Here is a 70,266-nt window from a genome sequence, read left to right on the forward strand (position 1 = left end):
CCATTAGCCAGACTCATCAAGAAAAAAAGCGAGAAGACTCAAATCAATAGAATTAGAAATAAAAAAGGAGAAGTAACAACTGACACTGCAGAAATACAAAGGATCATGAGAGATTACTACAAGCAACTATATGCCAATAAAATGGACAAATTCTTAGAAGAGCACAATCTTCCGAGACTGAACCAGGAAGAAACAGAAAATATAAACAGACCAATCATAAGCACTGAAATTGAGACTGTGATTAAAAATCTTCCAGCAAGCAAAAGCCCAGGACCAGATGTCCTCACAGGCGAATTCTATCAAACATTTAGAGAAGAGCTAACACCTATCCTTCCAAAATATAGCAGAGGAAGGAACACTCCCAAACTCATTTTGCAAGGCCACCATCACCCTGATACCAAAACAAGACAAAGATGTCACCGAAAAAGAAAACTACAGGCCAACATTTCTGATGAACATAGATGCAAAAATCCTCAACAAAAAAAAAAAAAAAAAAAAAAAATCCTCAACAAAATACGAGCAAACAGAAACCAACAGCACCTTAAAAGGATCATACACCACAATCAAGTGGGGTTTATCCCAGGAATGCAAGGATTTTTCAATATGTGCAAATCATTCAATGTGATACACCATATTAACAAATTGAAGGAGAAAAACCGTATGATCATCTCAGTAGATGCAGAAAAAGCTTTTTTTTTTTTTTTTTTAGAAAAAGCTTTTGACAAAATTCAACTTCCATTTATGAAAAAACCTCTCCAGAAATCAGGCATAGAGGGAACCTACTTCAACATAATAAAGGCCATACATGACAAACCCACAGCCAACATCATTCTCAATGATGAAAAACTGAAAGCATTTCCTCTAAGATCAGGATGAAGATAAGGTTGTCCACTCTCACCACTATATTATTCAACGTAGTTTTGGAAGTTTTAGCCACAAAAATCAGAGAAGAAAAAGAAATAAAAGGAATCCAAATCCGAAAAGAAGAAGTAAAACTGCCACAGTTTGCAGATAACATGATACTATACATAGAGAATCCTAAAGATGCTACCAGAAAACTACTAGAGCTAATCAGTGAATTTGGTAGAGTAGCAGGATACAAAATTAACGCACAGAAATCTCTTACATTCCTAAACACTAATGATGAAAAATCTGAAAGAGAAATTAAGGAAACACTCCCATTTACCACTGCAACAAAAAGAATAAAATACCTAGAAATAAACCTACCTAAGGAGACAAAAGACCTGTATGCAGAAAACTATAAGACACTGATGAAAGAAATTAAAGATGATACAAACAGATGGAGAGATATACCATATTCTTGGATTGGAAGAATCAACATTGTGAAAATGACTATACTACCCAAAGCAATCTACAGATTCAATGCAAACCCTATCAAACTACCACTGGCATTTTTCATAGAACTAGAACAAAAAATTTCACAATTTGTATGGAAACACAAAAGAACCCGAATAGCCAAAGCAATATTGAGAAAGAAAAATGGAGCCGGAGGAATCAGGCTTCCTGACTTCAGACTATACTACAAAGCTACAGTAATCAAGACAATATGGTACTGGCACAAAAACAGAAAGATAGATCAATGGAACAGGATAGAAAGCCCAGAGATAAATCCATGCACATATGGTCACCTTATCTTTGATAAAGGAGGCAAGAATACACCATGGAGAAAAGACAGCCTCTTCAATAAGTGGTGCTGGGAAAACTGGACAGCTACATGTAAAAGAATGAAATTAGAACACTTCCTACCACCATACACAAAAATAAACTCAACATGGATTAAAGACCTAAATGTAAGGCCAGACACTATAAAACTCTTAGAGGAAAACGTAGGCAGAACACTCTATGACATAAATCACAGCAAGATCCTTTTTTGACCCACCTCCTAGAGAAATGGAAAGAAAAAAAAAATGAACAAATGGGATCTAATGAAACTTCAAAGCTTTTGCATAGCAAAGGAAACCATAAAAAAGACAAAAAGAGAACCCTCAGAATGGGAGAAAATATTTGCAAATGAAGCAACTGACAAAGGATTAATCTCCAAAATACACAAGCAGCTCATGCAGCTCAACATCAAAAAAACAAACAACCCAATCCAAAAATGGGCAGAAGACCTAAATAGACATTTCTCCAAAGAACATATACAGATTGCCAACAAACACATGACAACATGCTCAACATCACTAATCATTAGAGAAATACAAATCAAAACTACAATGAGGTATCACCTCACACCAGTCAGAATGGCCATCATCAAAAAATCTATAAGCAATAAATGCTGGAGAGGGTGTGGAGAAAAGGGAACCCTCTTGCACTGTTGGTGGGAATGTAAATTAATACAGCCACTATGGAGAACAGTATGGAGGTTCCTTAAAAAACTACAAATAGAACTACCATATGACCCAGCAATCCCATTACTGGGCATATACCCTGAGAAAACCATAATTCAAAAAGAGTCATGTACCACAATGTTCAACGCAGCACTATTTACAGTAGCCAGGACATGGAGGCAACCTAAGTGTCCATCGACAGATGAATGGATAAAGAAGATGTTGCACATTTATACAATGGAATATTATTCCGCCATAAAAAGAAAGGAAACTGAGTTATTTGTAGTGAGGTGGATGGACCTAGAGTCTGTCATACAGAGTGAAGTAAGTCAGACAGAGAAAAACAAATACTGTATGCTAAACATATTTATTGAATCTAAAAAAAAAAAAAGGTTCTCATGAACCTAGGGGCAGGACAGGAATAAAGACACAGACGTATAGAATGGACTTGTGGACACGTGGTGGGGGAAGGGTAAACTGGGACAAAGTGAGAGAGTGGCATGGACATATATACACTACCACATGTAAAATAGATAGCTAGTGGGAAGCAGCTGTATAGCATAGGGAAATCAGCTTGGTGCTTTGCGAGCACCTAGAGGGGTGGGATAAGGAGGGTGAGAGGGGGACGCAAGAGGAAGGGGATATGGGGATATACGTATGCATATAGCTGATTCACTTTGTTATACAGCTGAAACTAACACAACATTGTAAAGCAATTATACTCCAATAAAGATGTTAAAAAATATATACAGTATCACTACCTCCTCATTCCTGTTACCCCATTCTCGTTTACCCCCCCTTTTTTCCATTCTTTTCACACCTGTTCCCTATAGGTAACCAGTCTCCTTAGTTTCTGATTTATCTTTTCTGTATTTCTTTTACACATATGGGCAAAAGCAGTATGTTTTCTTATATTCCTTTCTTTCTTAGGCCAGCATTGTATAGATAAATCTTTTGTGGTTTGCATTTTTCTTTTAGCAGTATGTCTTGGCAACCACTTTATATCATTTCACAGAGTTCTTCCTCATTTTTTAAAATAGCTGCTGAGTATGCCATTGTATTATATACCATAAATGTATGAACACTTAGGTTGTTTCCAATATTTTGCAATTACAAACAGTACTGCAATGAATAACCTGTGCATGTGTATTTTTCCATTGTTGGAGGTGTATATTCAAGTGAATAGCACAGATCTTTCTTCCCCTCCAATCCTTCTTTCCTCCAGGGAACCAAGAGCTGTGATGTTTTCTTTCTTAGCTCTAGGTTTGAAGTCTGTAATCTCTGACAATAAGCACAGATTGTGGTCAAGTGTACACTTTCTGAGAAAGACTTCACTCCCTGTCTCAGCCAATAATTTGGGTTGCACCCCCAGCCTTGTACTGCAGTAGTGGTTTTCAACCTTGTCTGAACATTAGAATCACCTAGCTTTTAAAATACCATGCCTAGGAATGCTCTAGGTAGATTCTGCAATTAATGCAGGATCTCGAGGTGTGGGACCCAGGCACCTATATTATTTTGAAGCGCCCCAGAAAGTCCAACGTATGGCTAAAGTTGAGAACCACTGGTTATATCCTTGAAATGTTACAATAATCTCCTGGCCATACTGCCTGTCACCATACTGCCTGTGATTTGAGCCAGCTGCAGGAGTGTATCCTAGCTGATTAGGAGGAGCTCCACTCAGAGAATTCCTCATTTTTACCTGGAGAAGAGGTAAATACCTGCTGGCCTAATTTCAGGAGGATCTGTAAAAGTCTTTAATGAAACAGAAGTTCAGCCTAGCTAAAAAAAGTTCTTTCTCACATAGAATCTGAATGACAGGTACAAGTTGCTTCAGGGCGAGAAGGAAGAATATTAAATTTCCCTTTCTCCCCTTCAACACACAAATATGGGTACCTTCCTTTGTAGTTGATAGTATTAATAAGACTTTGTAGGGAATTCCCTGGTGGTCCAGTGGTTGGGACTTCACACTTCCACTGCAGGGTGCATGGGTTCGATCCCTGGATGGGGAACTAGGATCCTGCATGTCGCAGCCAAAAAAAAAGACTTTGTAAAGCAAAAGTCGACCAATAGCACTGTTTATCATCAAATCAAAGATGCCACAAGTTATAAGACACATGATTATCTTATCTTAGTGATTCTTAGCACTAACAAACCCACTGCTAAATATGAGATATAATCAAATGTAAGATATATCCCTATTTCAGAGATTTTTAAATGTGGAAAAGTGTACATATTAGAATTGATGAAATACAGTAGATCTTTAGCCTAGACTCCATGCTTGTAGGATCACTTCAATTTCTCACAGGCTCCTTAAACTCAACTTGTCCCAGTGGGGTACTCTTTATCTACATTGCCAAAGCTATTACTTTTCCTGCATTCTCTACTTGGGCAAATGGAACCACCAAACTAGAAACATGGAAGTCACACCAGCCTCCTGACCTTCTACTTTCCACATGCAAAAGGTCTTTCCCATTCAGTCAGTTCTGTCTGGTACCTCTCTTGAATGCATTACCTAGGTCTTCCTCATCTCTACAAGATTACTGTAGTAATCTCCACCCCTCTAATCAAGCCCTGCTCCACATTGTCCTTGTTTTCTTTCTTTAAGCATCAATCTGATCATATTATTCCTTGCTTAAAAATCAAACAAGGGGGCTTCCCTGGTGGCGCAGTGGTTGCGAGTCCGCCTGCCGATGCAGGGGACACGGGTTCGTGCCCCCGTCCGGGAAGATCCCACATGCTGCGGAGCGGCTGGGCCCGTGAGCCATGGCCGCTGAGCCTGTGCGTGCAGAGCCTGTGCTCCGCAATGGGAGAGGCCACAAGAGTGAGAGGCCTGCGTACCGCAAAAAAAAAAAAAAAAAAAATCAAACAAGATGAATACTCCATCCAAAAAATAGACAGAGGATATGAACCGGTCACCTCACAGAAGAGAAAAATACACACTTATACATGTGAAAAGCTGATCATCCTTATTAGGAAATAAATGTAACAATGACATTTTTTCACCCACCCAGTTGGCAGCGTTTGAGAGAACTGATAATAATGAATGATTACCAAGGTGTGCAGAAATACTCCTACATACCATTGTTGGTAGTACAATATTTGAGATGCATTTTGGCCACGTTTTGGATATGTGAAGGAATGCAAACTGCCTGTTAAAAACCAAAATTCAGCCAAGTAAGTTTGAAGATCTAATTGGCATTATTAAACTAGATGGGCAACATCCCATCTAGTAAACAGAAGGGCACTCTGAGGGATGTACAAAATGGAAGCTTTTTATAGGAAGAAGGGTAGGGTAAGGGAGTTATTAGCAAAAGAAAAGAAAGGATTATTTTTAGGTCAAGAGACCTTCTTTCTGGGAGGAAGGGAATGGCAAGGGTTTTATCATGCAGATTACCCCTTCTGGGGGGTGTTGGGTGGTAAGCAGAGGTGGAGAGGGCCCAGGAGACATATTACCTCGTTGGTGCTGAAAATACCAGACTAGCCAATAAAGATTACATTTCTGGTGAAGGTTTGAAACTGCATTTAGATCAGGTGTTAGATCTAGATCTGGTATCACAGGCTTTAGCACAAGTGACGCCGTTTTGGGCCTGTGGTTTTCTCTTTAACATGTCTAATTTCTCTGAGCCTCAATTACTGCACTTGGTCAAATGGGGCCAGTAGCTACCCTAATGTTGTCAAGGAAGTGAGATAATTTTTTTCTTTTTTTTATAAATTTATTTATTTATCTTTGGCTGCATTGGGTCTTTGTTGCTGCGCGTGGGCTTTCTCTAGTTGCAGCGAGCAGGGGCTACTCTTCCTTGAGGTGCACGGGCTTCTCATTGCGGTGGCTTCTCTTGTTGCGGAGCACGGGCTCTAGGTGTGTGGGCTTCAGTAGTTGTGGCACGCAGGCTCAGTAGTTGTGGCATGCAGGCTCAGTAGCTCTGCGGCACGTGGGATCTTCCCGGACCAGGGCTTGAACCCGTGTCCCCTGCATTGGCAGGCAGACTGTTAACCACTGTACCACCAGGGAAGTCTGGAAGTGAGATAATTTAGGGGAAAGTAGTAATAGCTCACATTTACTGGGCACTTGCTGTTCTAAGTATTTCATATGTGTTTACTCATTTAACCTTCACAATAACCCTGTAAGCACTACCCCCATTTTACATATAAGAAAACTGAGACACAGAGGATAAAATACTGCCCAAGGGGTGAAGTTAGTACTAAGAAAGGAGCTGGGATTACTGGCTACATAAGAGGCCACATAATCTACATAAGAGGATCTAGCTCCAGTCCTATGTTTTTTGCAGCCAACCTACGCCCATCTTTCCTTTTTGTCATAGCCCACAGCGTCCATAGTCAAAACCTGTTTATACAGAATTTGCCCATTCGCTAGTTACATCAACTGGCCTCTAGTAGCTTTGGGTATCTCATCACAGTTCTGTCTGATTGAGTTCCAGGGAACTCAGCCACCTCCCATTCCAATTCACTTCCAGGGTCCTGGTCAATGCTGGGTACACGGTAAATCCTTAGATAAATTCTATCGGACGTTTCTGTGGGATCGATGGCATACCTTTACAAATGTGAAATAATTCTCACGAGACTGAGACAGATACACGATAACTAGGCTACATACAGGGCGAGTACCGCCTTGTCGCGTACAGCTGCGCTCCACACTCGAGCTCTGGGGCCAACCGTTCCTGCCGTGCTACTTCGGGCGCTCGGCCGGAACCCTTCCGGCGGCATCTGAGGCAGCCCGCCGGGACAACGCCGCTGAACGCACAACACGGGAAGGATTAGTAGTCTAACTATGTGCCTAAACTCTCTCGCTCACTTACATGATCCGAGAGAAAACAGCCCCAAATGCTTGCACTTTAAAAAAAAAACCTGAGTGACGATAGCATTTTTATCCATTAAAAAATATCACAGTCAAGTGATTCCGAGAGAGTTTTTTTCTTCTTTTTGGTTAGGCATATACATGGACAGCCCACTTGAAAGAACAAGGAAGGAGAGGGAAGAAAGCGGAAGCCGTGGGGTCTTCTAAACCAGAAAGTCTCCGGAGCTCGTGCCAGGCTCTTTGCGGCGTCTCCCAGTTAGACGCAGGTTTTGGAAGCGGTTGGGAGAGGAGGTGTCGTTGCTGGAGCTGAGACCAGAAGGCCAGAGTCCTCAGGGATGAACCTCGAGTTACTGGGTGAGGAGGACTATGGCTGCTTCTTAGAGAACCTTTTGGTCCTGGAAAGGAGGGAACCCAGGCGGAGGGGACTCAGGCTGCCACATTAGGGACACAGTTCTAGATGCATCTTTTTGGGCGCCTTGCTATGGAGCAGCAGCAGGGAGAGGAAGCCTAGCTTCTGCCTGAGCGGAATGCATTGCTTTTCCCGAGGCTACTTTGCAGTTCAATTGTGAAGCGTTAGGGACATAGTTTGTGACTTAGTTTCGGTTACAAGGATCACAGGTGCTGAAGTAGCCCAGAGCAGGCAGGACCAGAGTTACTGGGGGAAGGAATCTGAGGAAGTGAGGCTTGAGGTAAAGCTTTGAACACTTGTCAGGGTTTTGGGTGAAGCATGGAGTTTTGAAGAAACATGGGGTGCCTAAGGAGGGGAACGTGTTTATCTTCTAGTACAAGTCCCTCATTGAATAAATTAAAAAAGGCTCAGAGGGTACTGCCTTGAAGGCACTAAGCAAGTAAATGGTATAGTTGGCATAGAGGTGGCACTGGAATCCAGTTACCTTGACTTTCTATTTAAGGTCTTTATCAGGGACGGTGTGTAAAACACTGAGGGGTGAACTACAAAGCAGTTTCCTTTTGTCACCCTCTCTGGTTCATTTCTTCCTTACCCTTTACCCAAGTTGTCTATAAACTGTCGTTTTCATTAGGTAATATTTAGCATCGTAGCCTAAGGATGTCTGAGGTTTTCAAGAACTAAGCGACTTGCTATTTTCAGTGGTTGTGTTTCTCTTTAAAAAAGTTAAATTCAGAAGATATACTGGCAGTCTTAAAGACTGTAAAGCTATTTAAGGAATGGTCTTTGCTTTTAAGGAGCTTTTTGTTAAGTGTGGAGAATAAGGTGTTTATGTAAATAGGTATACTATATCGCAGAATATAGGTCACCCTTTTTTAAAAATTTTACTTTTTATACAGTAAGTTCTTATTAGCTATCTGTTTTATACATATTAGTGTATATATGGCCAGCCTTAAAGAGTCTTTACTAAGGGCTAAGAACATTTGGAAGAGGGAGTGAATATCTTTGGGGCAGGGGAAGAAAGGTAATCAAGAAAGAACAAAAACAAACAACCAAAAAACCAAACCTGTGGAGGATTTGGAGTTTTGAGTGGATATTTAAGATTGGTAAAATATTGACAGACTGAAGTATGAAGATATTGGAAGGAGTGTTTATTAGGAATACGTTTGAGCTAAGACATCAGTGAGATGAGTCCTAAAGGTATTTTCCGGCTTGGCCAGGTTGTGGGTACTGTGAATAAGGAGAAGGCCAAGAGATGGGATTGGTACCATCTACTCCTTGGAGGCTTTTGAATACCCAGCTGAAAAGCTGTGCTTTTTAAGGAAAGTAGGGCAGATCCATTGAAGGGTTTTGACCTGGTAAGTAACTCAATCAGAGCTGTGATTTTTTTAAAAAAAGATTTATCTGACAACAGTGTGTAGTTGAGTCTGCCAATTTGGAGGGCTAGAGTAGATGAGGGATAAAGAAGGTCTGCACTAGAAAATGGAAAGAAAAGACATTGAGAAGGTAGAGTTGACAATTTGAAAATTGACTGCATATCATGGTGGTAGTGGCACTGGTGGTGGTGCTGGTGGTGAGGAAGAGAGTGAAGTGAAAAATGATGGGAACTGTGATGGTGCTATTCATAAACATTTAAAGGACATTTGGAAAAGACAGTTAGCATTGGGTATGTTGAGTGTGGGCCTGTGGTTCAGGAGATGGGTTTGGATTTATGAGAGAGATTTGTAACCTTCCTACAGGTGGGCTAGACAAAACCTTGTGAGGAGATGATAAGACCCAGGGAGAAAGTGGGAGGGGAAAAAAGAAAACTGCTGAGGACAGAATCTTGGACAGTCATCTATATTTAGGGAATAAGAGGAGGAATAAATGATAATATATCAACTAACAGTTACATAGTACTAACTATGAGCTAGGCCTATTTTCAAGTGCTTTTCATATATTTATTCATGTAGAGGTAGAAGAGAATGCAGGTTGGTGTGGAGTCTTCCATAGAAGCAGTTGTAGAGCAGTTGAGGCTAAGAGCTGAGAAAGGGCTACTCTACTTAGTTCTTGGGCAACTTGGGGCTCCTTAGCAACTTGAACAGAAGCTGGGTTACAATGATTTTAGGAAGATGGGTGAGATGGACTGGAGGCAAAGGGTTGATGTTTATTTTTAAAAACTTAACTATGGAGGAAAGGTGATAGATAGGCTCATACCTTGAAAGAAAGAGCAGATGGGAAAGATTTTTCTTGTATGATACAGAAGATTCATGTGGGTAGAACTTAGGAAGGAATATTTAGCATTGGAAGGTTAGACGATTTAAAAGAAGAATGGCTGGATTCAAAAGATATAAATCTCTATGGGAATGACTTGAGTTTTACAGCAAGAAAATTAATTATTACAGATATAAAGGAGAAAGGAACAGAAGTAATGTGATTGTGGGAGCATACCAAACCTTATCTGGCCAGATAAAGGAAAGGAATGATAATGTATTCTTAATGTGGACACTCAAATGCTTTTACCTCTGCAGCCACTTCTGAGCCCTTGCTGTGTATTAGGCAGTAGGCATTGGAGGTAAAAGTTAAATAAGAGTTTTTCAAACTTACTTTTACTACAGCTCATCGTAAGAAATGTATTTTCTATCACAGTCCATTATATATACATACACATATAACTGTTTCTGAAAATGATACTAATTGTTGTTATGCTCAGTGTCCTCTGATATCTTCTGATCTATTAAAAAACTTTTATGGTATGGCTCACTGAATGATTTATCCATTGTGGTGGATTGGCTCCTAATGTTTGATAAACACTGAAATGAGATACAGCTTTTGCCCTGGATAAATACATAAAACTAGGAGGATAGGGGCATAAACACATAACTATGAAATGGAACCACAATAAATAGTGGGAACCCCATTATGGGAATCCAGCTGAAAGAGCAATTAATTCTGCCTTGTTGGGGTTGGCGGTGGAATTTGGGGATGACTTTATAGAGGAAGTGCCATTTAACGCAGACAGTAAACATGGAGGAGGATTTTTCCAGAGGGACAAATGGAGAAGGTAATTACCAGTGCAGAGAACAGTAGGGGCGAACATTCTGAGGCAAGAACATGTGATATATATTCTGGAAATGGTTAGCAGTTTACAGCTGGTGCTTAGGGTGGATTATGCAAGGTTCTGTCCCAGGTGCTAATGCGGAGTTAGTCAAAGATAAAATGGAAAATACTGGTTGGGGCCAGATTATTGCTTTTTAAAATTATACTTAGGAGTTCAGCATATTGTTTAACAAGGGAGATTTTTGAGCAGGTAAGTGACATGTTGAGATTTGGGGCTTAGAAAGTTGGCTGTAGCAGCTTTCTTAAGGATTGATGAGGGAGGCCAGACTGGAGCCAAGGAAATATAGTAATTATGGTAGCGATGGCATCAGATTGGGGTGTGGTAAGATCAGTTATTTAGCCACCTGCAAGTTGCATTTCTCTAAAAAGAAATGCTGCGGATTGTGTCATCACCTGTTAGATTGAGGAAGTGGAATGGAAACTGCTACTCTGGGCCTAACTGTTACGGTAGGGAGGAATTGGTTGGCAAGTGGAAAATACTTCCACTGGGAGAAAAGGACCACGAAATTTTAGAGTTCATGGTGACCGAGTTTTTAAGGAGCTGGATGTTCAGCAATTTAGAGAACAGAAATTATTCCAAGACCTAGAAAGCTAAAAGGCAGTTTGGAGGAAGGGTCCTAACTGGGAAAAAAGGAGGAGGCACCTGAGGGAACTGGTGTGCTTGCGCCGAAAGCAGTCTAAACTCAGGTTCCAAAGAGGCATGTACAAAAGAAGGGCACGTTGCTGAAGGTGAATATATGAGGGTGGCACTAGCTTTTAAGAATAGTGTCAGGAAAGCTAATGTGACTGAAGGCAAAGATTGTAAAAATGAGGCAACTAGAAAGGGTTTTTAACATTATGTGGAGTGCTAAGAGCAAAGAAGTTTCCTGCTTGGTTGGGCTGGATGGTGTAATACCAAAGTTATTCATTCAACACTCAACAAATATCTTTCATGCGCCTACTCTGGGCTTTTATAGTTTATAGGCAAAAGGGAAGTGGAATACTTCTTTTTTTTTGAATTTTATTTTATAATTTTTTTATACAGCAGGTTCTTATTAGTTGTCCGTTTTATACATATTAGTGTATACATGTCAATCCCATAGTTGTCCATTTTATACATATTAGTGTATACATGTCAATCCCAATCTCCCAATTCATCACACCACCACCGCGCCCCCACCCCCCACCCCCCATCCCCGCCGCTTTCCCCGCTTGGTGTCCATACATTTGTTCTCTACATCTGTGTCTCTATTTCTGCCCTGCAAACCGGTTCATCTGTACCATTTTTCTAGGTTCTGCATATATGCGTTAATATTTGTTCTTCTCTTTCTGACTTACTTCACTCTGTATGACAGTCTCTAGGTCCATTCACGTCTCTACAAATGACCCAATTTCATTCCGTTTTATGGCTGAGTAATATTCCATTGTATATATGTACCACATCTTCTTTATCCATTTGTCTGTTGATGGGCATTTAGGTTGCTTCCATGAGGAATGCTTAACTTCTTATTTTTCTTTTGCCTTCTCTGGGGAAAAGGATTTTTGTTTGTTTGGTTTTGAACAAATAAAGTGATCATTGGTTATTGCCAAGAAGAGTCCTCAATAGGTAGAGATTTTAGATGGGTCACTTAGCTCACTTCTCTTGGTCGAATTATATTCCTTGGCCTTGAAGGAACTTGGCATGTGAAATAATGTTGGTGATCTTTGAGAGTTGGGGAGAGGAAAGAAGACATGCTGAAAGAAAGAAGATGGGCAGAATTTTGACTATTTTCAATAAAGGGCAGATGTGTTTTGCAAATCATAGACTAGTAACCTTGAGGTCAAATTTGGGCAAGATTATAGAGGCTTTTTAGTGCAGTTATAGTTAAGAGTAGGGTTTCTTGGTCAGGTTCCAGTTTTGCCACTTTTTAACTGTCAGTTTGGGGATAACCTTTAATCCTAACTTTCTTTATCTATGAAATGGAGTATGATAATACTCAATAGTGAATTGAGAGGAGCAAATGAGACAGTATGTAGAAGACCTTAGTACGGAGTCTGACACATAAGCATTCAGTAAGCCGTAGCTGCTAATGATAAATGCAGGCTTGAGCACTTCAAAGAAATGATAAGCCAGGGCTTCCCTGGTGGCGCAGTGGTTGAGAGTCCGCCTGCCGATGCAGGGGATGAGGGTTCGCGCCCCGGTGTGGGAAGATCCCACATGCCGTGGAGCGGCTGGGCCCGTGAGCTATGGCTGCTGAGCCTGCGCGTCCGGAGCCTGTGCTCCGCAACGGGAGAGGCCACAACAGTGAGAGGCCCGCGTACCGCAAAAAAATAAAAAAAAAAAAAAAAAAAAAAAAAAAAAAAAAAAAAAAAAGAAATGATAAGCCAGCATGAGTTTTAAGTCTAGAAAACTCATTAAAGTTCTTTAAATTCATGCTTTTCAGATTAACATATACAGTACATATTTATCGCAACAGTGGACACAGTACAAATATGCATACAGAAAAAGTTGCCTTTTTCTTCCTTTCCAAATGGTAACTGTCTGGAATTTATCCTTTTATACCTTTTCCTTGCTCATATGAGTATAATTAAATACAGTTTGTAAGGGCTTTGTTTTTTACAGAAATAGAACTTTTTATACACATTTTTTTGCAACTTGCTTTCTTCACTTAATTTTACGAGATACTATTCCTACACATTAGGAGATAATAGAACTAAGGATTTTTAATGCGTTCGTGTAGATACACACTCATGATATCAAATCTTAACTGTAAATGCTTTTTTATTTTTTATATTTTTTGGCTGTGCCGTGCAGCTTGTGGGATCTTAGTTCTCTGATCAGGGACTGAACCTGTGCCCTCTGCATGGAAGCATGGAGTCTTAACCGCTGGACTGCCAGGGAATTCCCTATAAATGCTTTTTTTTAAAACGTGTTCTTTTTTTCCCTTGCCTCCTCCATTCTGTGTTGATAATCCTGTGTAACTCCTTCCATATTTTTCTCTATGCCTATATGTGTGTGTGTGTATATACATAATGTTAACAAAAAAATGAGATATACACTTTGTGTCTTGCTTTTTTTCACTTAAGTAACACCAATAAAAATTTTGAAGAGAATTAGTGTAATTTATCCATATTTGAATACCACAATTTTTTCATCCATTACACTAATAATGGGTATTTACCTTGTTTCCAGTGGGGGGGGGGGGTGTCTTTTTTTTTTTTTTTTTTTTTGCCACCAAGAACAATAGTTTAAATACCCTTGTTCTTACGTCCCATTGTTGTGTTTATATCTATGGAGATTAGGTTTCCAATTGTAGGATTACTGAGATAAGGACTATGTATATTTTTGCTTTTAATAGATGCTGTCAGATTCCTTTTCCAAACGGCTATAACAGTTCCCATTTTTTTTTTTTTTTTTTTTTTCAGTTCCCATTTTTATAGGCAATATCCCTTTCCCTCCCAGCAGGTGTTCTCTCTCTAAATTTTCCTGTCTGATGGATGAAAATGGCATCTCATTTGATTTACATTTCTCTGAATTTGATGTTTTCCTTTGTTGAGAGGCCATCTCATTTTGTTCTTCTGTGACTTGTTTATTCACATTCTTTATCTTTTCTTTTTGATCATTTTTCCTTATTGGTGTATAGGCTTGCTTTATAGTGTAGATGTCAACTCCTGTCCGTCATCTGCATTGCCAATTTTTTCTAAATCTTTTGACTGTTTATGGGGACTTGTGCCATGCAAAATGTTTCAGTTTTTATATAATCAAATGTATTTCTCTTTTCTTTTGGTTTTCCTAACTTGGTTAAGGTCTTCCCCACCCTAGATTATACATGGGATCTCCTAGGTTTTCTTCTAAGATTTTTGATTTTAAAAAATCATTAGTTTACCTGAAATTTATTTTTATATGTGGTATGAGAGAGGAACTGGAGCTGTTTTTTCTTTCAGATGGATAGTCAGTTGTCCATCCCTATATATTAAATAAATTCCCACTAAATTTAAATGTTATCTTTATCATATATCAGCAACCTTACAGTACATGTAGATTTTTTTTTTAACATTTGTCTTTAATCCATCTGGAACTGCATAAAATTTACTAGTTTTTGGAGAAAGCCATTAAGCTTTCCCACCCCAGAATGTAGTTTGTCTTTTCACTTATTCATATTTTACGGCCTTAACTAAGATTTTATAGTTTTCTTCTTCATACATGGCATGTCTTTCTTATTACATTTTTTCCTTAAATATTTGTTTGTAGCCATTGTGAGTGGAATTTTCCCCTTCATTTTCATTTCTGGATATTAATTGCTAACCTAAAGAAAAGCTGTTAATGTTTGAATGTTTTTCTTGTATCAAACCACCTTGCCTTATTTTCTTATTAATTTGGGTGGTTTTTAAAATTAGAATTTCTGTGTTTTCTAGGTATTCAGTGTTATCAGCAAAAGAAATAGTTTTATCTCTTATAGTCAATGTTTAAACCAGTTATTTCATTTTCTTATTCCATTGGCTGGAACCTCCAAGAGGAATATTAACTAATAATGGTGATATATCCCTTTCTAGTTGCTGATGCTAATTGGAATGGTTTTAATATTTCACCTTTTAGAATGATAATTATTGTGTTTTTGGTTAATAGTTTTTATCATTTATTGTAGTCTTCTGTTAGATGTGGCTGTTATTAGAATGAGCTATTGAGTTTTAGCAAATTTTTTTTTCAGCATCTACTCATAGGATTGTATGGCTCTTAAACATTCTTGTCCAAGGATATATTGAATACATTAGAGTGCATTGTGCTATTGTTTGTTCCTTTGGAATGAGTTTGGAGTAGGCCTGGTTTTTTTTTTTTTCCCCTTGCTATTCCATTATGCCTTCTTACATGGTAGAATAATAAACTCCAGATTTTTTGTGTTTAGAATTCGGTTATACTTATATACACTGAATCTAGAGGTGAAATACCCTGTACTGTTTGTGTTCTTTTTTTTTTTTTTTTTTTTTTGCGGTACGCGGGCCTCTCACTGCTGTGGCCTCTCCCGTTTCGGAGCACAGGCTCCAGACGTGCAGGCTTAGCGGCCATGGCTTACGGGCCCAGCCAGTCCGCGGCATGTGGGATCTTCCCGGACCCGGGCATTGGCAGGCGGACTCTCAATCACTTCGCCACCAGGGGAGCCCTGTTTTTTGGGGTTTTTTTAAAAGAATCAATTTAATTTTACTTATTTTTTGTTGCATTGGGTCTTGGTTGCTGCACACGGGCTTTCTCTAGTTGTGGAGAGCAGGGGCTACTCTTTGTTGCAGTGCATGCTGCTGTGGCTTCTCTTGTTGCAGAGCACAGGCTCCAGGTGTGCAGGCTTCAGTAGTTGTGGCACGCGGGCTCAGTAGTTGTGGCTTGTGAGCTCTTGAGCACAGGCTCAGTAGTTGTGGCACACAGGCATAGTTGCTCCACAGCATGTGGGATCTTCCTGGACCAGGAATCTAACCCATGTCCCCTGCATTGGCAGGCAGATTCTTAACCACTGTGCCACTAGGGAAGTCCCACTATTTATGTTCTTAAGTGAAAGAGACTCTTGTTTTCTTTTTGTATCATCTTATCAGGTTTTGGTATCAGCTATGTTGGCTTTATAAAACACAAATACATATTTTTTTCTGCTCAGAAATAGCTTGAATAACATAGTAATTACCTGCACCTTGAGATTTAGGAGAAATTGCTCATAAAACCATATGGGCCTGCTGTCCGTTTTTTTATAATTAAACATTTTTAAAAAAATTTAATGGTAGGTCTTTAACAACCTCTCAATGTGTTTTTTCCTCATTGACCCAGTCAAGGACTTTTCTTCTGTGATCAGTTTTGGAAATGTGTCATTCATGTTTTGAATTATCAAGTGTACTGTGAAGTTAAATCCGACCAGGGTTTATTTCTCTTTGGCAGCTACGTTTGGGCATCTTTTTTACTCCCTTTGATGGTCTTTAGAACCAAGCCTAAGAATCTAATTGTAACAAAATGTTAAATGTTAGATGGTGGGAGGATAGAGAATATAAAAGTGGCCTTGAGCATCTAGGGGCAGTGGCCTTGTGCTACCATAACCCTCCTTGACAGCATTCTTACTCAGGTTCTTCAACCAAAGTGGCCCAGGCGAGCTTAGTCTTTTTTATACACACTTTTTCTTTGTGTTCCTTTAAACTCCTTGTTATAATCCTGTTAACTAGGATGACCCTCCAAAAGAGGGGGGAAAAAAACACAACACCTAAAACATAAAACAAAAATACAAAATCAGGGGTAATCTGTGTTGAAGGGTAATCATACATTAAAATGGTCCCAGGATTCTGGATTCTCTCAGAATCTTTTTGTTGTTGTTGGTTTTTTGGCCACACTGCGCAGCATGCCGGATCTCAGTTCCCTGAACAGGGATCGAAACTGTGCCCTCTTCAGTGGAAGCTCGGAGTCCTAACCACTGGACTTCCAGGGAGTTCCTCTCAGAATTTTAATATGGCTTTCCCATCTCTGAACACAGCAAGTCATACTCTACTCCTTCCTGAGTACTTCATATTTTTAGGTTGTGGCTTTTTGTTTTGTTTTTAATTTTTCAATGAATACTCCTTTTTTCTCTTGATCATGTGAATATAGATCTATATTATTGCTTTGGAAATACATATATTTTGTTAATACATATTATAATACATATATTACATATAATATGTGTAGTATTTTGTTTAAAGAACAAACCTTAAATATGTTAATGTTTGTGTAAGCATATAGAAATATATGGAAGCTTTTACCTTAGTAAGTGGGTTGCAGGGAGGAAACTATCATTTTTTAATTACACATATCTGTATTACCTACATGTATGACTTTAGTAATTTTAAAAAGGTTCTTTCAGAATAACCTGTCTTAATCTGGTTTCAGCTTTTCATTTCATTCTTGTCTTTAGTATTTGAATGCAATCAGACACTGAAGTCTGGTGCACATTAGAGAAACCAAAATAATTGCCTTTTTTGGGGGGGCAATTATTCATCTTTATTTTCATCTTTCTTTTCGTTTTCTTAACTTTAGGGCCTGTATTCTGATTAGTTTTAATGTTTTCACTGTTTTGATTTCTGTTAATTTTTATAAAGGACAAAATGTAATAAAACTGGTTTTCAGACTTTTTTTATGTTAGTTTCAGATGTATGACATAGTGATTCAATATTTTTGTAGATTATACTCCATTTAAAGTTAGTATAAAGTATTGGCTATATTCCCCATGCTGTACAGTATATCCTTATAGCTTATTTATTTTATACATAGTAGTTTGTACCTCTTAATCCTCTATCCCTATATTGCCCCTCCCCCTCCCCTTTCTCCACTGGTAACCATGAGTTTGTTCTCTATATCTGTGAACCTATTTCAGTTTTGTTACATTCTTTCATTTGTTTTATTTTTTAGATTCCACATGTAAGTGGTGACATATAATATTTGTCTTTCTCTGACTTATTTCGCTAAGTATAATACCCTCCAGATTGATCCATGTTGTTACAAATGGCAAAATTTTATTTTTTTTTATGGCTGAGAAATATTTTATTATCTATGTAAATATTCATAGCTATATAAATATTCATATATATACACATACTCTATATCTTCTTTACCCATTCATCTGTTGATGGACACTTAGGTTGCTTCCATATCCTGGCTCTTGTAAATAATGCTGCTGTGAACGTTAAGGTGCATGTATCTGTTTGAGTTAGTATTTTCATTTTCTTCGAATATATACTTAGGAGTGGAATTGCTGGATCATATGGTAAAAAACTAAAAATAGTAAACTTATTTTTTAGATGAAATCTTATTTGGATGTCCTAAATGTGTAACAGCTTCCTTGGATCTGTAGTTCTCAGAGTATAGTTTAAATATCATGATAATAAAATGTTTAGGTAATAACATAAGTAAATACTGATAAAGATGTTGCTACTGCATTAAACTTCTAAACATTAAACTTCTGACAAGCAGGCAGTATCGTACTATAGCTCAAAATGTTTATCACTAATGTATAAACGCCAAATTTAATATAGGAAAAGTATTCAGGGATGTCGGTACCAAAATGTTATTTGCTTAAGAAATTAATACAGAAAATTGTGTGTTTAACCAACTACCAGATTATGTTACAGCCTTAGTACTATTATTAGGAAGGGAACCCTGTTGGTTGGCTGCTCTTAATAAAGGTTTTAAGAGAGTAGTTGGGATTTAAGATAAGTTGACTGCTTTGAATTTTTAAAGTTTGTTACATAAAAATAACTGTAAAAACACCCCATTACATGTTTACATTAATAACGTTTTTATGAAAAATAACTTTTCTAAAACAAAACTTACTTAGTGAGAAGAGTGGCATTGTTTTGCATTTTTACAAATCTCTTTAATGTTTTGCCTAAATATCAATAGAAGTTGGCTGGATTCTGCATTCATACTGTTTCAGTATCACAGCTCGTATAGCCTCAGGAGAACTCATCTGTAAACTTGTGAAATAATGAGAGTAAAAAGGCACATACCATCTTGGTTGATAATGAAAATAGGTGTGACCTCATGGAGTCCCTGAAAGGGCGCCAGTTCTCCATCCATACTTTGCAAGCCACTGCTGTACACTGTTTGTGAGCGGTAGTTGTGAGCTGTAGGATTCCTGGTATGTTGCACATGTTCCATCAACTTTCTTCCTTTGCTTTGTTGCAGAGTCCTTTGGGCAGAATTATCCAGAGGTAAGAGTATTGTATTGTGATTTTAGAAAACGGTAACTCCCTAGCTTTTATGTTTGAGTGGAAACTACGTTTTCATCTTTTTTTTTTTCTTGACAATAGAAGCATTAAATATGATGATCTTTTGCTATAAAAGGGAACTAAATGTTTAATTTTGAGCAGGGGGGGAGGTAGATAGGCAATGTTGGCTGGAAATTTCAACATAATGTTGTAAATCTTCCAGTTCATTTCCCTTTAAATTAAAAAAATACTTTGGATTGAAGCATTTTTCACAAACAGTACTATCACCTTCATGTAAATTTTTTTTCTGTGTGCTTTTATAGTTTTGATCAGTGTTTTTGCATAGTAATCAACACGTATGGTATAAGTGTGCTTTACATGTAAAAATATTTTGTAATTCTTAGAGTGTGTTTAATGTAGTCATGATTATTTTAAATGGCTTGATATTAATATAAATTTATTTGATTTTCCTAATGTTACACAGGGGTTTTGTTTTATTTTTCTTGGAATAAATTTCAAGAACTATGATTACTTGATCAGTAAGATGACTCTTTTAGTGAGTCCTGTTTTATTTTGCCTAATTGCCTTCCGGAGAATTTGTACGAAGTTATAATAGTAATGCAAGGGATTGGTCACATCTGTTTCTAAAAATTCTCTGTTAGCTTTTATAAATATTTCTCCATTTGGGCTAGTTTAATAGATATGAGAACACACATAGAGATTATTTTGGTATACATCATAATTTAAATTCAAGAGAATTATCATAGATGTTAGAGAAACTTTAAGAAATAATTTGGATACCTGGGTATTGTCTATATTCTTATGTTCATTTTAATCTTTAGGAAGCTGATGGAACTTTGGATTGTATCAGCATGGCCCTGACTTGCACCTTTAACAGGTGGGGCACACTGCTTGCAGTTGGCTGTAATGACGGCCGAATTGTCATCTGGGATTTCTTGACAAGAGGCATTGCTAAAATAATTAGTGCACACATTCATCCAGTCTGTTCCTTATGGTAAGGAATTTTAAAGTTAATGTATTAAATATGAGTTAAATCGGGGGGATGAACGGTGGCTGTGTAGTTGCCAGTCTCAGATAAATTTTAATATTTAGAGTTTTAAATATACAGCCATTAGTAACATAATTTCTCATAGTTTATGGAGACCTTGAATCCATGCTGCTTTCAACACCTTTGGGGGAGAAATTCATTGTAATATGGATCTGTATCAGGCTCTGTCTGAGAATATTTCAGTACTGAAATGAGACATTTACAGATTGCAGCTGTAGTATACTTGTGATATTGACCTTTCATTTAGAATAAAAAAATCCTGGTTAGGAGGGCAGCTTGGAAGTCAGTGTCCAGCCTTGTCCATCTTCTTGAATTACAGTAGTTTTAGTGATCACAAACATGCCTGTTCCTTCATTGAATTGTAGTTATTAAGGCTTCGCATCAAATATATTGAGCTGAAATCGGGTATTATATAAATCCCATTGATTTCATTCTTATTCTCAAGGACTATCTGTTTCAGAAAATTTTATTTTGGGGCAGCACTTCTTTTAAATGAACTTGGGACCAAAAACACCTAATCAGATCTAGATTTATTAAACTAACATATTTCCTTTTGTCGAAATATAAGCAGCAGTGGTATTATAAAGCACTGGATTGGGAGGAGGCCTGAATCCCAGTCTAGCTTTGGCCACTAATGAACTGGTGGCTTTGGCCAAAACGTTTCTCTAATATGCAAAATGAGAGAACTGGCCTGTATGATTTCTTAGGTTCTTTCCTGTTCCTTTGCATTTTTTTATTGTTGTGCTTTTGCAATAAAGATTTAAGTAGATACATACATTTTTATCAGCTTTATTAAGATACATATAATTCACATGCTATAAAATCCATCCAATTAAAATGTACATTTCATTGTTTTTTATATATTCAGAGTTGTGCAACGATCATCACAATCTAATTATAGAACTATCACTAAAAGTATACATGTATTTTTATTATAAAATAATAATTTAGAAAATTATGGAAAATACAGCAAAGTAGAAGATAGAAGACTATCTCCCATAGTCTTACCACTCTGATATTACTACTGTAAATATTTTGATTTGTTACTATATATAATTTTTAAAAAGCATAGGACTTCCCTGGTGGCATGGTGGTTAAGAATCCACCTGCCAATGCAGGGGACACGGGCTCGAGCCCTGGTCTGGGAAGATCCCACATGCCACAGAGCAGCTAAGCCCGTGTGCCACAATTACTGAGCCTGCACTCTAGAGCCTACGAGCCAGAACTCCTGAGCCCATGTGCCACAACTACTAAAGCCCATGCACTTAGAGCCCATACTCCTCAACAAGAGAAGCCACCACAATGAGAAGCCCGCGCACCACAATGAAGAGTAGCCCCCACTTGCGAAACTAGAGAAAGCCTGCACGCAGCAACGAACACCCAACACAGCCAAAAGTAAAAAATATAAATAAATCTTAAAAATTAAATAAAAAGCATAGTTTGTAAGTGTGCTATGTTTTATTTTATATTTTGGTCTTTTTCTGTCTAACACTGTGACCAGACATTTTCCTGCTTGTGTAGCCTTTAAAAACTTTTTTTTTAATGGCTAAATGTCTTCTGATAGATAAACCATAATTTACTTAACCGTTTTTGTTTCTCTGCTACATAATGTTCAGTCAGCATCTTTGCACATAAAGTTTTTCTCTCATACAATCATTTCTTCAGCAAACATTGAACATGAATTATATACCAGATACTGCTTTAGGCATTTACGATTAGGGTTAGGGTTAGGGTTTTGGGGACACAAGTAAGGAGAAATTCTTGATGGGTAGGGGGAGGTACATGTGCATACAGCTACATGTACTAAAGCTTTGTAGGTCCTACATAAGAACTATATTTGAGATTTAGTGGAGGCAATAGTGCAAAGGAGGAAATGATCAATTGTATTGGAGAAGAAGTGTGGTCAGAAAAGGCTTCAAAGATGAGGTAATTTCTGACCTCAGACTTGTAAGATGACTGGGTGATTGCCAGTTGTATTCCAAGCAGAAGGTGCTGTACAGGCAAAAACACATCAGCTTGAAACAAGCATGGTAAAATGGGGAACTGCAGGTAGTTCAGATTAGCTGGATTGTGGTATCAGAGATGTGACATGGCAACAGCCAAGGTAAACAGGTCCTCATGGAGCACATTGTTTGCCACACTATGAATCTGAGCTTTATCCTGTAGGTACTGTGAAGCCATTAAAAGATTTTAGGAAGGAAAGTGACACGATGAGCTTTTTATTTTAGAAAGATCTCTAGAACAGCGTGTGGGAAAGAGATTGAAGGGGACAGTGAATGAAGATAGGATTGCAGTGGCCTAGGCTAGAGCTGATGAGGATAGGTGCAGTAGGAGTGGAGCTGAATGGTACAGATGTGAGAAATAGTAGAAATAAGAGGTCTTAGGCATTAATTAGATAAGGAGTGTAAGTGAAGTAGAGAAGTTAAGGTGATCCTCAGGTTTCCTGCTTGGATGAAGATGTTAAATGTAAGATTAGAGGGTGATAATGGTGAATTTGAGATCACGGTTGTGTGTCTCCTGTTGTATTTTATTGCAAATAGTTGTTTTATGAGTATCTTCCCTGGAACATGGTAGGTGCTGTGATACATGAACCTTGTCTGCCATTTTACTGTAGCATTATACCTGGTACGTAGTAGGCATTCAGGTACTTGTTGGATGGGTGGGGATATCTTAGTGAAGATGCCCAGTAGGCGTTTGATCTATGTTTGTTCATTAGTGTAGACTTCCAAAAGTATGTTACCGCTAGGTCAAAGGGTTTGAACAATGAGAGATTTTCCCCCTCTCCCCCCAACATTTTAAAACTTTTTATCACAAAACTTGATTATTAAGAACTTTAAAACATTCAAACAATATATGAGTATATAGAGTAAAAAACGAAAGCTCTTTGTCTACTCCTTAAGGTAAGTAGTATTAGAGTATATGGAATATATCTTTCATCTGTAAGATATATCTATCTCCCTCAGCATGTATAAAAATTCACATACACATATACATGTGTATGTTTTTTAAAAAGCGGAGACACACTATACATTTTGTTTTTTAGCTTGCTCTTCCACTTAATATATAGTGGATGTTTTTCTGTGTTGATATATGTGTGTGTGTGTGTACATATGATATATATAGTATTGCTTAGTATGTATGCATCATAATTATTTAACTGTTCCCTAATTTTTGGTATATGTAAGTATACATGAGAGTTATGATCTGTAGTTATATGCATTTTGCATTTTTCTTTGATTCACCCTCATTTAGTATATAACTTTGTGTATTATTTTAATTGTTGTGTAGTATTTGAACATGTTAGGGACTAAGAAAATTTCACCAAAGAGAAGTTTTGGATAGGCATGATAGCTGTCTTCAGCTATTAAAGAACTGACATGTGCAAGACAGAAAAATTGACCTAAGGAGAAGAAGCAGGACTGGTAGGTAGTGAACGGGATTTATAGGGAAACAAATGTTACCTTAGAATAGAGATGAGCTCCCAAGCAAAGGTGCCTGTGGATGGGATGGACTGCCCAGGAAAGAACTTACCAGTGGGACTGGCCCTGCTTCGGCTTGCCGTCTCTTCATAGGGATGCTACAGAAGATATTCAGTCACTGGATAGGGGCCATAGGTAGAATGAAATGATGTTTAAGACTCTAAGATATTAGACTTAGTAAAGACCTGTCTGTATTTTGGAAAGAAACAGTATTGTCAGATGTGAGGATGTATGAGAATCCCTAATTCTTGAATTTACGGAATTTGGAATTGAAGAATATATTGTTAGTTTTAATGGGAAAACCCCTCTTAGTTTCACCTCTGATTATAATTTAATTTCTAAAAATAGATTTCCCTCTATTATAACAGAAGTACAAGCCTGCTATGAAAGAAAAAGTTATTAAAATGCAGAGGGTTTAAAGGAAAAATGGAAATATAGGTAACATTCTGTTTTATAGTCAGATTGTGCTAAAATGCTTAGGGGAACAGCAACAGAAGCTGTCCCTTGTTTCTTCCCATTCCCAATATCCCAATGATGTCCCATTCCCAGTGTACTTCCATTCTTTTGGTTTGTTTCTCTTGATATTTGTCTTCATATTTCTAAAGTATTTATGCATATTCTTAGTTTGTTAATTTCAAGAACTTATCTGTGACTTTATTACAGTATATGTGAGCTTTATCTCACCCTTTTACCCTCCCATCATCTACTGAAATTGGGTGGACCATTGGCTTTTTTGTTATCAACGCTCAAGTTACAGTATCTGTAGGCATCTTCTTTTTAGATTCTCCAGAAGGATCTTCTAACTGACTGGGAGTGTCCTAGAGGTTGTGGGAGACACGGGCACATGAGTCCTTTGTATGCAGACTTGAGCTTAGTCCCTCCACATTCACTTCCTCAGTTTACTCCTGCCTTCCTCTGCTGTGAGTTACAAGTCTGGGAATACATTTATCTTGTCTCTAATATAATTAATGGTTTTTGAGCACTTACTGTATTGCACTGAGAGTTTTTTATGTATTAATGTTAAGTCTCTCAAGAGTCTGCAGGTAGATACTATTATTTCCATGTTATAAGTGAGGAAATTGAAGCTCAGAAAGGCTGTATAACTTGCCCAAGATCACACAGCTAGAAGGTTGTAATGTCTAGGCTTGAGCATAAATCTGACTGGAGCCTCTGTTCTTAACCATGAACTGTGTTGCGTCCTCTGTGTTCCTCAGCAGCAACTCCTCTTCATTGCAAAATTTGAATAAAGACTGACTTTAGGTTTCTTTTTCTGTTTGTCTCTTCTGTTTTTCATTTCTCTGTTTTCTTTTTTGCCTTTCTGTGGGTTACTTGAACTATTTTTAGAATTCCATTTTGATTTATCTGTGGTATTTTTTATTCTTTTATTTATTTATTTATTTATTTTTGGCTGCACTGGGTCTTTGTTGCTGCTCGCAGGCTTTCTCGAGTTGCGGCGAGTGAGGGCTACTCTTCGTCGCAGAGCACAGGCTCTAGGCATGCGGGCTTCAGTAGTTGTGGCACGCAGGCTCAGTAGTTGTGGCTCGCGGGCTCTAGAGCACAGGCTCAGTAGTTGTGGCGCACAGGCCCAGCTGCTCCGTGGCATGTGGGATCTTCCCAGACCAGGACTCGAACCCACGTCCCCTGCATTGGCAGGCAGGATCTCAACCACTGCTCCACCAGGGAAGCCCCTGTAGTATTTTTTAGTGTATTTCTTTGTATAGCTTTTTAATGGTTGCTAGGTATTACGTGGTATATACATAACCTATCATAGTCTACTGGTGTTGACATTTTACTAGTTTAAGTGAAGTATAGAAACCTTCCCTTTACATCCCTTTACCCTCCCTTGTTTATAGTATAATTGTCTTAAACATTTCCTTTATGTATATTGATACCTATATAACTTATAATTTTGGCTTCAAACATCAAAACTCTAGAAAAAAGTATTTAATTTTTTAAAACCCTTTTCATTATTCTTTCTTCCTGATGTTCTAAGATTCCTTCTTTTATTGTTTCCTTTCTGCTTAGAGAACTTCCTTGAGCTGTTCTTTTAGGGTAGATCTGCTGGTGACAAATGCCTTGATTACCCCTTTGTTCTTGAAAGTTAGTCTCTCTGGATGTAGAATTGGGGATGACTTCTTTTCTTCCAGCACTTGAAAAACTGTCACTTTCTTTGGACCTTCATGGTTTCTGGTGTGAAATCTACTGTCACGTGAATTATTGTTCCCGTAGGTAACGTGTCATTCCTCTTTCTGCTTTCAAGATTTTTTTCTTTGTCTTTAGTTTTCAGAAGGTTGTGTCTTAGAGTGGATTTCTTTGAGCTCATCCTGTTTGAAGTTTGCTTAGCTTCTTGAGGATGTGTGTTTTATATCTTTTGCCAAATTTGGGAAATTTTCAACCATTATTTTTTTTCATGTTTATTGGAGTATAATTGCTTTACAATGTTGTGTTGGTTCCTGCTGTACAACGAAGTGAATCAGCTATATGTATACATATATTCCCATATCCTCTCTCAACCATTATTTCTTCAAATACATTTTTTTTTTTTTTTTTCGGTATGCGGGCCTCTCACTGTTGTGGCCTCTCCCGTTGCGGAGCACAGGCTCCAGACGCGCAGGCTCAGTGGCCATGGCTCACGGGCCCAGCTGCTCCGCGGCATGTGGGATCTTCCCGGACTGGGGCACGAAGCCGTGCCCCTGCATTGACAGGTGGACTGTCAACCACTGCGCCACCAGGGAAGCCCTCTTCTAAGCCTTACTCTCTTTCTTCTCTCCTTCCAGGACTCTGATGCCATGGATATTAGATATTAGATATTTTGTTATAGTCCCATAGGTCCCTGAGGCTCTGTTAATTTTTTTCATTCCATTTTTTCTCCTATTCAGATTGGGAATTTTTTATTCTGTCTTCCTCTTTTCCATTGGCTGCTGAACCCATATTTCGAGTTTTTTATTTCAGTTTTTATATTTTTCAGTTCTAAAATTCCCATTTGGTTCTTTTCTCTATATTTCTATTTCTTTCCTGAGACTTTTTTTTTTCCATTTGTTTCAAGCATGTTTGTAATTGCTTGTTGAAGCATTTTAATGATGGCTGCATTGCAATCCTTGTCGGGTAATACTAACACCTGTGTCATCTGTGTGTTAGCATCTGTTGGTTGTCCTTTCCTAGTCCTTTGGCTCTTCTGGAGACTTTTTTTGTGTGTGCCTATTGACGCTAATGGGTTGTTGGCATCTCCGTCACCCAGTCCAGGATATATGAGGCAAAAAGAAAATCTAAGGACCTCACTGCTGTGTCATTCCTCATATCCTGTAGTCCCTAGACAGTCTGTCTTCTCTTTACCGTTGTATGTTTGTTTTCTATATAATGTTAGGATGTTTAACTGTACTTAGCAGGAGGAATTAATTCCTTCCTTAATTCTTTTCTTAATTATTTTAAATAACAGATACCTATCTGTACTGGTTCACTTATACTATGATAGTGCTACTTCTGGGACAACTTCAGAAAGCTCAACTACTCCTCCCCCTCCCCACAAGGGGAAGAAAACCTGCTTTTTGTTAAATCAACACTTAAGGGCCAGCTGATTTTATACTTTTCTAAAATGTTTGAGTCTCCCTTTTTTCACTGAGCCACTTGTACTATTATCTTGAACTGTCAAGAGCTTCTATTACTAGATATGAAGATGTCATGAAAACATTCTTTTTTATTGCTTAGTTAGGAAAACTTGTGGATTTGAGTAAATGTTTAAAAAATAAAGAAGAAGAAACGTTGGTGACCCATGCAGTTAGGGCAATAAGTGTGACTCATGCTTTTTTATCTATAAGGGTGATATGATATACTTTAACTTAGAATGTGTGCTAAGTTACCCTTTTTCCTTCTCAGCTGGAGTCGAGATGGTCATAAGCTCGTGAGTGCTTCCACTGATAACATAGTGTCACAGTGGGATGTCCTTTCAGGCGACTGCGACCAGAGGTTTCGATTCCCTTCACCCATCTTAAAAGTCCAGTATCATCCGCGAGATCAGTATGTTTAATCTGTGCTATTCTCTCCTGGGGTGGGTCTAATTCTATCTCCAGGCTCATGACAATTTCAGTTTAAGGTTTTAGGATGCAAAAGCCCACATCTCTTCAACCTCTTCTATATAAAATAATCTTTCCAGATTATCTGGATCTAGTGAATAGATTTTAAAGAGACTGTTGTAGTATATAGTTAAAAACTGGCCTATATTAATTAAGGCTTCAGAAATGGGCAAAGGTAGAAATAAGTATAATAACTGTTCTTTACCTGGGGTTTTCCTCCAATTTGAATTTCTTTAGTAGGGGAAACGGTTCATTATGAAAACTATATTTAAGAAAAAGAGTTACCCATCATTCTGTTACTGAGATATAACTATTTTCATTTCTCTAGGTTTTCTTTTAGTCAAGTTCTCTTTAAGTATAAAGCTTATTGTATAGTGCTTCATAGTGCTTCATAGCTCACAAAGCATTTGTCTGTTAGATGCACACAAATATGTATTTTTACATAGTTTTAATTGGTATTTTGCCTTTCACTTTATTTCATACATATTTTACCAGTTTGCTACATCTGCATATTTATTTTTAATAATTACATTTTATCTTGTCAAGGTAAGATCTCATAACTTTACTCAGTCATTTCCCTATTATTAGGAATTTAGAGTTTAGGCTTTTTCACTATTTTAAATATGCTTGGGCTGGGAGAGTTGATGAGGTAGTAGATAGGAATTACAGAAAAGAGCAGAGAGTCAGCCTTCTGATATCATAGCAACAGCCAATGTACTATTCATATTTTTAAACAGGAACAAGGTTCTCGTGTGTCCCATGAAATCTGCTCCTGTCATGTTGACCCTTTCAGATTCCAAACATGTTGTTCTGCCCGTAGACGATGACTCCGATTTGAACGTGGTTGCATCTTTTGATAGGCGAGGAGAATATATCTATACAGGAAATGCAAAAGGCAAGGTAAGCGTAGAAGCTTAGAAGCTGGTGAAATACGCATCAGTCATCCTGTGCATTGGCTCATTTCATGTTTGCTTGTTCTTTCTTTGAAATTTCTTTTGTCCCTTGACTACACATGCCTCCTGCCTGTGGTAAATATAGCCTATTTTTCTCTCATGCCTTAATAATTTCTGTTCTTTGGATTTAGAGCAGTCAGAGGTTATTTGACCTAGAGAAGGATGGGGGGCCTTTACTGGATGCTAGTAATGAAAGGCCATTACTAAATTATAAAATTTAAAAATCATATCATCAATGGAGTACTGCTGATAAAATGTCTGATATCTTGGTCTGCAAATATTGTATAATTTAGGCTAGCTTAATCTATAGTTTTGTGTACTAAGAAGTTGGATTAGGTGAGCTTTAGGGTCCTTTTCAAGCTTATTAGAGTTTGAGTTCCAGTGCACTTTGATTTTTTTTTTTTTTTTTTTTTGACTGGGACGTGTGGGCTAGTACAGTTTCATGGCTGCTTTAGAGCGTGGCAGGTTTTTTTTTTTATTGTGGTAAAATGCACTTAACGAAATTTACCGTCTTAACCATTCTTAAGTGTACAGTTCAGTGGTGTAAAGTGCATTCACATTGTCGTGCAGTCATCACCATCGTTTATCTCCAGAGCTCTTTTCATCTTGTACTCACCTTGTACTTAGTAAATAATAACTTGCTATTTCCTACTCCCTTTCACCCCTTGGAAACTGTCATTCTACTTTCTATCTTTATGAATTTGGCTATTCTAGTACCCGTATAAGTGGACTCATCCAGTATTTGGTTTTTTTGTGATGGGCTTACTTCACTTAGCATAATGTCCTTAAGATTCATTCATGTTGTAGCATGTGTCAGAATTTCCTTTCTTTTCAAGTCTGAATAATATTCCATTGTATGTATGTGTCACATTTTGTTTATCTGTTGATGGATACTCGGGTTGCTTCTACTTTTTGACTCTGGATAATGTTAAACATTATCTTTTAACAATAGGTTAAGACAGTGTCCTTTAATTGAAGAGGTAAAAGGCAATAGCAGTTGATCAAGTTAGATACATGGGAATAGAGATAATTTATATTAATATTTTCACCCAGTCTTTGCCCAGTTTCAGAAACAGAAGTCAAATCTAATTACTGTAAGTTATCAGAATACTTATTATTTTTCTCTTTTAAACTTTAGATCTTGGTCCTAAAAACAGATTCTCAGGATCTTGTTGCTTCCTTCAGAGTAACAACTGGAACAAGCAATACCACAGCCATTAAGTCGATAGAGTTTGCTCGGAAGGGCAGGTAAGTGAGACCTGTCTTTTTAGAGACAGTTTTAAAAGTGAGTAGAATGCAAAAATACATTGAGATTCACAGTTTTTGTGTATATTATACTTAATTTTTTTTTAAGTTTACTTAGAAAATAGTTATAGAAACTGTCACTACCTGGTTCTTAAGTTTATAAGATTTACCGCTTTGAGCCAGCAGTCACATCTTATCGGGAGGTTAACAGGCAGTTCCTTTACAGAAAAGATGTGTGAGTGGTCTGTGCATAGAACCAAAATGTCTGGCATATGGCAAGCACTGGGTAAAGGTGAGCTGTTATATTATAATCAGAATTGATATCACAAATTCACATAGTAACTGAATATGCACTTTACTTACATAAAACCTATTTATTTACCCTTTTAATTTCAGATGTTTTTCTGATAAGTTTGATTACCCAGCTAGAAGTAGATTTATGTATCAACAGAAACAAGAAGAAAATAGGTTGTCAGTAAGAGAAGTAGCAGTCATCCTATTTTGTATGGGAACCACCATACATACTTAGAGGACATTCACGTTCAAATTCTCTTGAAGCAAGAGACAGTGAAGTCTGTAAGAAGGTGGTAAAATAACTTGTATTTTAGACAGGTTTCCAACACTCAGTGTTATCACAGTAAAAAAATTGGGCAATCCAGAATGATATATTTAGTTTATTAACTCATTAAGAATATACTGTATATAAAGCAGGCCAGAGGAATGAAGTATTTATATATATTTAACTGTAAGCTTGTGAATTCGGGAAACTGGTTTCAATTTAGAGGTTTTGGATTTTAGTCAAATACTGCTGATTAGTTTGTGCATCTAGGGTTCAGGGATTACACAGGAAGGGAGGTAAAGCGTTTTCTCATTTCACGCTATATTTTGGCTTGGAAGGTGACAAGTAGATATATCAGTAGTCTAGTCTATTACTTAGATTTTCACTCAGTCTCTCCCTGATTTGTTAGTTGTCTTATGGTACTGTTCTGAGTAACTGGTAGCCATGGAAAATGTTAACAGGAACAGATTCTGACCTCTGGTGTTGATATTTTTTTATCCTTTCTGTAGTTGCTTTTTAATTAACACAGCAGATCGAATAATCAGAGTTTATGATGGTAGAGAAATCTTAACCTGTGGAAGAGATGGAGAGCCTGAACCCATGCAGAAATTGCAGGACTTGGTGAATAGGTATGTATCACAACCTAGAAGAATATGTGCTAATTCATGGCCTGCGGTCAGGTTCCAGTTCTATTTGGGTATTTTCTTTGTCCTTTAGGACCCCATGGAAGAAATGTTGTTTCTCTGGGGATGGGGAATACATAGTCGCAGGGTCAGCCCGGCAGCATGCCCTGTACATCTGGGAGAAGAGTATTGGTAACCTGGTGAAGATTCTCCATGGGACAAGAGGAGAACTCCTCTTGGATGTAGCTGTGAGTAGGATGAGAGGTTGCTGTTGTTACTTATGTAATACAGAAAATCTTGGATTCATCCTTAGAATTGATTTTTCTTTGCTTCATTAAAATTTAGTGGCATCCTGTTCGACCCATCATAGCATCCATTTCTAGTGGAGTGGTATCTATCTGGGCACAAAATCAAGTAGTAAGTATTTTTCTGGTTTAACTGCTTTGAAGCTAGATACCCTTTCCTTTTATCAAAGAACTTTACAAATAGTAAGCCCAAAATTACCTTATATACTTTCTTTTCCATATGATTCTTCTAATTAAATAGTTCAGTGCATCTAGTTTTGCTTTATTTTAATGGTAAGGTCTTGGTCCAAAGTCAATTTACCAGCTCTGTTTTCAGGGAGAAAATCTAGTGTACTTCCTGGTACGTTTTTCTGTTGCTCATCCGAGATAGAGTTTTCTTGCGCTTTTCTTATTTTCAGCTCAGTTAGCGCCTGTTTTACATCTTGATTTTATTTTGAACACCTTTAATTAAATTTGTAATCAGTGTACTCAGAAGAAAACTTAACATTTTACCTCAGAATTACATCTTATAAAGATTAAAGAAGGCAGTTATTTATGAAAGAACTACAGTTAATACCATGGAATGTTTAAGATAGGAAATGCCTTAAGGTAATAAAACTGTAGACACCTAATTTTTATTATCTGCCAAATTTGATCTCAGAATTTTGAGTCTTGTTCATGGTCAGTCCTTTTATTTATATCATTAATGTCTAGGTTACAGACCGCTGCTTTCTCATACAGTTAAGTAGTATGTTTTGTTTGTGGCACAGGAAAATTGGAGTGCATTTGCGCCAGACTTCAAAGAATTGGATGAAAATGTAGAATATGAAGAAAGGGAATCAGAGTTTGATATTGAAGATGAAGATAAGAGTGAGCCTGAACAGACAGGTAATATTTCTCAGTTGCAGGTAGTATTTCCCAAAGGAAAAATGATTGTTTTACTCAGTACTCATTCTTAATTTGTGTTGAAAGTTCATTTCAGCACTTAGTCTAATTTTTTTTCCTAAGCTTACACAGTTTTGACAGTGTTTTTAGAATATATATTTGTAAGGCATTGACTCAAGGCTTACATGGGTGTTACTAGGGCACGAGCAGCTCTCTTAACGTTTCACTTTGTATTTCCTGACTAATTGCAGATGATTAAATGAGGATTTGCATGGGGCACCTAACAAAGCCACCCACACACGCTGGGTGCTCAGCTGCTGTTTGGGTATTGTCACTCCTTTGTCAGTAAGATGAAGGTAAAGAGCATAGGCTCTGGAGTCAGACCGCCTTGGGCAGAATACTTATTCTTTAAACCTGAACTTCCTTTTCTGTAAAACAAGGATAACAATAGTACCTGCCTTTTAGGGTTGTGGGGAATAAATGAGATAATTCATGTAAAGGGCTCACTATAGTGTCTAGGCCATAATGAGCATTCAGATGTTCTCTTCTACTATGATTATGATCGTGATCATTGTTATTTTTATCTCTTGGCTTCTGAGCTTCTAGATAGGAAGTTACTTGAGAATAAAGATGTCACTTTATAGCCCCATCGTTGTCTAAACACAGGGCTTTGCGTCTGGCAGGGGTTTGTGTGTATGAATGCTTAATGTGCCCAGTTGGCACTGTCAGCTTGAGTAATTAATGCCACGTTGACTGCTGGGCCACTTGATGGTGTCAGGAATCGGGGAATTGGGATTGAAATTAGTTCTCTCCAGCTTGAAAGTGCTGGTCCTCACTTTTGTGATATTAGATAACTTACATGCCTCCTGTGCCTTAGAAAGACCGTCAGGGCTGCAGTGTATTCTGGATTGTATTAGTGTTATTGGACTGTGTTGTACGAAGCCTTCCCAAACTTCTGCAGAAGTTCTTTCTCCTTCCCATCTCCTTGGCACATTGTACATACCTTTACTGTAGCACTTACTGTATGGAACTGAAATTATCTGTGTGTATGTGTCTCCCCAGTTAGACTTCTAAAATTTTTACTGAAGAACCGTTCCCAACTTTCTGGGGCATCGCTCTATTCCCAGTGCCTAGCGTGTGGTGGAAATTCAATAAATATTTGCAGAACGACTAAGTAAAACAAACTGTTTGGTTTTCCTCCTTTGTTTCTCCCGGATTTCAGTTTATGAAAACCATAAGCTATATGTAAAGAGCAGTCTTCTACTTCTTCTCACACCTCTGCTGTGTTTTTGTCCTGCAGGGGCTGATGCTGCAGAGGATGAGGAAGTGGATGTCACCAGTGTGGACCCTATTGCCGCCTTCTGTAGCAGGTGAGCTGCCGCTGAAGGCTGGGCCTGGGGTGCTCCTCCTCCTCAGTCTCTGGTTGTGCTGCTCAGTTCCCCGGCTCTTCCTTCAGGCCCATCTGCCTTTGACCTCAAAGAGATAACTCCTTTGGTGTGCAAGAAATCCCTTCCCTTCTCCCTTGATAGAAAAATCTTAAGAAAGTGAAATAATTTGTTTATGCCGTTTATTTTTACTACTGATTTTATTAATCGTGTTGTCTGATTTCCTTTTTAAAAAGTTTATTTCTTTCTTTATTTTTGGCTGCGTTGGGTCTTCATTGCTGCGCACGGGCTTTCTCTAGTGGCGGCGAGCGGGGGCTACTCTTTGTTGTGGTGCGCGGGCTTCTCACTGCGGTGGCTTCTCTTGTTGCGGAACATGGGCTCTAGGTGCGTGGGCTTCAGTAGTTGTGGCACGTGGGCTTCAGTAGTTGTGGCTCGCGGGCTTTAGAGCACAGGCTCAGTAGTTGTGGCGCACGGGCTTAGTTGCTCTGCGGCATGTGGGATCTTCCCGGACCAGTGCTCGAACCTGTGTCCCCTGCATTGGTAGGCGGATTCTTAACCACTGTGCCACCAGGGAAGCCCCTGTCTGATTTCTTTTTATTTGTCTTGGCTTTCTTGAAATTTTAGATCCATACCTGTTGCTTATGGTTAGATGATTCTGCCCTAGAGGAAGGGTTCATGGTTTAAGCAACTTTCTCCTCTTTTTTCCTATCCCTTTTCTGATCCTGTTCCAAATAGTGATGAAGAGCTGGAAGATTCAAAGGCTCTATTATATTTACCCATTGCCCCTGAGGTAGAAGACCCAGAAGAAAATCCTTATGGCCCCCCACCGGATGCAGTCCAAACCTCCTTGATGGACGAAGGGGCTAGTTCAGAGAAGAAGAGGCAGTCTTCAACAGATGGGTCCCAGCCACCTAAGAAGAAACCCAAAACAACCAATATTGAACTGCAAGGAGTACCAAATGATGGTAAGAGCCACATTTTCTCTCCCTTGCCTGACAGATGCCACTCTCCAGCACAATCTGGTAATTTCCTGTTTGGGTGATTTTCCCTTAAAGGAATTTTCCCATGAGTCTTTTTTATAGTGCTTTACAACTTTGTAATAATTTCATCTGCTTCACTTCTCTTTTAAAATGGGGAGATTCTGCCCTCAGTACTTTGCCTAAGATGGCATACTTTAAGTCTTCTGACATCTGGCTCAGTTTGTTTTAAATACCCTGCCTCTCCTGCAAGGTTCTCATTAGGTAGTAAAGTACCAGTCAGACTTGGACAACCTTAATTCTTCCTACCTACTTTTACAGTCTGACTCTAGAAGCCTTTTTAATTACATGGTTGAGTCTGGATTCTTACCCTGGTCTGTCACGTACCAAAGCCCATTCCCTTTCTGCTCTCACGTGCCAGTGTGCACATGTGCATTCCTGTTGTGGCTTGTGTGATAGAGTATCAGTGTGTCTTTGAGCTGCCTTTTCCATTTAGAGCTGCTGTGGCTTCGTATGAATCACATAGGCCATGTGGCCAAGGAACTACTTCTCATTTAATAGCCACTCTTCTATAGTTTATAATTAATAAACAAAACAAACTTTTCTTCTTGTATTAGTGGACCTGAGATGCAAGAGCAGAATTCTTTGCTCATGGATAGGTGGCACGGCACATGCTCAGTTGGGGTGATGTGTGGATTTCTTTCTTTGCCTACCTGTCCTTTTACAGAAGTCCATCCACTACTGGGTGTGAAGGGGGATGGCAAATCCAAGAAGAAGCAAGCAGGCCGGCCTAAAGGATCAAAAGGTAAAGAGAAAGATTCTCCATTTAAACCGAAACTCTACAAAGGGGACAGAGGTTTACCTCTGGAAGGATCAGCGAAGGGTAAAGTGCAGGCGGAGCTCAGCCAGCCCTTGACAGGTAAGGACACATTGGGAGCACTGTCTGGCTTGCTTCGTGGCCTTGCTTTGTACAGCCCCTGACTCCGTTTAACGGCAGCATTTTTTCCTTCCTTCCCTCCTTTTCCCCAGTGGCAGATATTCTCTGAGTTTTAAACTACTGCCGAGGGCAGGCTAAACCGGATTTGGCTTAATTCAGTGGCTCTTAACCTTGGGTCTTTAACCAGGTTTCAGGGGGATCTCCATTCCCTTGGTCTTATGCAAAATATTTTATGAATATTTTGGAGGGGAAGATGCCTGTACATTTCACTGGATTCCTGTAGGAATCTGACCTGAAAAAGGGTAAGAACCCCTGGTTTAATTCATTTTTTAAATCTGTGTTTGCTCCTAGGTTTTTTGTTTCGTCTCAAATGAAAGATCCAAACAGATAACCAGAAATAATGAGCTTCTTTATACAGCCCTTGACTATTTAACTGTAGCATCTTTTTTCTCTCTCTTCAAATTGTTCAAATCCCAGAGGTGGTGTTTTTCTCTCTTTCAGTAGTCTGGAAGCAGTGATGGAGTTGTTCGTAGTACCATCATGTTAAGGAAGAAGATGAGGTGTTTTGTTCTTTCAAACAGGAGGTTACCAAAAAGACAAACTTTGTAGCTTCTTAACACCTAAGCCTCTTGAAACTTACTGTTTTCTCACTTCTATGTAACTGAGGGATTTTTATTGGAGGATGGAGAACAGTTTCAATTTCCAGTCAAATACTTGTGAATCTAGGCTAAATGATCTTTTGTTTGGAAAATAGTAAGCAAACTCAAGTTCATTTCTGCTCAGATATTGTTGGGTTTTGGAAACTTTTTGTTTTGTTTTATATTTAGGCACTGCTTTAGTTAATACATTACTCTCAGTTTTCTGTGGCTAGGTCAGTAGATTCAGAGGCAGGACTAACAAAATATCAGTGTTTGTGTTTAGGGGTTTTTTTTCCCCACTTTAAAATTTTAATTGTGTTAATCCAAATGTGATGATATGCAAAACAGAGTTCCTTAAGCCAGTTAATCATTGTGAACGTGAATTCTCTCCTGCAGAGAAGCTGAAACAGACTCAATTAGTCATCATTTTGAGTATTCCCCCTCAAGTTCACTAGATTTAGACTTTCATAAGTCCAACACCATACCATTGGAGCACTAGCATTTTTCTTCCCAGCAACAATATTTATGGTACTCCACTGATAATCAGTTACCACCTCCACATTCAGTCCACTTAGGGCCATGTCTGTATATTTTAAAAAATAGCCTGGAAGAGTTATATGGGCATTGCCAGCAAAGATTGCATGTCAGTAATTGACTAATGTAAGTAAAAACCATCCTTTCATAACCCACTTCTTGCATAAGCGGATGCCACTATAGAAGAAACAATTTGAAGTTCAAATAGATTTCCCTGGCCCCAAGAGCTGAAATGCTTCAGGGTGATTTCAAATGTAGGCAAACATATTGAATTAATTGAAATACTCTAAGACATACTTTCCCAGCATCTTCAGAATCTATCTGTAATTAATCATTTGCTTTTTAATACTAAGTGTACGGCAAATAAACCATTTGAAGTTTTTAAAAACTAAAATTTTCTCTCTATAATACAGTGATTTCCACTTTTAATTATAGCTGATATGGTCACTAACAGTAAATATTTTTGACATTTCTCAAATTGGGTTTTTGTCAAAGGTACCATGAAGTACTGTTACATTTTACAGCTTAGAGTATAACAGCAGTGGTATTTTTTAGCTATGCTTCAAAAACATCTAAATGAGATGTTAGAAAGTTTACTTAGAAAGTTTACTTAGCCGTAAAGGAATGGGCCTTTTTATTCCCTGAAGTTTTCAAAATACTGCATTGAAATTTTGATCTATGTGTGAAATACATAGTGTTTGTACATGTCAGCATTTCAAAACTCCTTCTAGCAAGACTGGATATCATTATCAATGGCCTATTAGAAGTTTATTCCCACTCACTCAGCTGACAGGCTAGAACTTGTGTCTTGAAACAGCAGGGTGCTTCAGACTGGATTTTTATTTTCTTCATTATTGTTATCAGGGACTTGAGTTGGTCAGCCTTAAATGGAGGCAGCTATTTTAACGGCTTCACCCTTTGAAAGGACTAGAGGAGACTTTTACATAACAAGGCCAGGGTGATGATACGCTTTCTGATAACAGACAAAACAACTGTCTAGATTACTGCAAGCATTTTACCAACTTCTCATGATTATCTGCATTGCATACTTCCCCGTGTAACCTCTACTTCCTTCTTCCCATTTTCTTCTTCTCTTGCCTTGGTTCCTTGGCCTTTTCCTGAATGGAAGTCTCCAAAATGGAAATGGCCGGATCAAACTCCCGAGTGTGCTGAGGAGCAGGATCATTAAAAAACCTCAAAAAAGGCATTGTGGTTTAGTCCTGACCCTTCCTCAGAAGGGCTTTTAGCCACTAGCTGCAGTGTGGTTTGGGTCTTTATGAAGGCTGTGAGTCTGGGGGAGAGTGCCGAAACTGAGTATCATATAGCGCGCCATTAGAAGTCTCAGTTTCAGGACAACCTGTCATACCTTTTGTGTGGGTTTCTTTGGGCGAGGGTGGCGCTTCATCCAGTACGATTTTCAGCTTGGAGGGCCCAGAGCAGGCAGAGGCTGGCTGACACATGCTGTTCATTTTCACATAGCTCCCCCAGGCCTCTGAGGTAATCAAAACCCTTTATGTCTCATGTTCTTCCACACCTTGGAGAGTTTCAATAAAAAGCAGCATGCTGTCACTGTGGATTTTCCACCAGATATTAAGAAATGAATCCTGATCCTCAGTGGCTGAGGCTGAACCATCTTCAAAGATTAGTTCAGTCTGATGGGTGTATTTATAGATTCAGTGCTTTGCGGACCTCCCCGCAAATGCCCTGCTTTTGCATTAGAGCCCAATCATTTGAAGGCAGATTGTAGGTGTAGGCTACTGCTCAATTTAGATAAATGCCAACTGTTTGTTAATATCTGCAATTCATCAGTTACTGAAGAAACTGTTCAGTAAGCCCTGATAGGCCTGACAAAGCTGCTGTAGTCTGTTGCATGTTGCAACAGGAGATCATGCATTTCAGGCGACAGTTGGAAGACACATAGACCGCCAATAGGAGTAATCTAGCCATCTGGAATCTGAGGCTGTCGAAAATTCTTCCCTATGAAACAGCTCATCAGTATTGAACAGTACCAGTTTACTCATATCCACGAAGACACACTTTCTGTGATGAGGGAGGACCCATCAGTGAAGCTTAAGGGTAACCCTGAGCTGGGGACTTTTCAGAAAGTCCAGATCGACATAGCACCATCTATCAGATTCCCCCTGGTTACCTTATTAGATACTCTGCAGAGGACAGTCCTCAGGATCGAAACTTGAGATGTGAGCAGAGCCACCAGTGTCCCGGTTGCCCTGTGACCGCTCAAAGATTGCCCTAGAAGTAGGGCTCCTTGGCAGTAAACACCCTCGGTAGCAAGTGTGACAAAGTTGTGGTCTGTCACATATGTGGTCTAAAGGCCTTGTGGGATGGTGGGCATGAAGGGAATGGTCTGTTGAGGCCAAACTGAGCAGAGGTGCCACTTCTGGGGGCCGACAGGCCCTGCGCTGATTTCCCTGCCTTTGGCTGCACCACTGCCCTCCTGGTGCTGGCCCTCCACCCTGGGCCTCTGAACTATGTTCTGTTCACTTGCTGAATCTGATTGTTTTAAATGATTGGTAGGGGCTTCCCCACCCCCGTTTTTGAAAACTGATCAGTCTCTCAAAGACTAATTTATGAATTCCTGCTGAAATCATATTTTTAGATGGCTAGTTGGGTATTCTCATTCTGTGTGGTCTTATTAGCTGACTAAGGTAATGTTTGAAAATTAAGTGTTTTCTCAAGCCACCCTGGCTTGGCTGCTTTGGGGAGGTACCAATAACAGCTGTTTACCATGAGCTGAATTTTTCTTAGTTTTATATTACTGGAGATTTCTATCATGTTGCGGTTAAATAATACTTGGGGCAGATTTTTAAGTAGCCTGGAGATCTCCTGCTTTGTTGCTGTTGCCGTGTATCTTATCTTGCTCACAGACTTGCTTGCTCTGGTATTGGTTTGTTGCCTGATGCCTCAACAAGCTTTGTTTTTGGTCTGTTCACAGGAAAGAGAGCGATAAAGAAAAAACATTAACTGACCTCAGATAATCAGTATAATAATGTAGCTCATTAGTCATCTTGAGTGCCCATTATTAATGCAAGCCACTTTTTCCTCTCATGAGTTAGGCTTAAAATGTCAATGTTGTCTTTTTTTAAACTGTTAAACTAGATTGGTCAGAGTACCTGTAGAAACAATCAGAGAAACTAGCCTTAAAGTGTTAAAGGCCTGTTACTGAGTCCTGTGGAGTAGATTCTTTTATCTCACGATTTAAAAAAAAATCAATTCAAGAAGTTAATTATTACATTTTATGTTGAAAGATCTGAAAAACAGATGCTTAAATATACTTTTTATCTTACTGAACTATATAAAGTTTAAATTTGATTTTTAACATGTAGCATCCAGGAGAGTTTGTATCTCATAATTTCAGTCTCTTCTCAGGTAAATTGGAATTTATTTTTATTGCCAGTTTTCATCTGTGCTTGAACTTATTTAAAATCAGGTTAAAAGCAAGGTTTATAAATGGGTACTTTTTTTTTTCTTTACAACTTGGGCAATTATTTTTAACCATTTTACCTTCAAGTGGAATGTTCTTCCCCATTCCAGATGACACTGGGAGGACTTTCTTCACCTTGATCTCTTTTTACACTTCCTAGTTAATATTTCACAGCAACCCATTTAAGGATGTCCCTCAGAGATTGAACAGCTTCTATGGAGTAATCAGGGAAGCGTTCATTTGATTTTACTATTTAGGATTTTATTTATTGATCAGTTGTTGGCGCATAGAAATGCCGACAGTAGTTTTCATTAAAATTTCCCCATATTTGGAATTCTGAGGAGCTGAGAGTATCATTTAAGGAACAAGGGTGTTTGGAAAAGGGTTTGTTGCTCACCGTTAATCATTTAGTGGCGAATTAGTTTAGTATATGAAAGATTGAAAGAGGCAGTAGTACCCTAGAATTTCCTTCCCTCTACTTACTGCACTCTTTGGAATGTGTAGCATTGTATGTTAACGCCCTGGAGAATGGTTAGAAGCTTGGAAAATGTGTAGAAGTCTGATCATTTTGCCTTTTTTTCTCCCTTTGGGGCAGTGCTGAGAAAAGTACTGAGGGAGCGGGGGTGGGGTTTGGATTATTTGTTGCTTCAGTAAAGAGTAATTGGGAGTTGGGGTTGGTTTTAACTTAAAGGGGGGAAGTTCTTAGCCCATGTGTGCTTGTAATGCATCATCCAGCATCTGTATTTGTGTTCTTGAAAGTAACTGGTCTAAGTTGATGCTAAAAGAAATCTTTTTATGTCTCATCTCTTTAGCAGGGGGAGCGATCTCAGAACTGTTATGAAGGCCCTTGAAGTTCTTTGTTCTTCCCTACTTTGCCATCGTGTGGCCTCTGGACACTGTGGTCAGTCATTTGAGATTGACTTTAATTTAAAACAAAGGCCTCTGTCTTCCACCCAGGAGGTGGAAGGAGTGAATTTTATGTTTGAATGAAGAATTGAATTAAGGAAGAAGAATATATGTCCCCTTCCCTTTCAAGCATAAGTCCAAATAGGCTCTCAGGAATGAGGATTTGTGAAGACATCAAACAGGAGTTTTGACTCATTTAAACGTCAATGCTTGTTATGTTGCTGGAGAAGAGATTCCTGTTTTGCTTGTCTGTCTTTACTGTACCCAGCACCATTTCGGCCTGTCATTTCCTATCTCCTACTTGCCTTCCCTCCACAGTGCACGTCCTTGAGTGACTTGTTCTTATCTGAAACTTTGCTGCCTGTATCCTAGAAAAACTTCTGTTGCACATTCTTTCTTCCATTTTTAAACTTACCCACTCACCAGATACCTCCTATATTTCCATATTGTATTACAAAGATGGGCAGAAAAGAAAGTGCTGGAAAGATTTCAAATTTTCCAAAAGCAAAGAAAGATAAGAAAGGCCCCCTCTTTGTTCACATACTGTAACATTTTGCTCCAGAAGTTGAGCTATAAGAGGGTCAGGTTTCTCTTTGTATCCTTTTCATTGCATGTTTCCCTCCAGTATTGGTTCATTCTCATTAATCATGGTTTTTGAAGAGAGCTAGTTCATTTGTCTCCAGCAAAGAATCATCAGTAGTTTATATTGCTTTACCTGTACTGGCTTCCAGAGCCAGAAACAAACCGAGGTGTCTCTCAGCAGACTTCTTTTTTACTGGGGGTGGGGGAATCTATGCAAGGACTAAAATAAAACCGTCCAAAATCAAAGCAATGACAACACAGTTCAAATAAAAAAATCTAAGAACCTTTTTTTTTTATCATTGCTCGTGGACATCTGTCCTTCCCATCAGTCATTGCATTTCCCCTCCTTGTATCCATACCCCTTTTCCTTCCTACATGTTTCCAGTCACTTCCTTTCTGTGAAAGGTTGCTTAGCTTTTTAAAAAAAATTTTAATTTTTGCTTTTGCTGTTCTTTGTATAAAAAGTAGCAGGTTGGATGGATGTATACACTAGGTGTTTGAAATTCTCTGAAAATCCAGAGTGAAGAAACCAGGTGTGGAGGGGCCTCTCCAGTCTCTCTTGAGCAGAGCTTTGAGCTGACTGGAAGTGCTTAATCTGGATCATCATTTTCACAGTATTTTCAAAGGAGAGTTAAACACTGTGCTTGTTGGGAAATCTCTGTCAGTTGGTGGTTGCTCCGATAGGTAGCCAAACGAGGTGATTGCCTTTTGGATTTTAGCATAGAAATCAAAGTAGAACACATCAACAAGAGCCTCTTCCATTCCACCTTTAGAACCAAAACGTTCAGTAGTTGAAGCAAGAGCTCTCCCTGAGTCAGTGGCAAAATGTCTATATTTTTAGATGCCACTGCTTTTTCCTCAGATGCTCATTTTGTGAATTTCATTTCCTGTTTCATATTAGACCAGTGGTTGAGATTGGTAGGTGGGTCACGAGACATGTTTTTGTTTTGCAGACATTATTTCCGTTTTGTTTCTCTTTGTACTGTACAGTGCAGTAGTATGCAAACTGTGTGATACAAGAGGTTTCTGCCTTATTTCCACATGCAGAGTAGCTGGGTGTCCTCTGCCTGAGCATTGGGATGTTCCAGCTCTGTCCACCTCCTAAACCGGCTGCTGAGAAAGTCAACTTCAGCCACGTCAGAGTGTCTCTGGCAGCAGCTCCTAATAATTATTTATGCTTTTGGAATTTTTTTCAGCTCCTAAAACCTTCTGTCTATTTCAGTTTGATTTTCTCGATTTGTACAATATATGCATATTCTTTTTCCCTTTTGTCACCTGCCTACCCCCCAGTGTTTTGTTTTCTAATGTTCTGTAGTTTTGTACGAGATGAGACTTAGCCTTGGGTACTTCTTGCTGAAGCTTTAATGCTTTGTAAATAAAATCTGATGTTTATTAAAGAACAGGTGTAGGTGTGTGTTTGTAGACACTGATCACTTCTGAAAGTCACCGGCCACTTCACTCTGTACAACAGAAAATGTAGCTTACTTTGTTGATATTAGATCTTCTCCGTGTAGAAATAACAGCTGGAAAGGCTAAGGAGTGGCCAGGTAGTCCAGATACCTGCCTTTGGACAAGAATATAAATAAACAATTCAAGCAAAAAGTTAGTGAAAAAAGGATCATGTAGGAATGCCCTCTCTTCCAATTCCTTAGCTCGGTAAGTGTATAACTACTCTGTAGAGGCCTCAGTGCTAGGAGACATTGTGGAGCTTACAAAAACCCTTGCCAGGAAGTTCCTGCCTTCCAAGGACCTTTCTTAAAGTGTAAGTACAGATAAATTCCTCTTCATTAGCACTTTTTCTCCCTAGATTAAATAGCCTTGAAATCCATCGAATACTTATTGTCTCCTGAAGAATAAGATGTTTCATAAAGTCTATTTAAGTCTTTGATTTTAATCATCTCCAAATCTGAGTGTCTACTTATTAATCCTGTTATGTGACTGAGAATCTTTTTTGACATCATAGCTGTTGCATAGCAACTTTGACCCAAGTGAATGATGAGCTCCTTTCTCGTTCTGTGGGGTTGGGGGGACTGGACTGAGAGTCAGGAAGAATTATGTATCCTCTCCCCCAGAATATATCTTCGGTACCCTTGGGAAGGAAGAGTGCCTAGAAGTGGGAGAGGAGCTGCATTTAACATCGCCTGTCTTGCTGCTAAGCATTGATTCTAAAAGCCCGTTTGGCCCTTGCCTTCATGAATTTTCATTTCTTTTTAAAATTCCTTACACACTTTACAAAGTGTTTTCATGTACAGTTTATCACTTTTGATGCTCAAAGTGACCTTCCTGAAATAGGCAAGGAGGTCTTAATTTACAAAGGAGGAAACAAATTCAGGAAGGGTAAATCACTTGCCTCTCAGTCCAGAGTTCTTAATCCTTTTTATAGAAGGTTTAGGAGCATTTAAAGTTAATAATAACTTAATTCAAGTTAATCCTCTCTTTTTTTTTTTAGACTTGGTATTTGATTTCTTATTTGGGCAGATTTAGCTGGTATTTTGAAACCTTTGAATTCAGAGCCTACAACTTGGAGGGGAGGGGACAGGGTGAGGAATGGTACAGCTTTACTATGCATTGAGGTAATTTGGAAATTCACTTCAGCTTCTGAAGTCTTTTCATCTTTGTTTCCCAAGAGGTGGATTTAAATGCATTGAAAGGATGGGAAAAGAATGAAGATTGGTAAGGTGGTTGTTAACAAGTAGTGATAGTAAAGCAACAACCTTGTGACATTTTTTCTGCCGTGTGGCCTCACCTGTTAATAAGGACTGGACTTCTATTAAGTTGTATTGTTTTATTGACAATGCATGCATCATATCTTTCGACTTCGAAGGCTCTCTCATGTCAAAGGAATTAAATTATGTTGTGGAGGATTTAGCTGGAACACGTTGGGTGTTGGCTGAGGATGGTGAAATGCCTACTAAGACATGAAGACTTTGGCCACTAGTTTCATCCTTGGGAACCTGGTGTTGGCCTTCTATCTACCTTTGGTGATGACTTTACCTAAAACACTGGCCATTCCTGAGAAACTGCAAGAAGCTGTGGGGAAAGTTATTGTCAATGCCACAACCTGTACTGTCACCTGTGGCCTTGGCTATAAGGAGGAGACCGTCTGTGAGGTGGGCCCTGATGGAGTGAGAAGGAAGTGTAAGTCTCAGCGCTTGGAATGTCTGACCAACTGGATCTGTGGAATGCTCCATTTCACCGTTCTCACAGGGCAGGAATTTAAGCTGAGCTGTCTGAGTTCAGACATCCTGGAGGTTGGACAGGAAGCTTTCCGATTCACCTGGAGACTTGCTCGGGGTATCATCTCAACTGATGATGAAGTCTTCAAACCCTTCCGAGCCAGTTTCCACTTTATAAAGTTTCAGTCCGCTCAGGAGTATGACTCTGGGACCTACCGGTGTGATGTGCAGCTGTTAAAAAACTTGAGACTTGTCAAGAGGCTCTATTTCGGGCTGAGGGTCCTTCCTCCTAACTTGGTGAACCTGAATTTCCATCAGTCCCTTACTGAGGATCAGAAGTTAATAGATGAGGGCCTGGAAGTGAATCTGGACAACTATTCCAGGCCTCAGCGCCCACCGTGGAAAAAGAAGGTGACCATAGCTGTGGGGATAGGAATTGCCAGTGGTGTGACTGGTGGCGTGTTGGTGAGCATCGCCCTGTGCGGTGGACTGAGGGTGATCCACAGCAGTGCCATCCTTGAGACCTTACAAACCTTGCTGCCGAAGGGCTGGCTGCTCAGGAAGCCAAACTAGCTTTTCAGGGGAGTGTTCTGCCTGCCTGATTGTGGATTGACTAAGAGGGGGGCTTCCACTACCAAAGGAGTGAGTGGGGGTTGTGATGCGGGGCAACATCATGGTAGCTGTGGGCAATATTCCCTAATTCTGTGTCCCAGATGGATCTCTTCCAGATCTTCCCTGCCCACTAGGTACCCAGGAAACCTGACTGCAGGCATCTCCCTGCTCCTGGGAAGAGTTCTGTCTTCCGAGTTTGCATTCATTTTCTACCCTTTACAACTTGTATGCCCCCCTACCTTGATCTCCCTTCTGAGCAGTATAATCATGGAGAAGGATATAATAGCTTTTCTAGTGAAAGTGTCTTTTTCCTCTTCAATAAAGACGATTCCCAGTAGCTGTTTGGAAACCTAACCTTTTCTGCCCTTTAGTTTAAAATTTCTTGCAGTTGTTTAAATTGTCCCACAATCAGTCTGGTTTGGGGTTAAACTTACACCAGCGTTTTTAGAATAGACATCAAACATATCGCTTTGTTGGGGGCATATGCCCATTTGTGGCAGAGCCAAGGGTGTTAGTAATGACTTCTGACTCAGGTGTGTAAGAGACAGTCACTAAATGTTAATAAATTATTTGCACCCCTTATACACTCCCAGGTGAAACCTTTGTGCTCAGTGCTAAGTTGAATTCCCGGTGAAACACTGGATTCTTCAGCTGGTAGATTGCCCCTGAACAGTTCCTAGGCTTGCTTCCTGTTCCTGTCCTTCTAGCTCTTTCAGTGCCCTGAAGCTTGTGCTGCTGGAGGTTTCTTACAGCAGCCAAGGCCCCATAACGGAGGACGAGTACCTTCCTTCCTCAACAGGAAATCCAATCTTAAGACCTTCAGAGGCCATTCAGACTGTGTCTGAGGTAATTGGCTTGGCTTGTGGAACTATCAGGGAAATTGCTCTTGGGCCGCCAGCTGAGCTAATTCTATATGAGAGAATTAGCATTTCTTCCCCTCACTTTTTTCTCAGCACAGAGGAAGTAGCAGAAACAAGACTTGGACCAGTGGTTATCTTCTCTGGCCGTGTGTCTGAATCACCCGAATGAGCTTTTGAAAAGATTCCTGAGCCCTAACCTGAGGACGCTAATTCAATTTAAATTATGACCAGTGGATCTCTGTTATTTCTTCTATTTTATATTTAAAAAAAAAGTCCAACCTATAGAAAAGTTGAAAGAAAGGTTTGATGACATCCACAGACCCTTTAACTGGATTCACTGATTGCAAACGTTTTGCTCCAGTTCTCTTCCTCTCTAAATACATATTGATTTTTTGTGAAGCACTTGAAAGCTAGTCACAGACATTGTGACCTTTTACCCCTAAATCATGTATGCATCTCCTAATAAGGACGTTCACCTGTATAACTACAGTGACTTCATCACACTAACAGTTTCCTAATCTTACAAATAGTTGATACTTTGTTTCTCCCAATTTCTAAAATCTTAGAACTTTTAACTTAATGTTTGATCTAGGATCAAATGAAGGTTCACGTATTACATTTGATTATTATTTCTCTTAAGTCTTATTTTACAACAGATCCCCCACTTTTCTTTTTTTTCATGACATTCATATTGAAGAGGCCATTTGTCCCGCATAGTGTCCCACAATTATTTCCTCATGATTAGATTCCTGAGGAATGAATCTTAAACATTTTTGACAAGAGCCCAACGAAAATAATATGTACTTATTGCATGACCTCGGGAGGCACAATGTCAGGGTGACCCATGGTTGATGATAAGCTTGATCGTTTGGTTAAGGTGGTGACTGCCAGATCCCTCCAGTGGTGTACCTGTATATGTTTTCCTTTTGTAATCTGTGGGGTGATGCTTTGTGATTATCTGGTTTCTAAAAAACGTTCACAAGCGTTTTAGAATCCATCCATGGTCTTTGCCTTATTATTACGTGCTGGGGATTGCAAAATGATGGATTCTTTAAATTCATTTTTGTATTTATTACCCTGCGTTTTTCTGTACAGAAATGCTATTCTTTTTATTCTTCTGACGTTTCAATGAATTCTCTTTTTTATTCAGTGAATTATATATAATCCATCACTGTTGTCATATTTTTGCTGTTCAGATTGTTCCCAGTTTTGGCCAGAAGTCCCTTCAAGCCAACTCCTTCGTCCTTTTGGTGTGGCCCCACTTGACTTTGAGCATGTCCTTGCTACAGCAAGATGCCTCAGACGCACATTTGGACTTTTCCTTTCTCCAAACCTGAATCTCCAAGGGAGATTCTCCGAGGGACTGTGTTTCTCCAAGGGGCTCTTGTTCCTTTTAGTGGGGGGAGTAGTATTTAGAAACCATGGTCTGGGTGCTAGGTGTGCTCATTGCCACTGGGGAGTCCCTGCTTCTAGGCTGTTTGAGTGTCCTAGGTATATGTAAATCATGAGTTCAGAAGCATCTTTGTTTTTCGGAAGTTTTGTAGGTAATTCTCATATAGAGCGAAGGTTGAGAACCACTGGCTTAGACTCATGCATAGGGAGTCTTTAACTATTGCTCTTATTTTGAAAAGATCTTAAAATTTCCACACACCCTTTCACCCATTCTCTCTACCTCAGATAGGATGTTACTCAGAAGACCTGTCGTGTTCCTGCTATTGACTGTGTAATGGAGCAAAAGCTAACTGAGCCTTGTCTTTGAAACACGATTGTGAGGATCAAGTGAGATCCTGTGAGTAAAACGTCTCTGTAAACTGTGAAGGACCAGACATGCATGAGTTGGGAAATGTCACTAATGAAGCTCATTACTTCAGACTTGGACACTTTGCTGAAGCAGTCAGGAGAGAGCCTACTCTGCTTTGAGAGGACTGTAAACCATTAATATTACATTGCCGAGGAGGGAGGAGGGTTGAGGGGGTACAGTGTTTCCCGTTTTACAAATGGAAAGACTGAGACCCAAGAAGAGCTAAATAACTTCTCCAGCATACTGTTGTAAGACGGTAGTCGAACAGGGGATGGAATACTGTACAGCTCGAGGTTTACAGCCCTCTGTGCATTGGGCTCTTGAATTTTGACTCTGAGGATGTGAGGGGATTGAACAGGGAAGAGAACAAAACCCCCTCAGATGTGTTCGTGCAGACCAAAACCCAATTTAGTTCTTTGAATTCTGTGCATGTGGTCTGCCTCTGGAGGATCAAGGAGATGCTGCCTGGACTAAGATTTGGGCTCCAGAGTGGCCAGTGCTCCCGATGAGGCTGTGTGGTAACTAGCACTGTCTATGTGGCCCCGTCAGGGGCTTGTTGTCAGCCTGGGCTTCTTGAACAGGCCCTGGGCACACAGCTCAGCACCGAGTAGTGGGGCCTCTGCTCGCCTTGCTTTCCCTCTTCCCTGAAGAAAGCTGTCGGGCTCAGTCAGCACGGAGCCCTACCTGCTTTGCACCAAAAGAATTGAACACTTACACAGCTGCGTAAGTGTATCACGCATCTCAGGTGTAATAGAAGGTGTGATAAATGTTGAGTGCATGGTAGTGTTGCAGCTGGGAAATGTGACTAGAAATTCAAATTCTTTTGGTTGTTGTGAACAGAGGCTAGAGGCACCTTCTCACCAGGTGGGGGTCACTGTGTCTCCGCGGGGAGAAGACTTCCCTTTGGTACTGTTGAGTCAATACAGGTATCCCCCGCTTTTTGAAAGTTCACTTTCCACCACTTTGGTTTTACGAGAAACCTACGTTAGTACCTGTTTTCACTAACTGAAAAGAAATCTGAAGGGTTTTCACTGTTTCAAAAAAAAAGGTAACTGCTTCTTTGCTTTACACCATTTCAGCTTAAGAAAGATTTCATAGGAACACTCTACTTTTGAGGAGCAGGAGAAACCTGTACCTCAGATGTCTTAAAAATCAGGGAAGCTTGGAGCAGTACCATCAGATGAGCACTGTTTACTGCCCATCCTGTTAGGTAAAGCCAGCCAGCCTAGGAGAATGCCTGCTCTGCTGAGGCCTGCCTTAAATTTGCTTGGCCTAATTTTTTTCCCCTCCCAGGACTGAATGAAGCAATATGGACCGTGTGTTGTGACTTCCTTAGAGGTGACTGTGTGAAGGCTGAAGGTGTTGGGTAAAAGCCTAGGGTTAGAGAACAGGACAAGGAGATACTCTTTAGTCTGAGGATAAGAACACCCACAGCTGGTGCCAGCTGCCTCAGCAGGTTGAGAAACCGTCTTTATTTAAGAACTGCCTGCTACCAGAGTCAATAAATAACTACCATTATAAGAAGTGTAAGAGAGACAGACAATAGGTCAGTGGGAGCGGGTCCATTTTAACAAAAACTGAGTTAAGTCAGTGGTCCAGTGGAGCCCCAACCCTTGCCCACCTGTGAGCTTTTCTAAGCTATGCAGGCCCTGGAGGGGGTGGGTCAGTTGGAGTCTGGGGGCCAAAGCAGGGTGCACCCCATCTGAGGGCATGAGGCTTCCTAGGGCTCTGGGGAAAGCTATCAGACCCACTTTTTTTTCCTCTCCAGTTTCCCTTTGTTGTCCTGCCTTCCCAAAGCCTATGACCATATATACAGCTACCAAGCACCTCTTTCCATGGAGCTCTTTGAAGTTCCTTAAAAGTGCCCATCTAATCCCTCATGCCACTCCAGGAGCCTCTCTGGCAACCTTGCTCATCTCCAGGATGAAGCCCAGGTTAGGTCTGAGCCAGGGAAATAGCTACACCTATGCCTCAAACCCAGGTTTGAGGATACTGCTTATCCCTCCGATACAGAGGAGCCCAGTAGGCTGTTGTATTCTGAGATCAGGAAGCACACAGACCTCTAGCTGGAGAAGAGATGAAGGGAGTGAAACATTCTAGAGCCAGCTCGGGCTCTTGCCCAGAGTAGACTAGCCTGGCTCCTGCGACTGCCAAGAGGCAGCAGTGTATGCTGGGAAAAGAATGCCTGGGGTGAGCCTTGCCCCGTAAATGACTGTGACTGCAGTCACTCCCCCCTGCATGCTGCAGGGCCCCCAGCGGGCAGGAGCTCCAAGACTCTTCCTGTGCTGAGCACCTTTTGATTCCAAGAATCCCAGCCCTGACGGACACTTGCAGCGTCCCCTCCAGTCTTCACCTACCCTAGACCCCCAGACAAACAGCTGTCAGAATTTCTCAGAGGTCCCTACAAAAGGAAGAAGCCCCTCAATTAGTCCAGGGTCTCCTTGCAGATGTTTTTTCTGACGGCTCTCCTGTCATTTTATCAAAAAGAGCCCCCCCACCCCATGGCCCTCCTGTTCCCTGGGACCACCTGTATCATTTGATTCCCTGGATGAAAGTAGGTAACCCAATCGTGCTGGGCCCTGAGACTCCACCTGAAGAGAGCTGCCCTCCCCCCAAGGGTGAGGTATACATCTGGGCTGTTGGAGCAACCAGGGCTGAGCAGCCAGGGCTGGGGCAAAGGGCGCTATAGGCTGAGCCCCAACATACGCAGAACGGAGACTCTCCCGAGCCCTGAAGCGCTGCCTGTCCCTAGTCCTCAGGCACTTGCTGGCCACTGAGCTGTAGGGTGAAGTACTGGTTTGTGGCTGTTTCCCCTTGGTTGCCTGTCTGGGGCTTGGCGTGTCAGAGGGGAGAGATCCAGGATCGAGTCGTTACCACAGCAGGAGCGAGCCTCAGCGCATGCGGGCAGTGAAGGCGACAGTCAGTCCTCTTGGGCAGGAAGGGACTCCGAGAAGCTGTCTGATCTCTTCTTCTGCCTCCACACCAGCTCCTGGGCAGCCACGTCACCAACAGGCTGTTCCCCTTCACGTGCCTGCGTGTCCTCAAGCCACCTGCTGTCTTATTCAGTCTTAATCAGCGCTCTGCCTGAGTCTTGGCCTGCAGGAACATCCATTTTAGTCCAGCTCTGTGTCCTCCAGACGAGTTCTTCCTGCACGGGGCTTACGTTTTCCTGAGGCTGAGTTCTCCTAGTTAGAAAAACCCTTCCTGGGTTTCCCAGAGGGTCTGTCTGCCTCCACAGAACTAAGACTCTTTGTCGTTCTCTCTTGCCTCAAGCAAGCTTAGGGGCTGCACCGCCAGCTGCATAGGTGAGTCCCTGTGCCAGTCCAGGTCAGCCCTCTCGGCCCAGCATCTAGACACCTGTCCCTTTGCTGCTCCTGCCACAGCCGAGGCAGTGAGGAAAGAATCGGCTGAACCCTGGAAGAAGGTTTTCTACTTTCAGCATCCCCTTTCTGATAGAGCTGGGTACAGGCTAAATCACAGCCATGGGGGACCAGGATGGATGCTAGGCCAAGTTTGGGTCCCTGCAGTGGAAGAATGGTCACTCAGCTGAGCCCCCAGCACTTCGCATGGGGGTGAAGGATGGGAGCAGGTGAGGAGGTTTCGAATGGAGGGCTCCAAGGAGGCAGTCCTGGGCCAGGGGCAGGCTGGTAGGTTCAGTGGTGGCAGGGAGAAGGCATGTGAGCTTACATTTTAAAAAAATTGTAGTGGGTAAACACCAACATAAACCTGCCCAGGAAAATAGAGCAGGACTTGAAAATTTTAAAAACCATAACAAAATAGAGCTCTAACTGTAAACTACAGAAACCAGGCTCAGGGGGCCTGTGCCCTACAAGATGTCCCGCTGCTCCTATATGTGAAGGGCCACCTGTCGCAACACAGGCTTTGGAGTTTCCTGGTTGTGCTGCCACTGCTGCCTGGATTTGGGGAATCCCTGCCCTTGCTTTGGCCTCTTTTCTTGGAGCAAGGGCAAGGGGAGCAGGGGGCTTCAAGCCAGCACTGCATATTGAGGTCCCAGCAGAAGCTAGGCTCAGAAGGCAAAGAAAGACTGGGGTCTCCTGTGGTCTGCATGCGCCTTGGGTTGGGACCCAGCCATGCCGAGCACCCCACCGTCACCCACCTGCACCTCTTGAAGCAGAATTTTCATAGCCCAGTGCCCTTCTTAACCACCTTCTTAACCAGGTCATAGCCATTCAGCACTGCCCCCTTCCTCTGGGTAGACAAAGAGCCTGGGACAGGAAGGTTGGAGAAGAGTGCTATCCCAGCCCCATCATTGACAGGCTGTGTGACCTGAGGAAGGCCCTGCCCCTTCCAACTCTGTTACCTCATCTGTAGAGTGGTGGCTTGGGCCCAGTGAGATCTAAAGCCTCTTCCAGCTCTGACGTGCTGTGACTGGTAATACACCCAGAGCGCAAGCTAAGATGTCCCATTTATTTACCCCTTCATCTTCTGGGGGAATGCAAAAGAGCATCCGAGGCAGCCTGCGGGACGGGTCTCCATGTGGCCCAGGGCGTTCCTGCGAGCAGGTAGGGCCGCATTTATCCTTTGCCCTTCTCAGAAGACTCCTGACTCCAGACACACAGAATTACAGCTGCATTCTGCTGGAGGAGGACGGTGGAGGCACTCCTGCCTCCTACTCAAACCCGCAAGGGACCGTGCAGGCTGGGGCTTGGTGCGGTGGGGGACCTGCCCAAGACAAGCCCTTTAGTCACCCAGCCACCTGTAGTGGCTTCTGTCGCTCTGGGGTGACAGGGTTGGGTTGGCAGTATTGGCTAAGAGGGCAACGTCACCTTGATTGTGACTGTGCCTCGGGTCAAGTCTGGTGCCCCTTTCCACCAGGAGTCTCAGCTTCTCAACCCCTCTTAGCTCCCACCCAGCAGTCGGGAGCGTTGCCCCCCAGAGCTGCAGGGGCTCAGGCTCCCGGCCTCAGACACCAGAGCACTGGTTCTCAGCCATCAAGGTAGGTGGCAGGGGCCTCCAGGGAATTATCCAGGACAATGTCAGGGTCCAGCCGTGCTGTCCTTTAAGAGGAGAAAGTAGGAGAGTCCCCGGTCCCCAGGTTTGGCCCTCTCCTTAGACTGAGAGATGCTGCTGTTTAAGCTTTGTCCCGTTCCTGTCCGGTGTTCCCGGGCTTAGGACTCCGCTCTCTGGAGCAGAGTCCATATGCGGTCCCAGAGTGCTATCTCCGCTGATGCACAGATGCCTGTTTAAACCCCCTTCTTCCTGTAGGCCTGCCTTCCTTCCAGGTACCCTAGAGGGCCCAGGCATAGGGTTCAGTATCATCATGGAAGTTACTGTCTGGTGCCTCTTGCTTTAAAGAAGAAAATTCCTCGCATGGGTTCTCTCCTGTGGCAGAATATGAAATATCCTACCTCCTACGAAAAGGGCACTGCTTAAAGTAGGTATTTAAAACCAGTCATTCTCAGGCACAGTGTTGGGCCACCTTGGCATTGGGAGGGGACTGGGGCCAGCTGGCTCTGTCCATCGGAGGTGGGTGTCCAGCTGTGGCAGAGAGGGAGGGGTGCCGAGATCAGAGCTCCAGGTAGCCTATGAGGATCAGTGTCGCCACGGAGTGACGAAGGACGGTGCCAGGATGTGGGACTGGACAGACTGCTGAGTTCTCCACCATCATGCTTGTGCCTGAAACCAGCAGGCGGAAATGGGCTGAGTGAGCTGGGCCTGGGACCTGCACATCCCTGTCCCACCCTCAGGACAGAATCCAGACCTTTCCTAAGGAGATTCACGGAGGGCTGGCTTCAGGACGGGGAGGTGTTCTCAAGCCCTCCTTCTGCAGTGTTTTGTAGGACCTTTGCTCTTGTTCCCGTGAAAGGAGTGCACTTACCTCTCGGCCCTCAGGGATGTTTGGGAGTGGGAAGGAGGGGGCAGCAAGGGCAGTTCCAGGGCTACTTTGCACTTGGTTCCTGCCTGCCTGCTTTTTTCCCCCTTGGGGACTGGCTGGGTTGGGGTCTGGCTTGGGTGGGAATGATTCCTGCATCAGGCATCTGGATGGACCCTGATACTCCTGGGGGATAAGGGGAGAGACAGCACCTCCATTCCTCACGATGTGGACTTCTGCCGGGACCCCGTCCCCCCCTGGCCCTGTGGTCCGAATCTGCACCAGGGCATGGCCAGTGTCTTCAGGAACCGCAATTTCTATCCAATTCTTGCTGGTGAGGTGGAGTGTGGGAGTCGGGTGTAAGTCGTTCTGGTACAGCATCTGTGGGAAGGGGGTTTAGCCAGGCAAGAGTTTCCTTACACCAGGACTGATTCTCCTCTTCCCTAGCCCCAGGAATGGGAGGAGCCCATATGGTTCTGGGCCCTCGAGGTCCTGCCTCCTCACCCCTCCTGTTTCCTGTTGACCAGGTCCAGGCTCTTGAACAAGCTCCCCACTGGGACGAGAAAAGCTTGCAAGCAGCTGAACTGGTTCTGCAGACTCCTTAGACCAGAAGGACCCAGACTTCACCCAGTCCATCGCTGCCCCCTTGAACCCTGTCTTTCCGCAGTCATACCATTTTCTTCTAGTCGCCACTACCTGCTCCCTGAAGAACTGCTCACGGATTTCACGCCTCTCACAATCCCAAACTCTCTGCTTACATCTAACTCAGATCCTTCTGGCTAGAAACTGCAGCTCCCTTGTGTTTGCCAGAAGTACAAGTGAGCTCTTCCTCAGCGTTCAATGCCCGGTTGATCCCTTCCTTACCTTATAGCCTGTGACTGCAGACTCATTCCGGAGCGGGACCACGGGGTCCCACTTAATACTAAGACTGGAGCTCGAGAAAGTCCAGGAGATGTTGCCAGGGGGTCGCCGTGGAGCTGCCAGAGGAGGGAGAGAGTTGGGGAGACTTCCCAATGTTTCCCCACCACTCACCCCCTTGCTTTTAGCCAGCCTTTTTCTAGATGTCTTCCCAAAGCAGTTGTACCCAGAACATTCTGTCACCGCTGCCTGAGAAACACACTCCAACAAAGGTTGGAGAAAAGGGAGGCACTTCAGAGGCCATGAATTCCGTTCCCTCGTTATTATTAGACGTGCTGCCTCGTTTCTGTCCTGCCCAGGGCTTGTGGGCTGGAGCATTTGTCTTTCGGGGAAAGAGTGATCCTAGAGGCACCGCCTCCAAAATACACCGCTCAACCCCCACCCAGGCTGACGGACTCACGGGGCTTCACGGTCGTGGCATTGGCGGAAGGGCTGGCAGGCCCAGTGCCGGCGCGGTTGTAGGCCCGCACAGTCACGTGGTACTTGGTGTTGTGGTGTAGGCCGGTGACCAGGGCACTGGTGTCTAGCCCTGCTGTCCTCACTCGGTCAGCAGCTGCTTCTTTGTCCCCGGCTTTCCAGTAGCGGATCTGAAGGGGGCAGGGGTACCCTAGGGTCAGCAGTCAAACCCAGGACCTCGGGGCCACCCTGACCCTGGCTCTGGACACCTGCATCCTGCTCCTTGCTGGTGCTTGTAACTCAGTCTCAGGTCTCAGGACCTAGACACTAGATCATGAGCTCCAAGGGAGCAGGGACAAGTTGGTGTAAGTGGCTGCTCCCTTCTTGGTGCCCAGCAGAGTGCCCAGTCCAACGAGAGAGCTTAATACGTGGGCTGAACGAGGGAGCGGGGGTGTGGGCACTGACTCAACCTAGCGATGGCCTGCTGAAACCAACCCCATTTAATTAATTCAAGGAATCCCGTGGGGACTCTGTTAAAGGCTATGAAACGCATATTGTACTTGCAAAGTAGTCCCCCAGCCCTCACTCCAGCAAGCTTATGAGGGCTGCTGAGTAAATGCAAACCCATTGTCATAGACCTCGTAACACCAAGGCCTTCTAGATATTCTTCCAAATCAATGGCAGAGTTTGCAGCTATCTCCTCAGCGGGGCTCGCCTAACCCATTGTGCTGAAGCCCAGAGCTGACTCTCCTGAACGGAACTGAAAACATCACTAGTATGGTGATTCTCCCTTAGACAATGACAGTTCCTGCTTGCCCTTCTTTCCCTTCCTCTCGCTTTCTCTCGCTCTCCATCCACCCCCGCATGTACCCCCGTGTGGAGTCACCAGTGGGCCCAAGTCTTGGGTCAGAAACTGCTGGGCCCAGAGTTCCTCAGGGACAGGATGAGCGGCTGGTACATAGAGGAGGCCATGCTGTTCTCTGCAGCCCTGAGGATGCCAGGCTAACTGGGCTCTGGCGTGAAACGGGCAGGCTATGCCCCTTCCAGAACCTGCTCCTCCTCCCCTGGGCTCCCGCAGCGTCCAGTGCTGGCTCAAGCCAAGCAGTAACTTCAAGGCTGTCCACAGGCATCAGCTAGAGGGGCTCAGCTGAGGTTGCGTCCATGGTGATGCCTAGACTGCGTGCTGTGTGCCTGGTTAGTGAATGAGTGATTCCAGGAGGAGGACTAGCAAGCCATGAGGTGCCCCCGCGCCTTGACCCCCCGACCTCTTCCTCTCCCAGCCCAGGTCAGTGCTCACCTCGTACCCCAGGAGGATACCATTCATGTCCTGCCGCACCGGTTCCCAGGTCACGTTCATCTCTGAGGATGAGACCCCTTTGGCCCAGACCTTGGTAGGGGCCACCCTGGGCTCTGGGGACCGACACAGAATGGGTTTGGATTCCCAGGCACTCCCTGTACCCTACAGAGCAGCTGCCAACTGGGACTGCCCTCTCTTAGGATTTTATAGAGCCCAGGGTTCAGGGTGCAGAGCATCCCCCAGGGCCCACTTCTCTTTCCAGAGAGCCTCCCTCCTCTAGGCCTGAGGGGAGATGAGGTAGCGGGGACTAGGAAGGAAGCCGGTGGCTTAGAAGCCAGGTGTCCTCTCCACCCCACCTGCGGAACCTAGCAGGGGTGTGAGGAGCGCTCCTCCACCCTACACCCCGTGGACAAGCTGCTGGGGTGGGGATGCCGTGTGGGCCCCGGGGTGGCCCACCTTCCTCAGCCGAGTACACAATCGCGGTGAGGCTCTCAGGCCCATCCCCGCGGTGGTTGTAGCTGCGGATCTTGACCTCAAAGGGGGTGTAAGGCCGGACGCTCTCGTTGCTGTAGACGAAGTACTGGGCATCGGCGCCGGGCACCCGCGCGGTCTGCCAGCTAGTGCTGCCCTGCCTGCGGAAGGACAGCAGGTAGCCGAAGCCGTCTCCGTTCTGGTACTCCCGGGACATGGGCTGAGGGGCAAGAGCGTGGCATGGGCGAGGGACCGCGGCTGCGTTTCCCTGCCCGTCCTCTAGCCCCACCCAGCCTTCACCAAGAGGGGTGGCCCCAGGACTGCGGTGGTTCCATCCTGCAGTGGGTACCAGGGGAGGGGAGGGACCTTGTCTGCTCTGGAGTCAGGACTGTGCAGTGGCTCTGTCTGGGTCCTCTCTGCATGCTGCTCAACTCCTGAGATGAGTCCCACCAGGTGCGGGTGGGGGTGAGGGTGGGGTAGAACTTGTCCCCCCAGAGAACTGGAGGCATAGTCCTGCCTCTGTCCTTGCAGCTTACCGTCCAGTTGACAATGAGCTCTCCAGGGGCTCCACCACCTCCTCTGAGACCTGAGGGTGCCACCGAGGGGGCTGTCAGGGCCAAGGGACACAGACAGTTAATGGGCAGTGAGGGAACAAAAGCTCTGAGACCAAAAAGCATCCTAGGACAAGGACACCCTTCCAGTGGGCCCTGGCTACACGCCAATAAAATGGACAACCTAGAAGAAATGGACAAATTCTTAGAAAAGTACAATCTCCCAAGACTGAACCAGAACCAGGGAGAAATAGAAACTATGAACAGATCAATTACCAGTACTGAAATTGAATCAGTAATTTAAAAACTCCCAACAAACAAAAGTCCAGGACCAGATGGCTTCACAGGTGAGTTCTACCAAACATTTAGAGAAGAGTTAACACCTATCCTTCTGAAACTATTCCAATGGGACCTGGTTTTGTCTTTCAAGAGTCCCTCTGGACGTGGGCTTTGGAGTCAAGCAGACCTGAGATCAGATTCCACCTCTGCCACTTACTAGCTGAGTTTCTCTGGACGAGTTACTTAACCTCTCTGAGCCTCTGATTCCCCTCTCTGTAAGATAAGGATAATAATGTTTCTCTCAAAGGCTGTAAGAAGAATAAAATTAAACAAGACAGTGGCTAGCATATACATATAGTATACACTCCATAAATGATCATTATCTTGATCCCTCTTGTTGGTTTAAACTAAGTAGCAGAGACCAACTCTAATTTGCTTTAAATTAAGGGGAATAAATAATTCAGAACTGCAGTTAATCCAAAAAACATTTCTTTTGGGTTACAGGTTGTTTTATTATTTTTTTATTTTCATGGCGGACTTAATTTCCTAATTGTCTCTAGTATTCAAAAGGCTGATATTAAAACAAGAATGTATTTAATTAGATCGTGAAGCTTGGCAGGGGGTAACTTGGCTGAGGGTTAAAATATTTCTGTAGATGATCCAGCAACTGGAGACTTATCACTTCGTTCTGATGATACTTTAGGGCCTTCTCATTTGCAAAGGGCACTTAAACACATTACCCATTTGATCCTGTGAGGTAGGCATTAATATTACCCTTTTCAGAGTGGAAAGATTGAGGCCCAGAGCAGTTAAGTGACTTGCCTAAAGTCACACAGCTAATAGATGTCACAGTTTGAATTTGAACTCAGCTCTTCTGATTTGAAATCTTATCATCTTTCTTCTGCGTCATAGCTGTCTTTGTGCTCAACTCCTGGATACTGCAGTGAAGAAGACCACTCCTCACCCTTTGACTGTCCAAGAAGTTCAATCAAAGAAAGTGCTCCTTCTGGAACTCTTTACTCAGGAGAGGTACCAGTTAAAAATATTGAATGATTCCAGAAAGAGCCTGGAGAGTCAGCATGGGGCACACAGGAAACCATGTTTATGGACACAAAAAGGCAGGCTCTCATTACACATCCAGTGGGGCAGGCCTGGGTGGGTATGGAGGGGAGGCAGGTCCTGATTCCATGCTGCTGGTCTCAGGATCCCAGGGCTCTCATTCTGGGCCTTCACCTTCACCTCTTCCCTTCCTTCCCCACTCAGGTTATGACACCTACCTGCCTTTCAGGGAGGGTTGTGGGCAGATTGTCCATTCTTCCTGCTCCCAAAGAAACCATCTAAAGAAGGACTTAGAGCACCAGCTGCTTACTTAGTGCCCTGCACAACACACACACACACACACACACACACACACACACACCTTCCTCATTAACTGATTCCTGCAGCTCGTGCACTTCCAGGGAGGATATCTGCCCATCACCCCATGGTCCTGGGTTCAAGTCCAGGCTCTGCCAGTGTGACCCTTCCTTCACATGGAATGGTTTTTCCATTTTTAAAAAAATTAAACTCTTTACTTTGAGACAATTGTAGATTCACATGCAGTTGTAAGGTTGGCCTATTTTTTAAATGAGTGGTTTGGACTGGATGGCTTCCAGCCCTGACAGGCTGTGGCCCAAGGCACAGTACGTTGTGCAGTGTTGCGGCCTTGCTCTGACTTGTGTTCCCTTCTCATCTGTTTTGTTAGAGTCCGAAGCCTGGTGAGCAGGGTTGGAACTCCATGTAATTGCTGCTTGCTTGGGGCTCCCTTTAAGGAGGGCTAGGGTCTGTGCCCTGACATTACTTCTCATCCAGGGCTCTGACCTGCTTCCTTGGTCCGGATGTTGCTGGAGGGCCCACTGGGCTCCCCAGTGCCCAGGATGTTGCTGGCTAAGACCCGGAACTCATAATCCATCCAGGGAGTGAGGCCCAGCACCTGGGCGGTCTCGGCGTTGCCCTCGATGTTGGCGGGATCTGCAAGGCACCAGGGAGTCAGTGTTCTGCACTTCATTTACTGATCTAGATGGAAAGGGCAGGGACTGGGTATGAATCACTTTTTTATACCCAGCTCTCACGGTGGTACCCGCTATATTAAGAGTTCAATACCTTTTTCAGGAATGATTGGGAAACTCGTGGACCTCCCTGCCTTGGAGCCTTTGTAAGATGTTGTGTGCATCCCACACCCCCACGAATGTTTTCATTGCCCCATTAATAGTCCTGCCAATGCTTCAAGGGTGCAGACTGAGTGCGTCCCTCTCCAACTCTCTCCCCATTCTTCTGCCGCCTGTGTGACCATCTTCCCTAATGGCCTGGGAGCTCCCTGCAGGCAGGGGGTCTACACTTGTCCCTCTTCGAAGCTCCAGGCTCAGCCTTGGCCTCTGACCCCCAGCACTCCCCCCTCGCCCCCCCTACAGCCAGGCCTGATCAGTACTGACCTGGGTGGGGCCTCACACTTACTGGTCCGAACCTGCTTCCACTTCCCTGCAGGTAGAGTACGAGCTTGCAGGGTGTACTTGGCAATGGGGCTGTGGTTGTCAAAGCCACGGCTCCAGCTGAGCTGGACAGTGGTGTCACCGATGTCTCTCACAACCACGCCTCCTGGGGGACCTGGCGGACCTGCACCAAGAGGTCAGAGCAACAAATTTGAGCCAACCTCCTTCAGGCTCGCTTGGGCTGGTGCAGTACCAAGAGGGAGCAGCAGAGGGCGCAGGAAACATACACCGGGTTGGGAGGGCAAGGAATGGGGGCAGTAGTGAGTGGCAGATGGGGTGTTTTGAGGACGAAGGATGTGTCCAAGGCTGGAGGGGTCACAGAGGCTCTCTCACAGAGATGTATATAGATTTCCCAGCATGAGGCTTTGAAACTTCTGGCCTCAGCAAGTTCTCCAGTCTTGGGATGTGTTAGGAGTGGGTTTTTTTTACAATTCTAGCTTTGGAGGAAGAATATTTTATTCATTTAGGACCTGCGAAAAACCACGGGATGAGTTCAACTCAACAGACTTGTTAGGAGCCCTTCCCACGGCTTTCAGGGAGAGGTGGGAGTTAGTTAGGGAGTGAAGGTCAGAATAGCCCAGCTGGCCTCTGAGGGTGTCACGGTGGGGGTGGGGTGGGAAACCCATCACCTCGGACCAGGACTGTGGCCTCCTTAGATGCACTGTCCACCACCGTCTGGGCCATGCATGTGTACTTCCCACCGTGGCGCAGCTGGGCGTTCAGGATGGTCAGATCCCCAACCGTCTCCTTCTGCACACGGGGGACAGGAAGCGGGGCGGGTCAGAGGAAGCAGCCCTGGCTAGTGCATGAGTCAGGGGACAGGAGGCGGGGCTCAGAGTCCCCTGCTCTGTTACTTCCCCAGACCCCTTGCACCTCGCTCTTCCTCTCTGTCCCATGGAAGGGATCAGCTAGTCTCTACTTGGTACCACTGGGGATTAAACGACATTTTTTTTTTTTTTTACAGAAGACAGTCAGTGATGGTTCAAGTTAATGATATCATCTGCGCTGGGGGGCAGGATAACAAGAGTAGGGGAGTGAGTCTTGCTCGGTGTCTGGAATTCCAGGTTTGACCCTAACCCTCTTCTAAATGCATAGACGTCGGGTGGAATCCGGGGAACTGCCCGTCTAAGGGAGGGTACTTATGAACCCAGGGATGAGCTTGCCATCATGGCATTCCTGGGGGAAGGGGGTAAAGCTTTGGGGGTGTTGATGGCTCTCGTGGGTCACCTGTCTGCCCATAAGGAGGGAGGAGCCCTGGGTTCTCTGGCCTCAGGCCTTACCACACTGGCCCTTCGGTAGTGACTCCCAGGCTTGTCGAAATCGATGGGGAAGTCATCCAGGGTCCAGATGAAGGTGAGGTCCATGGTGGGGTCGTGGGAGGCGTGGCACTGCAGGGTCAGGTTATCTCCCAAGTTGATGTCGGCACTCGAGGGGGCTAGAGTGATCTTGGTTGCATCTGCCAAGACAAAGGGCCCCTGAGTGGAAGGGGAGGAAGTAGGCCCAGGCAGGGGCGGCAGGGCAGGGGGAGAGGCTCTGTCTTGAGCCCCAGGAAAGAGAACAGGCAGCATGGCCAACAGCATCCTGACCTCCCAGCAGCCCCGCGAGTGCGTGGGAGGGGGGCAGGAGCATATCCTGGATGGCGGTGTTTGGGGGCAGTCCCAAGAGAAACCGAATCCTGGGGTAGCCTCAAAACCAAACTAGGGGCTTCCCTGGTGGCACAGTGGTTGACAGTCCGCCTGCCGATGCAGGGGACACGTGTTCGTGACCCGGTCCGGGAAGATCCCACATGCCGCAGAGCGGCTGGGCCCGTGAGCCACGGCTGCTGAGCCTGCGTGTCCGGAGCCTGTGCTCCGCAACGGGAGAGGCCACAACAGTGAGAGGCCCGTGTACCGCAAAACAAACAAACAAACTAGGAGGAACATGGGAACACAAGAGCCCAATGGCGAGGAGGGACGGCACCCCGTGGTGGCTGAGTCACCAACCTCAGCCAAACCATGGTCCTTACCTCGCACAGACAGGATGCCCGTGCTGTTGGCTTTGCCCATGAAATTCTCAGCAAAGCAGGTATATTTGCCTTCATCTGACCGACTGATGTTTCTTATGATCAAGGTGCCATCCGGAGTTACGGTCACTCTGCAGCAAGGACAGAGCAGATCTGGCCAACCCAGTGACACACTGTAGTCACAGGAAGGGGACTCACCTCCAGGGAGAGAGAGGGTGAGCAGGAATTGCTCAGATGGGGTGGGGCTCAGGTGGGGTGGGGCTTGTACCTGCTGCTGTTGACCAAAATCTCAGTGCCTTTGCTCCAGAGCACCACGGCCTTCGGAGCTGCCCTGGGCTGACAGGGGATAACGATCTCTCCCCCTCGGGCTGCGGGGATCAGACGCCTTACAGGATTCAGCCTAAAGTCGGGGGCAAGTGCTGGAAGGAAGGGGGAGCGCCCCACAGTCACGCAGGGAATCAAACCAGCACTCGTTGCCCTGGCGTCAGATGTCACCTGGCTACATGTTAAACATTTTATGTTCCCTCTATGGCCAATCCACGAGTGACCCCTAGCAGCACCACTTCCAAAATAGCCAGGATCCAGCCCCTTCTCATCACCCCCACTGCTACCAGATCTCTGCTGGTTGGCCTTCCTGATTTTGCATTTTCTTTCTACAATCTCTTCTCCACCCAGCTGCGAGGAATATCATTTTAAAAACACAAAACAGACACTCAGAATGAAGTCCAACGCCTCCCAAGGGCTCACAAAGGAGTCCCTACCTCTCTGATCACATCTTGCTCCATTCCTTCCCTCACTTATTGTGCTCTATCACCTAGGCCATTTTTTTCCTCTTCTTTTTTTGGTTCCGTGAAGATGACATGATTTTTCCTGCCTCAGGACCTTTGCACTTACTATACATTTTGCTTGGAAAGCCCCCAGATCTTCACATGGTTGGTTCACATCCCAAATGCAACTTCTTCAGAGAGGTCTTCCCTGACCATCCCCTCTAACTGGCCCACCTTACCCACAGCACTCTGCGGGATTTTCTTTACTGTATTTTTTATGGCTGTCTGAAATTATTTAATTGTTTGATTTTGTGTTTATTTGCCCCCCTCTCTCCACTGGATTGTAAGATACTTGAAGGCAGAGACCTTATTTTTCGTGTTCACTTCTTAGGAGGTGTTGAAGAAATATTGGTTGAATGAATGAATGAGTCTTAGTTAAGCCTCACTACAACTAGATGAGGTAGGTACCGTTCTGTCCATTTTACAGATGAGGAAACAGACTACAAGCTTAAGTCACACATCTAAGGATACTGGACTAGCTGACATTTACTGGGCACCTATTATGTGATGGGCAGGTTCTTTATGCTTTAGCTCTATCATCTCCTTTCATCCCCACAGCAGCTGTATGAGGGCTGGGCTATTATTGCCCACATTTTATTATTCAAGAAACTGAAACACAAAGAGATTAATAACTTGCCGAAGGTCACACAGGCAAAGGGGCTGCATTAAACCCAAATCTAGCTAATTTGCTTTTCAGTGACTTTTGCCACTTTTTTTTCATGGCGGCAGACATTTCCTTTTCCACATCAGACGCGGGTCAAGCCAGAGACCCTGTCCTCTGGGAGCTCCATCTAGTGTCTCATCTCCTGTCTTAAATCCCTGAGTTCTACTCAGAAGCTGTTGGAAAACGAAGGAAAACTGCCAGGTGAGTGTGTGCATTTAGAAATGCTGCAACTCACAACCCCTAACGACCCCCCACGTGGGTGTCCCCGGGGACGTCCTCTCTCCCTGGGCCCCTTACCTTGCACGGCCAGCTCGGCACTGGCGTAGATGGTGCCGTGCTTGTTCTCCGCCACACACTGGTACATGCCTGAGTCCTCCAGGCTCAGCTTGGAGAATCGCAAGTCTCCGGCCAGCACTTCTACCCGGGCCTGTGCAGAAGATCAGGACCACTGGGTGGGGGCTTATGGGGTGGATGCAGTGGAGACTGGGCTGCCTGGAGGGGGCGCCTGCATGCCCAGTCCTATCCAGGGCCACCTGGAATCCCAGGACGCACAGATTCCCCTGGCCTCCCCGCACGTCTGCACACGGAAGCCAGAGGGGCAAGTGACACACTCAGGACCACATAGTGCTTTTGTGGCTGAGTTGGGCCTGAACTCAGGTCCCTGGACCCTCCACACTCTATCCAGTTGACCAGCCTGAGGCCATGTGACTCTGGGATGGAGAGAAGCACCTAGAACTACCCTGTGGCACCCTAACTGGCCCAGAAGGGTTGCCAGTGTGTGGAAGGCGAGGAGATCTGGAGGGTGAGGGAACCAGGTGAGCAGAGGAAGGTGTGCTGGGTGTGTGGAAGGAAGCCCCAGGTCTCCTACCTGGGAGGACAGAGGATCCCCATCCCGAAGCCAGCGCACTGTGGGCCGGGGCTTGCCGGCGGCTGCGCATTCCCAGTGCAGGTTGGAACCGATGTCAGCCTCCATGTCTGAGATCACCTTGAGCCACTCGGGCTGAGCTGCGGGGAGCAAGGGAGAGCAAGGCTGGGGAGAGGCTGGGGAGGAGCTGGGAGGAGCTCCGCGAATTAACTGGACTGGATTTGCAGGGCTGCAGCTCCTGCGCCAGACAGCAGAGGGAGCCAGCCGCATTCCGGGGTGGGGAGAAGCAGGTTCAAGACAACTGGCACTGCCAGTAACTCTATTAGCGACTTAAGTCATTCTAATGCTTTCCATGTGCTTTCTGCAACCTTGACTGAAGCTCTGAGCTGATCACAGCACCAGCCTCGTCTGGTCCCATGCCCAGTGCACCCCGTGGGCAGGAAAGTTTCAGCAAGGGGCTGCCTAATCTCCTCCCTGACTTTTGGGTCGGCTTCCTCAAGGACAGGGGAAGGCAGGCGGCGAGGGTGTCCGGCTCTGTACCCTGCACGATGATGCGGCCCTGGACGGTGTCGCGGCCCTTGGAGTTCTCCGCCTCACACTCGTAGGTGCCTTCGTCCTCGAAGCCTACGCTGGGGATCTGCAGGGTGGGCTCGGCTGTGGCCCACTGTGGTGACAAGGAGCCATCCACTTTGCGCCACTTGATCCTGGGGACGGGGCTGGCAGGGGAGACAAAGCCAGAGGGGGTGGGCTGAGCTAGGCAGACTCCCTTGTGCCTGCAACTCCTCCCCCAACCCAGGTCCCCCTGAGATGCTGGGCAGGTGGGGACGACGGGGAGGAGGGCCGGGAAGAGACAGAGGGAGAGCGGCCAGGAGAGGAGGAGCCTCTCCCAGGGAGGCTCAGAGCACAGGTGGTCTGTTCCCTGAAGCTGACTTGCCCTCCCTTCCTGACCCCACCCTGCCCTGGCCTCTTCTGGGCCTGCCCTCCTCCGCAGCGGCCTGCAACCTGGTTCTTTATGGGTCCCCTTCCTCCTCTCCCCAACAGGGCCTTGCCTCTACTTTTCAAAGGGGATTAAGTTGTTAGTAATCTGTGTACTAAAATGGACTGAGGTATCAGTGAGTCTTACAGGGTAACGCATTACCCTTCATGTGTTTTAAATATGGATTTTCTGGAAGCCCAATAACTTTCCACAAAGCAGGGGGCATCTTGGGTAACCACAGGAGATATGTGAGGGAGGAGGGGACCAATGCACAAATCACATTCTTTCATTCATTCTACAGACATTTATTGAGTACCTGCTATTTGCTTAGCCCTGTTCCAGTGAGTCCTTTTTCTGAGAGAGTAAGAGTTCTATTATACATTTTCTATTTTAAGAGATAACTGTTAGCATCCACAGAATACTTACTAAATACCAGATGCTATTCTAAGCACTGTACATATATTAGTTCATTCAATCCTCATAACAACCCCGTGAGGTAGGTACTATTATTATCACCATGTACAAATAGGGAAACTGAGGCACAGAGAGGTTAGGTGGTTTACCCAAGGTCTCCCAGCCAGCAAGTGACAGAGCTAGTAGTTGAATGAGGCAGGCTGGGTTGGGGTCCACGCGCCACGCTACCTGCCCCCAGCCTGGGGTGTTGTATAAGCTGCCTGAGCCTATCATGCGCGTTGCTGGGAAGACGCCTCACCCAGAGAGTTAGTGCTCAGTGAGTGGCGGTTGCTACCCACAGTGGGTCCGGCACTCTGCTAGACCCTGCGAAGGCACCGAGACGACTGAGAGCCGGCCCTGCCTGCCCTCTCCCTGAGGGGCTCTGAGAGGCTGTGCCCTGGCCTGTCCCCTCCCTCCCCCGCCACTCACTTCCCGAAGGCGAAGCACTCCAGGGTGGCCTGCTGCCCCACCAGCGCATAGGTCTCTGCTGGGAACCGGGCCTTGATGCTGGGGGCAAAGAGCCTGGTGTCTGGGGAGAGAGGGTTCACACATCAGATCCAGATCAGGCGCTCCTGTGCTTAGGATCTCAGCACAACTCAGAGCCCGCACTTTCTTGACTCCCTCTCCCCTTGGGGGCATGCAGCAAGGGTCTGAGGCCATGTAGCAGGAAGACCCTGGGGTCCAGCCCCAGACCCTGTGCCCTCTGAGCTGCTCTTCACAACTTCAAAGGGAAGACCCCCTTTCCCAACGCCCCCTGACCCCTTCAGCTCCCTCCTCCTCGCCTTGCCCGCTGACCCTGACCTTCCGCAGCCAGGTTGAGCTGAGCAAACTTGCTGAAGACGCTCTTGGTGGAGAAATCCATGTGGCTTGTGGCCAGGCAGGAGTAGTTGCCCAAGTCTGAGGCATTGGTCCGGGCAATGTACAGGTTCCCTGTGGTCTGGGACACGAAGTGACGCCCATCCGTAGGGATGAAGTTGGGGAACTCGTTGAGGAGCCAGCGGTAGGACAAGCCTAGGAATGGGGAGTTTGAGGAAACCGGGGGTACTGGGCTAATGGAGCAACTCTGGGTAGGACCTCAATGCGCTACTGGGGTCCTGTAGACCCTGGGATCCGTAGACCCTGTCCTGAGAGCCCCTGTGCTCTGAACTGGGGCTGAGGGGAGACCTAGAGGGAAGATGTGACTTTATCTCTGCCCTCAGGGAGTGCTGTCTGCTGGGGAAACAGCCCCTGCCCTTGGGGGCCTCCCAGTCTGATGGGGGGTGGGGCACAGAATCATTTAGAGTTGGGCACCCCGGGATCAGTGCTTCCAAGGGTCACTCACCACCTCTTATTCCACCCCTCTTCTGCTGAGCGGCCAGAAGCCCCTCCTGTGCCCTCTGTCTAACATGGCCCAGGGGCCTGACTCACCTGGGTAGTGGGCGGGTGGGTTACAGGGCAACATCACACCCCAACCTTCATGGGTTTTCACTGGGTCTCGCTCCTCCTTGGAGAATTCCTGCAGGACTGGAGGTGGAGACCGTGTGCTCAGGCGCTGTCCTCCAAGCCTGGGGGACCCTCCCTCCCCAGCTCAGGCTCCATGGGGAAGTAGTCACCCGCCCTTCTGGACACTTTTTCCAGCCCTGTCTTCTCTACCCCAAAGCGTCCCGGCACCCCGTGGGGCTCACAGCCAAAGCGGAGGACAGCCTCCCTGCTGACGACGGTGCCCACTGGGTTGGAGGCCAGGCACTGGTAGACGCCGGCGTCCTGGGCTTTGGTGGGGTTCATGATGACCAGGTTGCCCCCGACCAGCTGGTGGCGGGAGCCTGGCTCCAGCTTCATCTCGGTGCCATTCATCTTCCACCTGCAGAGGGGGCGGAGAGGGGCTGATGTGACGAACAATTGCCCACTGCCCAGGGCCTCCCAGCACCATTGCGAGGGTCTCACCTGTAGGTGGCCGGAGGGCTGGCCCGGGCACGGCATGCCAGTGTCACCTTTTCCTCGGTGGACTCCTCTGGGAATAGCAGACCGAGGGGCTGGTCTTCAAAGACAGGCCCAAAGGTGGCCGGGGATCCCCAGGCTGAGCTCCAAGCTGCAGATGGGGGACACCACCAGAGGTCTCAGGGCCTAGGGGCCAGCTGGAGCCTGGCCTCCAGGGCAGCGCTGTCCAACAGAACTTTTGGCAGTGATGGAAGGGTTCCATTTTCTGCCCTGTCCAGTACAGTAGCTATTTGCCATTAGCCACTGTGCCCCTGAAATATGGCTAGTGCAGCTGAGGAACCAGATTTTAAATTTTATTTAATTATAATTAATTAAAATTTGAATTTCAGTAGGTTGGGCAGACCCCATCTAGTCACTTAGTTCAGTCAGTCACCCCTCCTATACTCAGATATTGAGTACCTGCTGTATACTTAGCACTGGGTGAGGCCCTGTGTAGCAAAATGAGTAAGACACAGTCCCTCTTCCTCAAGGAGCTTGCGATCCAGGGAGGAAGACAGAAAACTGACAGTAGGTGAGAGCCATAATAGTGGTTTAGGTTCAAGACCAGGGACCCTCGGAGTGGAAGCAGTCAGGGGACTCATGGAAGAGCTGACCTGCAGAGTGTGAGATGGGCCTTGAGAGATGCATGGAAGCCACTGGCTAAAAAGGGGGAGAGAGGAGGTGTGGCCCTGGAGCCTAGTGTTCCTTCTGGGGAGGGCGTCCTGAGAGAACGTGCTCTGGCCCTGAGCCTCTATTAGCTGTTACAGGAGCCTTCTAAGCCTCAGCGTCTTCACCTGTGAAATGGAAAGAAGATGAACCCCCCCTCCCAGATTCTGTAGCAGGGTTCAACTTGACACAGGGTGTGTACTCAGCCACTGTCTCCTGGACCCAAGTGAGGGGGCCGGGTGGGGGTCAGGGGAAGAGGAAGGCTCAGTGGTGGGTGGATGACGTACACGTTGCTTTGGGGCATTTTATAAAATTCCATTGTGACATTTCAAGACAGAGAGGCCCAGAAAAGGGAGCGACTCGCCCACAGTCACAGGGCAAGCCTGTGGCACGCGCAGCTCTAGACCTCGGGTTCCTGAATTTGCTGGGCAGATGGGTATCCCGCATGCAAATGGCATTTTCCTGCCTGGCCCCCTCCCGGGGCAGATGCCTTGCTCTCCATGTCCCCTTGTCCAGGCTCACCGGGGCAGGGTCTGAGAGGCAGAGGGCAGTGTTTCACATCTGCCTCTGTTTGCTGACTGGTGTGGCCGGTCATTCTTTGCCTTTGTGGTGTCAGGCAGGAGCCAGGCCACCCCTAATTGGCTCCTAACCCTCCAGGAAGCTGATTTCAGGCCCTCCTTGGTGGGTCGTGGGGAGATCCCCATTAACCAATTAGTGCCTGCTCTCCTGGTGCATCCAGCTGTCAGCCCTAGTCCAGGGGTGGGGGGTGGGCCCCATGCCACAGCTGAGGCCCAGCCTTGGACCCCTGGGAGTGATGGCAGCTGTTAAGCAGCTCTCAGAATGAGGAAGGAGGCAGGGCTCCCTGAAATGGCATCCCCCATCCGCCCTCCCCACCACCCATCACTATCCCTCATTGCCGCCCCAGGCCTCGGAGATGGCGGCGCATCATCTCGGCTGGAGAGCCCAGCTTAATCCTAAGTTAATGATGGTGGTGGAGCGTAGGGACCCCTGCCCCAGCTGGGACTGCCGGGAGGGGAGGGAAAGGAGGGGTAGCGGAGGCAGCCAGGCTGCTGGGAACAACCTTGCATGCATAACAGCAGCTTCCAGTAACTCTGTCTGGATGGTGGTGGGGGGAGGGGGGCGGATGGTGGCTGAGTGGGCCTGGGGCACACTGATACTTTAAGCTTCCAGAAAAAGCTTTCTCTCCGGCATTCAGCCATATACACACCCTCACCCA

At 43.9% G+C, this 70,266-nt stretch overlaps 3 protein-coding genes across 6 annotated transcripts in view; 2 read left to right on the forward strand and 1 right to left on the reverse strand.

Annotated features, from left to right (window-relative positions):
* Positions 1-7,347: 7,347 nt before the first annotated feature.
* RBBP5 (RB binding protein 5, histone lysine methyltransferase complex subunit) lies at positions 7,348-43,298 on the forward strand. Of its 4 annotated transcripts, none has more exons than XM_032649144.1 (14): positions 7,348-7,515; positions 19,308-19,333; positions 20,173-20,228; positions 27,752-27,892; positions 28,686-28,848; positions 30,040-30,149; positions 31,215-31,334; positions 31,423-31,576; positions 31,674-31,745; positions 32,383-32,500; positions 33,798-33,867; positions 34,618-34,847; positions 35,587-35,778; positions 41,223-43,298. In XM_032649144.1, exons 1-14 carry the CDS (start codon positions 7,497-7,499, stop codon positions 41,249-41,251), a joined length of 1,500 nt encoding a protein of 499 aa, XP_032505035.1. In that variant the 5' UTR covers positions 7,348-7,496; the 3' UTR covers positions 41,252-43,298. The 4 variants fall into 4 exon arrangements, with proteins under 4 accessions (XP_032505035.1, XP_032505017.1, XP_032505026.1 ...); XM_032649126.1 differs by having other exon boundaries at positions 7,360-7,515; positions 20,173-20,345; XM_032649135.1 differs by having other exon boundaries at positions 7,360-7,515; positions 20,173-20,345; positions 35,587-35,664.
* A 1,514-nt stretch (positions 43,299-44,812) lies between these two features.
* On the forward strand, positions 44,813-46,125 carry TMEM81 (transmembrane protein 81). Its single transcript, XM_032652527.1, has one exon. It carries the CDS (start codon positions 44,817-44,819, stop codon positions 45,645-45,647), a length of 831 nt encoding a protein of 276 aa, XP_032508418.1. The 5' UTR covers positions 44,813-44,816; the 3' UTR covers positions 45,648-46,125.
* Positions 46,126-53,874: 7,749 nt separating this feature from the next.
* CNTN2 (contactin 2) overlaps positions 53,875-70,266 on the reverse strand; it is an 18,978-nt gene continuing 2,586 nt past the window's right edge. The window contains exons 2-22 of the mRNA XM_032647430.1: positions 68,331-68,475; positions 68,072-68,247; positions 67,815-67,910; positions 67,209-67,418; positions 66,837-66,936; positions 65,519-65,694; positions 64,982-65,118; positions 64,411-64,540; positions 62,891-63,041; positions 62,626-62,753; positions 61,901-62,076; positions 61,250-61,370; positions 60,586-60,744; positions 59,953-60,102; positions 57,799-57,869; positions 57,248-57,482; positions 56,792-56,904; positions 55,499-55,685; positions 55,045-55,157; positions 54,393-54,561; positions 53,875-53,984 (exon numbers count right to left, since the gene is read on the reverse strand). Of these exons, the coding sequence (XP_032503321.1) occupies positions 53,875-53,984; positions 54,393-54,561; positions 55,045-55,157; positions 55,499-55,685; positions 56,792-56,904; positions 57,248-57,482; positions 57,799-57,869; positions 59,953-60,102; positions 60,586-60,744; positions 61,250-61,370; positions 61,901-62,076; positions 62,626-62,753; positions 62,891-63,041; positions 64,411-64,540; positions 64,982-65,118; positions 65,519-65,694; positions 66,837-66,936; positions 67,209-67,418; positions 67,815-67,910; positions 68,072-68,247; positions 68,331-68,475 (3,053 nt within the window). The remainder of the gene's footprint in view (positions 53,985-54,392; positions 54,562-55,044; positions 55,158-55,498; positions 55,686-56,791; positions 56,905-57,247; positions 57,483-57,798; positions 57,870-59,952; positions 60,103-60,585; positions 60,745-61,249; positions 61,371-61,900; positions 62,077-62,625; positions 62,754-62,890; positions 63,042-64,410; positions 64,541-64,981; positions 65,119-65,518; positions 65,695-66,836; positions 66,937-67,208; positions 67,419-67,814; positions 67,911-68,071; positions 68,248-68,330; positions 68,476-70,266) is intronic.

Source organism: Phocoena sinus, chromosome 1 (genome assembly GCF_008692025.1).
Source record: "Phocoena sinus isolate mPhoSin1 chromosome 1, mPhoSin1.pri, whole genome shotgun sequence".
Taxonomy (NCBI): Eukaryota; Metazoa; Chordata; class Mammalia; order Artiodactyla; family Phocoenidae; genus Phocoena; species Phocoena sinus.

Coding starts and splice junctions, on each gene's coding strand:
- RBBP5 (XM_032649126.1), top strand. Junction 31,577..31,673: donor AACTCCTCTTGGATGTAGCT/GTGAGTAGGATG, acceptor ATTAAAATTTAG/TGGCATCCTGTTCGACCCAT. Junction 35,779..41,222: donor GCTCAGCCAGCCCTTGACAG/GTAAGGACACAT, acceptor TCATCTCTTTAG/CAGGGGGAGCGATCTCAGAA.
- TMEM81 (XM_032652527.1), top strand. CDS start 44,817: ATGAAGACTTTGGCCACTAGTTTCATCCTTGGGAACCTGGTGTTGGCC.